The following is a 72089-nucleotide window of genomic DNA, read 5'->3' as shown; positions in this document are numbered from 1 at the left end:
CCCCCATTTTCTCATCACTACTCATCATCAGGTGCTGATGAGAAAGGCAGGTATTTCAGCATGGATTCTCTCTGTCACTAGGCACACATGTTCTGCCAATATCTTATGTAGCTTTGTATGTTATGCAATACAGGAATGTTTGTTAAGCATATGCAAATCATCTTTTTCATTTCCCTAACCAAAAAAAAATGTTCTAATCTTGAAAACATTTAATGGTGTACATAACAGCTACGAGTAACCTCAATGACTTACAGTTCAGCATGTGAAGATATGCTTTCAAAGCTAGAGGACAAGAGGGTGCTTCAATTTAAACTACATTAATATTCATGGCATATAATATACCAAAAGTATACATTATATAATGGACTATGCATGAGCTTGCATGTGTGCAGGCTTGCAGCCTGTGTCAAACATCAATAACAAACTGATTTCCATGCCATAGGGCTGGTTCCTTGCAAGAAACAGCTTCAACTTGTAGTGATTCTTGTGACTATTCACCTGGCACAGGAACAAACTTTCAAAGCCAGAAAGTAGCCTGTCCAAGCATCTAATTATAGAATGCAGCTTTTCAGTGGCCAACACAAAGCATAACTTTTCACTTTAGGGCATCTACATAAAGTCTTCACTCCTGCCTCTCAACAACCAGCCCACAGAATGCTGAAGAAATCTCAGTCCTCCAAAACTTATGAACACCTTTTAAACTTGAACATCTCTATAAACAGATTCACAGATTGCATTGGGTTGGAAGGGACCTTCAGAGGTCATCTTGTCCAGCTCCACTGCAGTCAACTGGGACATATTCAACACAATGAGGCTGCCCAGGGCCACACTGAGTCTGATCTTGAATGCCTCCAGGGACAGGGCCTCAACCACATCTCTGGGCAACCTGATTTAGTATTTCACCACTGTCATTGCGAAAATCTTCCTGATGTCCAACCTAAATCAACCCTGCTCTAGTTTGAAATCATTGCCCCTTGTCCTGTCATTACAAGCCCTTCCAAATAGTCCCTCCCCAGCCTTCTCATAGACTCCTTTCAGATACTGAAATACAGCTCTAAGGTCTCCCCAGAGCCTTCTCTTCTCCAGGCTGAACAGCCCCAATTCTTTCAACCTGTCCTCATAGGAGAGGTGCTCCAGCCCTCTGATCATCTTTGCATCCCTCCTCTGGACCTGTTCCAGTAGATCTATGTTACTCTTGTGTTGGGGGTCCCAGAGCTGGATATAGCACTCCAGATGAGGTCTCACCAGATCAGAGTAGGGTGGCAGAATCAACTCCCTTGACCTGCTGGCCTTGTACCTTTTAAAACTTAACACCTCTATAAACACTTTTTACTCTTTATATCAGGAAAACCCTCTTTCCTCTTATGAAGATTATTTTTTTTGTTTAATTCTGTCCTATGTTCAAGGACAGAAATATTAGTTAAAAATGTCTTGTAAAGATGGGGTTGCTTAGCCTGGAGAAGAGGAGGCTCAGGGGAGACCTTATTGATGTCTATAGCTACCTGAAGGGAGGTTGTAGCCAGGTGGGGGTTGGTCTCTTCTCCCAGGCAAGCAGCACCAGAACAAGAGGACACAGTCTCAAGCTGCACCAGGGGAGGTTTAGGCTGGATGTTAGGAAGAAATTCTTCCCAGAAAGAGAGATTGGCCATTGGAATGTGCTGCCCAGGGAGGTGGTGAAGCCACCATCACTGGAGGTGTTTAAGAAGAGACTGGATGGGGTGCTTGGTGCCATGGTTTAGTTGATTAGATAGTGTTGGATGATGGGTTGGACTTGATGATTTCAAAGGTCTCTTCCAGCCTGGTTAATTCTATTCTATTCTATTCTATTCTATTCTATTCTATTCTATTCTATTCTATTCTATTCTATTCTATTCTATTCTATTCCATTCCATTCCATTCCATTCCATTCCATTCCATTCCATTCCATTCCATTCCATTCCATTCCATTCCATTTTCTTCAAAAAAAGAATGTATTAGAAATGGGCTTTTTGCTGACTATATAAAAAAAATGGAATTCTAAACCACCTTCACAATTCCAGCTTATTTACACTGCAGTTAAAAACTCCCAACAGGAAGAAAGAAGCAGTCAGTCATTGAAGGCAGACTGACTTCAATCAAGTACCATCCCAGCAACAGGGGTTGTTAGATTAAAACATGGATTATTCCACTGCGTTTTCATCTTGGTTATACAAAAGGTTTAGGAATTTAGGTGCATGACTCTCCTTCAAAGGAATTGAACCATCACAGACTTGAAGGTCAGAAGGAACCATTAACCTCACAAAGGTCAAGCTCTGCAATCTGCATTAAGCCCATAACTACTATTTGAAATATGTAAGTGTCAAATAACCCACAAATTAAAAGCGCAGAAGGTGCTGGCTATTAGGACAAGGACATTCTGAGTGCTTTAACCACTAAGCTCCTTCCCAATTCCTTACCTTCCCAATTCCTACCTAAGAAGGGCCCAACCTCAAGAGGGAAGGTGGCTCCACCCCAATTAACCTGATATTTAGGGCAGTTGCAGAGGAAATGAAAAAATGGTGGCCTTAATCCCATAAGGCTGGGCAAGACATTGATTTATGATACCCTACTACTATTTCAGTTAAGTGCATGCCTGCTTGCCTTTGTTTTCATGTTGTGGGCACTATGTGTGGTCAGCTCTGCTGAGGCTTTTCTCAGAGCAGTTAATGTGCCTGTCCCCAAGTTCATCTTGGCATGGTGGGCTTGGGCACCTTGGGAAAAGAGCAAACTCAGTATTCATCTGCCAAATTCAGGCTAGCAAAACCTGGTATTTCTGAAGCTCTTTATGTATGTTACAGGGTCAACATCAATAGTTCAAACAGTCTTATATCTTTGATACAAGACTGACAAACAGTGCCTTGTGAAAATTAAAGTTGTACATCACCTTGGAAAGCTCAAGTGTGAATTCAGAAGGTGTATGCCTCTTGAAATTTATTATATAGTCAGCACCTTTAGCCATGGCTTGTTCTGAATGTTTTGAATTGGTGACTGAGTGTTCAATAACAATAATTCATCACAGGATCACAGGATGTCAGGGGTTGGAAGGGACCCAAAGAGATCATCAAGTCCAACCACCCTGCTAGAGCAGGACCATACAATCTAGCTCAGGTCACAGAGGAATGCATCCAGATGGGCCTTGAAAGTCGCCAGAGAAGGAGACTCCACAACCTCTCTGGGCAGCCCGTTCCAGTGCTCTGTGACCCTTACAGTAAAGAAGTTCCTCTTGTGTTGAGGTGGAACCTCCTGTGCTGCAGCTTACATCCATTGTCCCTTGTCCTATCACAGGGAGCAAGTGAGCAGAGCCTGTCCCCTCCCTCCTGACACTCAGCCCTCAGATATTTATAAACATCTATTAAATCCCCTCTAAGTATTCTCTTTTCCAGACTAAAAAGCCCCAGGTCCCTCAGCTTCTCCTTATTTTGTTTTCAGAAAACACTGAGTGTTAGAAACAGTGCTGGGTTATTTTATTATTATTATTATTATTACTTTATATAAAGAGAAGGTTCACCTCAGACTTTGCAAAAGTAATAACTTAGCACTCACAGGAATTAATCTCAAGACACTAATATTTTCAGAATATTAAAGGCAAGTCATTTACAGATATCAACAAAAGGTATCTGGAGAAAGTTGATACTGAATTATCTATTAAAGATATAAAAAGTAAATTAGAAGTTTGCATCATGTGCTGAAGGATTACAGTGTACCTCATGTTCTTTTTATCATTACCCCCTTAATCATGAAATATTGCACAGATTTTTGTGCAGGCATAGTCCTCAACACCATAATTACAACATAAACAATTTCAAAGTTATGTAGATGACATAACAGATAGCAGAAAAAAAAAATAATAACATTGACTTTTCCTTTTTGGGGAAAGATTTTCCACCTGTGCTTAAAACAGAATCACAGAATCACCAAGGTTGGAAGGGACCTCAAAGACCCTCAAGTCCAACCTGTCACCGCAGACCTCCTGACTAAACCATGGCACCAATGCCACGTCCAATCCCCTCTTGAACACCTCCAGGGATGATGACTCCATCACCTCCCTGGGCAGCACATTCCAATGGCTAACAACTCTCTCTGGGAAGTTCTCCTCACCTCCAGCCTAAACTTCCCCTGGTGCAGCTTGAGACTGTGTCCTCTTGTTCTGGTACTGGTTGCTTGGGAGAAGAGACCAACCCCCTCCTGGCTACAACCTCCCTTCAGGTAGTTGTAGACAGCAATAAGGTCTCCCTTGAGCCTCCTCTTCTCCAGGCTGAACAATCCCAGCACCCTTAGCCTCTCCTTCTAGGGCTTGTGCTCGAGGTTTCTCCCCAGCCTCATTGCCCTTCTCTGGACACATTCAAGTCTCTCAATGTCCTCCTTAAACTGAGGGGCCCAGAACTGGACACAGTACTCAAGGTGTGGCCTAACCAGTGCAGACTACAGGGGCACAAGCGCTTTATTATTCTACTGACAGCATAAATATCCTGTTTGAACATTGAACATATGAATATTGAACATATGAATATATGCAAATAGTTCTGCTTGTGCAGAGTGATCTGGGCTTTTTCTTTTTTCTTTGCAAAAGTAAAGTTTATATATTTTGTCACTGGGGAGAAATTCATTTGAAGCTGTTGTGCCAATGGAAAGCTGCTCAGTGATGAAGAGCTGACAGGAAGGAGGCTGACAAAGAGATAGTGGTTGAAAGGCAAGTGGTTGTGCTATATCTGATGTGAATATGTAATTAGTGTAGTTTCTACTCAATGTCAGATTTTAACTACTCCCTTTACATACCTATGCTAATATGGAGATGGGATTTTTCCTTTCATTGCATCTTTTGACACTTTGGCTTAAATATAATATATCTAGTCATGGGGTCTGTGTCTAGTCATGGGGTCTGTGTTGATAGGTTGGACTCGATGATCCTCAAGGTCACTTCCAACCTTAGTTATACTGTGATACTGTGATTATAGATATCTATAGATCTATATCAGTATCTATCTCTATATCTGCATTTATATCTACATATGTATATCTGTATCTATATCTACATATGTATATCTACATATGTATATCTATATATGTATATAAAGGTACAGATAACTACAGATCTATATAGGTATAATATACCTATTATGTAAGCCAAATATGGAGAAGAAGAGGCTGAGGGGAGACCTCATTGCTCTCTACAACTATCTAAAAGGAGGTTGAAGTGAGGTGAGGTTGCTTTCTTCTCCCTAATATCAGGTCATAAAATAGGATAGGATAGGATAAGATAGGATAGGATAGGATAGAATAGAATAGAATAGAATAGAATAGAATAGAATAGAATAGAATAGAATAGAATAGAATAGAATAGAATTAACCAGGTTGGAAAAGACCTTTGAGATCATCAAGTCCAACATATCATCCAACACCATCTAATCAACTAAACCATGGCACCAAGCACCCCATCCAGTCTCTTCCTAAACACCTCCAATGATGGTGACTCCACCACCTCCCTGGGCAGCACATTCCAATGGCCAATCACTCTTTCTGGGAAGAATTTCTTCCTAACATCCAGCCTTAATCTCCCCTGGTGTTGCTTGAGATTGAGTCCTCTTGTCCTGGTGCTGGTTGCCTGGGAGAATGAGAGGAATTGTCCTGAAATTGTGCCAGGGGAGGTTTAGGTTGGAGATTAAGACATTTTTTTTTCCCTGCCAGAGTGGTCAGGCATTGGAACAGGCTGCCCAGGGAGGTGGTGGAGTCACCATCCCTGGAAGTGTTCAAGAAATATGTGGGCATGGCACTTTAGGATGTGGTTCAATGTCCATAATGATGTTAGGTTGAAGGTTGGACTTGATAATCTTAAAAATTTCTCCTAACTGAAACAATTGAATGGTTCTGTGGTAATTTAATGCAATAAGAAGCTTTCCATAATCAAGCCAGAGTGTCAAAAGATGTGCAAACACTACACTGATACCTAACAGAACATATACACATATAGATATAGACACAAACACAGATATAGATATAGATGATATAGATACATATATATCCACCAAACACTGAAGACTTCATCCAAAAATCTGCACTGGAAAGCATAGCTTTTCCCCTGAGGCACATCACTGCCAAGCAATACTACAAAACAGCAGCACTTTAACATTAGAACACTGGTGTTTAAAAAAGAAATGAATAATGACATTAAAAATTAGCAAAAGCTCCTTTTGGAAGCCACTATAATTCTGATCCTTAACTATTTGCTTTCACCTTCTTCCTTCAGCTAAACCCATGGAAACAGCCTATTAGTTTTAGGTGGCACTTGAGATTTTTATGTATAACTGGAGCCTACCAGTTGTGATCTTAACTATTTTTTTTTGGCTGATGGTATTATGACAGGTGCTCATGCTAGTAAGGCATTAAAATGAGCCTACAGCGAGCAGTTCCACATTTCACAGGGATTTAAACTACTTTAAGTCTTATTAATTTGTTATTACAACTACAAGGAGTCTATTTTTTAAAAAGCTATATCTAAATATTGGTTTTGGATGCAGATAACCAGATGGTGACCCAAAGATGTAGAAGATCACAGAGTCACAGAATGATTGGTGTTGGAGAAAGATGACCTATGGAAGTGAAAGTTAGAAGACTGCAAATGAAGTGTGCACTGAGCCAGGTTTGTTTATTCTCTCCACTCTTCGTGACTACAGATGTCAAAATCTTAACTAATTTGCTCTCGTTTTTCTTATTACCTTTACCTGATTACTTTGTTGATGCTGCCCAGTAGACATTTTTCTTAGGCACCTACATGACTGCCCTGGGAAAGAGCCAAGTGTATTAAACTTGCCACAAATATTCTGGCTGCAGCTTGAAGGAAGGACTTAACGGGTCATGGTAGGTAATCACTCAGTTGAAATCATTAATTACTGGAACTGTGGCAGCCCTCAAAGAACTGCTTTTGTCACATTATTCTGCATTTGCAGGAAGTCCTCTCTACATGTTACTTCTAAATGATGTTACACCAGCCTTGGAAGCTGCATCTTCTTTTCTGGAGGACTGCTCTACTGCCAGACCACATCAGAGTCAGCTTTGAAAACAGGGAAACTTGGCAGCTCTGCTTTCTTACTGCTAGCTCTCCAGACTGTTAGTGGTGCAGAGTGTGTTTACATGCAAGCAGGATCTCTTGAAAGCAGCTGGTGCTGTTCTTGCACCACAGTTCATGTTTGTCTCCATCACCTCAAGCTGTGCTGGCCCTCCACTGCCTCCCCAGGCAGGACCAGCCAGGGTGGCTCTGAAGTGAGAGAACACCTCCCAGCCCCTCTCATGCACCCATGCAAAGACTGGATGTGTTTTACATACACAGAAATTATTTGCTCAGGGGGAAAAAAAACTATAAAAAAAAACTATAAAAAAAATATTAAAACACCCTCCACCACAACACTTGAGCTAACTTTAAGTAGATTTTCAGCCCTACCAAGTGTTCTGCTGTTTTAGCTGTAACCATTGCCCACATTCAAGCATAATTGCTCATGATGCTTTGAGGTTCCACTGCAAAATCTCACAGCTGGGTGAGGTTCAGCTTTCTTACCAAACTGGCATGACTGAGCTTGCCTTGCTGAACTCATCAGAAACGATATCACTTGCTGCAACTTTCTCGGATTGGTTCAGAACGTCTCTTTGCCAGGCAAACGCATTTGTGCACAACAGATTCTGGGGTTTGAAAGTTATAGATCTGAGAATTCGTCTGAATAAATGATGCTGAACACTTAAAAAAATTAAAAATCATCTCCTCAAGGTGTTCTGCTGTCAAAGAGTGAAATATTCATGTGGGGTATATCATATTCAGAAAGGAGGTAACCTTATGGGAGCTCCATATATATATATATATATATATATGAACTGCAGCTCCCCAGTTCTTGTGTGAGATGAGCTTCACTTGCATCCATACGCCTGAGGTATGTGGAGAACTTGGTGCTGAAACATGTTCACATGAAGATCAAGCAACACACATGAGAAAACCCATCTAGTATCATGTCTCTGGAGTGTTGAGTTGGGGATTTTTTGGATGTGTTTGTTGTTGTTGTTGGTTTTTTGTTTTCCACCTAGACAAATTCACAAGAAGAGTTTTACATACCAGATCAGGGCCCAGACCCTTGAATTTGCTTTCTGCAGACAAGCCAACAAGTCTAACCTGAAGTTTGTTTTCCTCAGGGTTTACTTACCTGCTTACAGACTGGAAACTACTTAAAGCTAAATCAGGCTGTTGAATAATGCACAACCATTGTGCTGGCCTAATTCCGTGGTGCCCCGTTAGCCAACAGAGGATTCCCATTCACTCCTCACTTCCCATGATGAAAAATGGCAATTGCTGCCATGGGGCCAGGAGTTTTATATCAGCTGAGAACAGCAGAGGTGAAGGAGAAACCTGGGCCTCCCCATCCCAGTTATAACAGAGTTCCTGGAGCCTTTATTAAACACAGACAGGAGAGAAGTGCTGAGAGCTTTTTGAGCTGTACCACCAACAGTAATCCACCTTTTTTGTCCCTTGTTCGGAGGAGGAAAGGGACATGAGTTTTAGTATGGAGTAGTCCTCCACTTCTCCTTGCTGGGCATGCACAGTTTCTCCTGGAGCCTCTTTCCATCCTGTGAAAAACCACTGCTGAAATGGGGAGAGGTGCTTGCTACTGGGTGAGGTGAGGCACTCCTGTCTGCCCTGGGGCTGAGACTCCATCAGCCAAACACTCCCTGCTCAGGGAGGGACAGCTCATTAGTAAGGAGAGGAGGCAAGAACAATCATTTGAAAGACCTAAGCTACTCCTCTAGCTTCCATTTTACCTTTTTTTTTCCCCCCTTACATTATTTTGGGAGGGTAATCTTTGGCACCTTTCCTCCTTGTTTGTTTTATCTCTGGTTTTGTGAGTCATGCCCCTCGATTATGCTGTGACAATTCTCAAAGCAGAAATGATTTCATCTCCAGCACTGAAGAGATTTTTATTGTTTTAAAGCTTTTCAGTGCAGATTTATTTTTCTTTAGTTCATTCTTCCTGCTTCCTAATTATGTGCACATTTCCATTATTTTTTTTAATTGCTTTTTATTTCACTACTTTCTTTTACTTCTTGCCCAATCTCATTGCCTAATTTCTTCTACTCACAGATTTCTTTTCACTCCCTTCTGAATTTCTTTCCCATCTGCCCATTGGGTTCTCCCCTCCCAGTCCTCTTTGACCCTTGTTAGCCCTCCTCTAATTTCACCATCGTTATTTTTATCAGAATTTTCAGGCAGTGTGCTGTATGGCTTCCTCAGCCTTTCCAGCCCTGGGGATGGGAAGGGAGAGGACTGGGAGGAGAGAAAATGAGGAAGGAGGCTGACTTGAACACGTTGTTGTCCTACAAGAAAAAAAATGCTATCTTTGCAAAGTCCGTAAACACATTTTGACTGACTCACTCTACGCCATACTGAGCAGCAACCTCCTTTCCTTGGATAATGAGAGCCTCGGAGGGATGGTGGTTCCCTGAAGAATGAAAACATGAAAGAGGACTTCCCCAAAGCCATTGGGTGGAGCACGAAGGATGTGGAAAGACTGGAGGGCTGGAGAGCAAAGATGATGATAGATAGAGGTGAGGAATCCAAGCACCGTGAATATCAACAATTGAATAAGTTGACATTATAAATGTTTTGGCATCCACTGACCATCAGCTGGTGAGGCTGGTAGAGTCTACTGTTTGGTCACTGAATAAGTCCAATGCTATGAATTCCATAATGAATGCCAGTTTCAGAGTATTTAGTGACAATTTGAATGATTCATGAATTGACTGAGAGGTTAGTAAGAATGCTTACTCTTTTTTAGAGGTACTGCCAATGAGATTTCATTTTCAGTGCCATTGCAGGTGCCTCAGCAGATTCTATTGAAACTGTCTTCATACAGAATACCCAAATCAATAATCAATAGCCAATTAAAACACGTATCTTAGAAACACTGTTCATGTAAGGTTAACCAGAAAAAGGACTTTTTCAGTCTTAAATGTCTTAAACTTATTTACTGCAGATACAGGATGAGTTTTCACATGTGGATAAGTGATGAAAATTATTCTCTGTAGACTGTATGAAATTCCCATGCAATGCTGTAATGGGCACAAATCTGAACATAAGAAGTTCCACTGAAACATGAGGAGGAACTTGTTTAGTTTAAGGGTAACAGCACTGAAGCAGGCTGCCCAAAGAGGTGGTGGAGTCTCCATCTCTGAAAGCATTCAAAACCTGCCTGGACGTGTAACTGTGTGATGTTCTTTAGGTGAATCTGTCTTGGCAGGGAGGTTGGACTTGATGATATCCAGAGGTCCCTTCCAACCCCTAACATCTCATGATTCTGTGATTAAGCCACTTCAGAGATCTCTACTTGTATCTTCGAACACCACTATCTGTGCCAATAATGTCTGACTTCTGTATTTGACATTTGTCTTTCTTTTTATCTCTTCTAATGCCAGTTCTTTGGGTGGTTTAACAAATCCAACTGGATATTACTGATTATTCAGCCATATTTTCTTTCCTTTCTTCCGCCATGCATCCTGATATATTCATAGCAGCACCCTGTAATGGAAAGTTATGAAAAAAGTGTCTCCCTGTAAGATGCTTTCTCACTTTATCCTGAGAAAAAAACATGTCTGACAGGATTGGACTCTTCTGCAGCTGTCTTCATCTTTGTGTTTTTATCTGGTCTTCTAAAAATTGAGCACAAAGCCATAAAATTAGATCACAGCCCAATTTGCATTTACTTTGCAAGGATTTAAGTTTCTAGAAAAAGCTCCAAGAAGCAGAGTCAGGCCCATAAGCATGGCAGTGGTGGCTGTATTTCTGGTTCTGAGCTGCACCAAAAAATGATGGTTTATGATGTAGCTTGAAACCTGAAGGACCAACTCTTTGTTCTAACATACAGTTTGATTCTCCACATGAGAACAAGTTTCAATGTGGAAAAAAACCCGAGAAGGTTTCTCCTCTGAAGGACAGCTCCTGCTGTTTACACACTTGTGAACCCACATAGCATAGGTCCTTGTCTACTGGATTTGCTGATGTCAATGAGAGATACAGATGCTGGTAATGTTATAGATAGTATATGATATTCTGATATAATGTGAACTCAGGCCTGCTTAATCTTCACCTAATTAGCTAAAGCTCTGTTCTGTAGTAGTCAACAATGCAATGATGCACCAAAGATAAAAGTTTCTCTGTGTTGTTTGCTCATAGCAACACAAGGAAGGAAATTACAGCAGGTTAATTTTATTTCTTAAGTAAGAAGTTCATTCTTTTAAATATCAGACAAAAGAAAAGCTACATAAACCAAACTGATTACAAGAAAGGGTATAAATTAATTAGACTGGAAAGCATGTTGAGTTTGCAGCCATCTTCCTTTATAATCTCCAAAAAACCATCTAAACTAATAAATGTTAAACGTGTGCCGAAACTGAGGTACGTGTATCAGCTTGCCCGTGCTTACAAATGGAATAATCTAAACAGAACATGGCAAGGGAATTAGAAAAAGAAAGAACCAACCACACCTATCCTTGTAAAGCATGTAAAACTGAATAACATGAAAGAGCATGAGTGAGTGGAAGAAAATTGCATGTGTGTGTGTATAAGCTACTTAAGGTGGTGATATTAAATGGATGTATCAGTAAGGCAGGGTGGATGAGGTGGACCTGGTCAGCTTCCTCTTCCCGTGATGGACTAAGATCTGATCGACGCAGTAATTAAACAAGCGTTTCATCTGTTAATTGCTCTGTTATTGTCAGAGTTTTAACACTTCTTGGGAATGTCAGCCATAATGCTGAGCCTTTACAGGAAAAATCCTTGTGGCATTTGAACTGTTAAAATGTCAAGATGTTAATGACGGCTGCAGGAAGGATGAAGATATTCCAAATGAATACACCTGGGACTATAATCTCTAATCTCTCTAAAAGGTACTCCACACCTCCTGGAAATTGTCTGTGGTTTCTGTAGCCACCAAACCAGAGCATCATAACAAAATTCTATGGGACTTGAAACTGATCTCAGAAGGAAGAGTCAGTGCAAAAACATCAGCGTGGTGCTGAGACATCTAATTCCAAATTCAACATTTTACCCTCAGAATGGCATGCAATTTCTACGTTATTTTTTCCTAAGCTAGGCACATATTTGCAGATTTGAATTGAGCATCATATAGTAAATGGAAAAAAAGACCAAATGTAAGTAATCTGGAAGAAATATGCAAAGTGAGATTATTTAAAAGATTGCTCTGCTCTCTACCAATAAGTAAATACTTAGTTTGTAATTTGAGAACAGCTTTGCCCTTGTACTCGAAACTCTGCCCTTGTACTTGACACTCTGCCCTTGCACTCGACACTCTGCCCTTGTACTCAGCAATGGGGAGGCCACACCTTGAGTACTGGGTACCGTTTTGGAGCCCTCACTACCAGAGAGATGTTGAGGTGCTTCGGTTGGTCCAGAAAAGGTCAACAAAGCTGGGGAACGGTCTGGAGAATAGGGCTGGTGAGGATCAACTGAGGGAACCTGGATTGTTTAGTCTGGAGAAGAGGAAGCTGAGGGGAGACCTTCTCACTCTCTACAACTCCATGAAAGGAGGCTGTAGTGTGATGGATGTTGACCTCTTCTCCCTAGTTACAAGGGGTGAGAGAAGAGAAAATGGCCTCAAATTGCACCAGGAAAGGTTTAGATTGAATATTATGAAAAATTTCTTCACTGAGAGTGGTCAAGCATTGGAAGAGGCTGCACAGGGACATGGTGGAGCTCCCATCCCTGAAGGTGTTCAAAAAATGTGCAGACATGGCACTTGGGGATATGATTTAGTGGCTGTGGTGGTGCTGGGTTGACAGTTGGACTTGATGATATTAAAGGTCTTTTCCAACTGAAATGATTCTATGATTCTAACAGTTCTATGCATATTCCAGTACAGAGAGTGAGACTTGGGACTGCTCCAACATCAAGCAGAGAATCCCAAAGACATCCTGATGGAAATCTTCCTACCTCCCCAGCACCTCTTCTCCTCTGTGTCCTGATTTCCATTCAATAGGAACTTGTGCATGTGGACATGCTCTCTGGATGCCAACCTGCTGCTACTTCTTTCTCTGTTTAAGCAAACAGAGCCAAGGCCCCAAGAAGCACTGTGGACACCCCAGCTCACTAGTTAAATAAAGCCATTAAGTGTTACAGATGCCTGCAGAATTGCATGAGGAATTTTATTCAGCCACACAGAGAATGTGCTTTTATATATTAGCAAAGTGATGCCAAACATAAAAATGTTTTTCTTTCTTCAATTGCCATTAAGAGTTTCAGTTTGGGTTGGTTTCTTTTGTGCCACATGGAATACAGAAAGCTATAATCTCTGTTCAATATGCTCAGAACTTAAGCAGAAAGGACTGGTACAGTGTCTGATCTTTTGACCATTTGTTATATTGTAGGTCAACCCAGTAGGCCCAGTGATTTGTGCTTGATTGTGCTTAAGCACCCTGTCACTCTTCTCTTCATGAAGGCCAAGAAAGAGGATGCAAGGAACTACAGGCTGGTCAGACTCACCTCAGTTCCAGGGAAGTTGATTAACCGTGTAATCCTGGAAGCCATTTCCAAACATATTAGGGATAAGAAGGTGACTGGGAGTAGTCTGCATGGATTTATGAGATACATCCTGTCTGACCAACCTGATTAAGTGAGTAGCTTGCTGGGAAAGGAAAAATAAAACAGTGGATGTTGTTTGCTGTGAAATTAGCAAGGTGACTTTCCAGTCTATGAAGCTGGTGAGAGGCCTGGACAGAATATGAAGGTTTCAGGAGGCTGTGGAAAGTGTCAGAGAGGTCCAGAAACTTCTTTTTCTATTCCCACATTTGTTCTTGAAAAAGCCCTCATTTAACCAGCTGGCTGGATTTAAAATTCTGGCTATGACTAGTATCCCTACTTTCATAGAATCACAGAATCATGGAATCAATAAGGTTGGAAGAGACCTCAAAGATCATCAAGTTCAACCTGTCACCCAACACCTCATGACTACTAAACCATGGCACCAAGTGCCACGTCCAATCTCCTCTTGAACACCTCCAGGGATGGTGACTCCACCACCTCCCTGGGTAGCCCTGGCAGCCCTTTGTAGTGCTGAAGCCAACTAAAGAATCACAGAATCATAGAATGCATTGGCTTGGAAGGGACCTTGAAAAGTCATTTAGCCCAACCCCCCTGCAGTAAACAGGGACATCCCCAACCAGATCCTGTTGGAACTTGCTTCTTTTCTTCCAACAAAGCATGAAATGCTGTGAAACAATTGACTGCCAACGTCTCCTTTGCTACCTTCACCCCGAGATGAGAAAGCAAGACTTTACAAAGAAGGAAATCAAATGGAAATCAAATGAAAATAGAATAGAAATGTCTATGCATGGCTGCCAAAGGAAATGGCTTTTATGGTTGCCAACACAAATGACTATTTTTAGATTCTCAAGGCTAATTTAATGCATGCTATTCATCAGCTGAAACACTCCACTTCTGTAACACATTCCTCATTTTCTTTATACTATTTACATGCACTCTAACACACCTATGGATGTCTTTCCCTAGGATATTCGTAACCAGCAGAGCAAGGCAACAGACTAGCTGTAGCAGTACCAGATGTAGCAGAGGCAAACGCTGTAGTACAAGCTACTGGTTTTGTAGCACTGGAATTCCAAAACAATATAGCTACAAAACCAGTAGCAGATGTAGTAATGCTTTCAAAACCTGCTTAGAGATTCCCTTCTCCTCCTTCTCCTTCTCCTTCTCCTTCTCCTTCTCCTTCTCCTTCTCCTTCTCCTTCTCCTTCTCCTTCTCCTTCTCCTTCTCCTTCTCCTTCTCCTTCTCCTTCTCCTTCTCCTTCTCCTTCTCCTTCTCCTTCTCCTTCTCCTTCTCCTTCCCCTTCTTTCTCCTTCTCCTTCTCCTTCTCCTTCTCCTTCTCCTTCTCCTTCTCCTTCTCCTTCTCCTTCTCCTTCTCCTTCTCCTTCTCCTTCTCCTTCTCCTTCTCCTTCTCCTTCTTCTTCTTCTCCTCCTTCTCCTTCTCTTTCTCCTTCTCCTTCCCCTGTTCTTCTTTTGCTTTCTTCCTTCTGTCTGTAATACATTTTTTTCTGACATGCCACAGTACATAAATGCCACCAAGCAACTATTTTCTCTACAGTATTAAATAGTTCTTCTTCTTGATCATAAGAAAATGAAGGCTGATGACATACTTGCATTTGTTGTATTCACACTTCCCTTTGTTAAACTAACAGAGAAAAGGAAAGGAAAGAAAAACATTCTTGGGCAATTCTGTGTTTGCACAGAGTCCCAGATGGCTGTGACTGATTTCTGGCTTTTCTTCTCATAGGCAGTTGCTGAGTTTTTAACCACTGAAATTTCTCTTAGAGAGTTCCCTTTCCAGGGAGGTTAATCTTCCAGAAAAAGTTTTCATCTGATGCTGTAGGAAAGAGAACAGGGGAATGTGTCTGCAGTTAATGATATGCACATAGATTACAGAGCTGTCTTCAACAGAAACCAATCTGAATTACAGACTAATGCATTAGGAACTTAGCCAAATCTTGTACCAGAAAAGCAATAACATGTGACATTGAATTGGAGTCCCTCATTTGCCTGGACAAATTGGGTTTGATTCATTAATTGGAGTGAAACAATGTTTGTTCTGGCAGGCTTTCAATGCCAGACTGCCACTTTTGTCTTTTGTGTTCCAGCAAGGTTCCTTCATGACTTTTATCATAGTTGTCTCACATATTCTGGTCAGAAATTTGTATCATTAAAATAGATGTTTAGATTTAGACTCTCAATATTATATCCTCTTACTCTTTGTTCTACCCTGTCCATATCACAATATTGCTATTCTATTACCTCCCTTTTATTGCTACTGTGTCAGTTACTACATTGCTACATGGAGTAAAATCAAAGTGCCCTAATATTTACTGTTATGCTTCAACTGAAAATTGTTCTATGGCAATCCACATGCTGAAAGCACACTTAATAACAGACTATTAATTGCAGATTCTATGTCTAAGCATGACACTTCAGGGCATGGTTTAATGGCCATGGTGGTCTTAGGTTGGTGATTGGACTCAATGATCTTGAAGGTCTTTTCCAATTGAAACAATTCCATGATTTGCTCAGCATTCACTGAGCTTAAAGGAAAATTTTAATGTTGATATGCAGGTGGTGCATACAGATTAACTCCTAAAAAGCATTCTCAACCTTCTTTTTACAGTGGAGTTACTTAACAAAGCTTACATCAGAGTGTCTTTAACATCCTGACTTTTCACCAGTGTAAAAATGAAGGTTTAGGAAATTTCAACAGGCTAAATGACAGAAGGATACAGTCCTTATGTTTTATGGGGATTTAATGACGTTTTAAGCAAAGTTTAGAATACTTATAGCGTCATGAATGCAAGAGACATCACCAATCACAGCTTACTAGTGAGCTGAGAGGACCTACTGTCTGATGTGGTACCATCAGCAAATCAGCAAGAATATGAAGGCCAAAGGGAAGGGGAGGGAGTCAGAAGGAAAGAAAGAAAGAACAGATGGCAGGAGTAAAACTTAGTATAAAGGATTTGTTAAGACAATCAGCAGTATCATTTAACAGAAGAGCACAGAACAGAACAGCAATACTTGATCACAGCAGCAGAATTACATTCACACTGTTCTGGTGCCCTGTTCCAATTGTCTTCTAAACCTGTCCTGTTAGATTGACTTTCTGAAGCTTTGGGAGCCTCAGAGCTGCTCCATCATATCACTGTTTTATCAAATGAAGGCTACAGTTAAAATCTGGGAGTGAAATCCTGGGATTTTTGCCAATGACATCAACAGGGAGAGGTTTTCATACCTGAAGCTATGCAGAGTCCTAACCATTAAGACCTGCACAGACAGTCTTCTAAAAGCAGAGAGCTTGAGGAGCCACCCCTTCAACTTGTGCCACTGTGTGCCGCTGAAAAGGGCCTGGCTCCATCCTCTTTGCATCATCCTCTTTGCACCTTCCCTTTAGGTGTCTCTATACATCAATGAGCTCCCCCCATGAGCTTCTACAAGCTAAGCAGTCCCAATTTTATCAGCTTCTCTTCACTGGAGAGATGCTCTAGTCCCTTTATCATCTTAGACACCCTTCACTGGACTCCCTCTGTGTCTTGTACTGAGGAAGCTCAGAACTGGAAAAAGTGTTGCAGGTGTGGCCACAGGAGAGCTGAGCAGAGGGAAAGAATTCTCTCCCTCCACCTGCTGGTCCACTAGGACCTCCAGGTCTTTTTCTGCCAAGTTGCTTTCCAACTGAGGTACCTCTAGAATATATTGGTGCACAGGGTTGCTCTTCCCTAGGTTCAGGACCAAGCATTTGCCTTGCTGAACTTCATGAGGTTCTTATCAGCCCATTTCTCCAACCTGTCAAGATCCTGCTGTATGGCAGAATGGCCACTTGGTAGTTTTCTAATCCACATCCATATCCAATTTTGTTTGGCAGATCATAAAAAGGAAAATGTTCCTTCAAAAAGAACCTCCTCTTCTTAATCACCATTAACATTTCAACTTAAATGTTTTCTTCAATGCAAGGAGTGAGGATGCAGAGTTTCAGTTTTGATACCTACGTGAGTATAAAGGAGTCATAGGATTAGCAAAGATAGCACATGAAAAAAAAATGTTTGATGAATAATACTCAAGCAACTCCCAGATCAGCCCCTCCTATGCAATTTTATTATGCAGCTTTGATGCAGGACACAATACAGCTGTGCAGAGCAAATGCTTCCTGTTGAAAAATATTCAACATACTATTTCATTCTATTGGTTTTTTTCCTTCCAATTAAGGCATACTACTTTCTCAAATGACTTTCTTAATATAAGACAAGGAAAACAGAGAAAAAAGCATGATACAGAACTAAACCCAGCCCTCAAATGTGCTCTGTGAGCTTTTCAAAAAAGCAAGAAATCCTATTTGTCTCCTATCACTTGCCACCCTCATCTCTGCTAGATCTCTAGGAAAATTCCACAGACAGATCTCTTTTGAAGGAAGATTAAGCTGTTTTGCTACATCTGTTTGAAGGTCCCTTAAATTCACCCTGTCTTCACAGCAGATTGTGACTTAAGTTAGGGGGGGGATGTACAAGAAGCAAAGCATGTGTGGCATGGTGCGTTCTCTGGGTACTCTCCGATTCTCTTGATCACTATTTAGGGTCATCCCAAGTAAGATGTTCGTATCTCTGTCTCCAGCAACCACCAACGAGCACACTGTGGGGTTTGTGGTTTTTTCTTATTCTTTTTCTGACGTATTTGTGCATTTGTCCTCTGCTAGAATGAGAGCACTGAGTGGCATCATTTGACTATTTACTGTACAAATGCAAGTGTCTGCTTTTATTTATTTTATCTCTATTGCCTGGCCTTTGCCTGGGATAGCTTCTAAATTCTCAGCTTGCAAGAAACTGACTAAACATTCCTTGTATTTCTCTATATGTCACTTGTTGCACTGCAGATCACTGCCATAGTCCTTTTCCTCACACATCTAAATGTCCATCCCCTGCTTTCCATTGCTGATACTTTTAGTTTCATTATATGAAACCTACTGATTTTTATGTCCATTCTTGATAGTTTCTCTGCCTCCTACAGTTGCTTTCTGAGATGACTGGACCAGCGTGCAGTATTCCAACTATAAATCCATGGATTTACATGGTGGTAGGACTGTGTTTTCTATCTCACACCCTCACTTCCTTTCCTAATAGTTGTTAGGAGTCCACTTGCTTTTTAAATGGCCCTGAGTAATGACTTAAGGCTTTCTGAGGAACATCTGCAATTGCTACTCAGAGCTGTTTATAGTTTTTCCTCTAATTCATGTGTGCATACTTTCAGAAAACAAATACTTATACTTTGGTAATAGTGAAGATTGGTGGGTTGTAAGTATCATTAGTTCTTACCAGAGCTACCATTTGACTGTGTTTAGTATCACCTACAGCAGATCTTTCTCTGGTACTTCTCAATGAAAGGAAAGAGGAAGAGGCAGCTTTTAGAAGTGCTTATTAAACACAGGGGTGGGGGAAAGCTGCATTAATTTTCTTCTTTACAAGATATATCTTGCCTCCTGCTGAATTTCCTGCATTGACTTGGGACACTTTGTCACCAACCACCTCTCTTTAAATTATTTAGGTTTGGAGTGAGTTTTTGGTCTAATTTTCCAGACATTACTTTGAATGTGAGTTCTTTGCTTGTCTTTGTTCTTGGCTTTTGCCTGAGCATGGCAAGAAAAAAACTTTACTATTCCCTGTACTGTCACTTAGAGATGGAGTATTCTGATTCCTCACTTCCAAATAAACTGCCTTGGCAGCGAATATCTTCACAGAACCACAGAATCACCAAGTCTGGAAGAGACCTCAAAGATCACCAAGTCCAACCTGTCACTACAGACCTCCTGACTAAACCATGGCACCAAGTGTCATATCCAATCCCCTCTTGAACACCTCCAGGAATGGTGACTCCACCACCTCTGTGGGCAGCACAGAGGGTGAACGACTCTGTGAAGAACTTTCTCCTCACCTCCAGCCTAAACTTCCCCTGGCACAGCTTGAGACTATGTCCTCTTCTTCTGGTGGTGGTTGCCTGGGAGAAGAGACCAACCCCCACCTGGCTACAACCTCCCTTCAGGTAGTTGTAGGCAGCAATAAGGTCTCCCCTGAGCCTCCTCTTCTGCAGGCTAAACAACTCCAGCTCCCTCAGCTTCACCTTGTAGAGCTTGTGCTCGAAGCCTCTCCCCAGCCTCGTTGCCCTTCTCTGGACATGTTCAAGTGTCTCAATGTCCTTCTTAAACTGAGGGGCCCAGAACTGGACACAGTGCTCCAGGTGTGGCCTAACCAGTCTTCCTGGCATTTCACCTGAAGAGACATTGTTTTTTAAATTCAAGTGTTAACTATGCCCCTGCAATATTAAATTCAACTTCATTTAAACACACTTCAGTTTAATTTAAACACACTTCAGTTTAATTTAAACATTCATTATCTGTGCTCCTAATGGTTTTATTAAAACAAAACCTACTTAATAATGTCTTTAAATGTATTCTTATATAAAGATCTGGAGATACAGATACATTTAAATAACAAAGAAAGAAATTATCTAGCATTTGTTTGAAACAGCCCAATGAAATGTCTAATTATTTGGCAGCTCCCATAAAGCACCTGAAAATCAAGAACTGCTCTGATGGCAGAGCCACTCAGATCACAAAAAGTGCATATTTTGCACAGACAAATAGTGGTTTTCATATAGGAATAATGAGAATTACTAAGTGTAACTCTGTCTTAAGTACAGAAGGTGCATTTTGTTATTCTGTGATGTAACTCTGATATAAGTTAAAATTCAGACAAATATTCAGATGAAAGCATTTTCCAAGCTGGATATTTCAGCTTCATGCTTGCATTTTATTATCAGAAAGAGAGAAGTGCAAAAGCACAAGGCCAAAGGCTCCAAAGTCTTATTTAATCCAACCCTCATGTGGCGATGAGTAATGTGCAAAGCTTCAGACCACTGATAATAACTATTCTCTAAATTAAAGATGAGCTTCAGCCCATCTTCTTTGATGATTATGAAAGCCAAACTTTTAAAGCTAATTAGTTTCTCAGTTAGGGACATTGTTGTTTATTGTTCAGGCACCCTTAAGGTAATTATAATGCCTGACCTAAATTAAGAACATTTAGCACATTTTATTAACAATGCACAGTTACAGAAACCCCTGACCATAATATGTTCTGGGCCTCCCTCTTCTGAGGTAGCCTACCAAAGGAAGTAAATTTCACATCCAGGGATACTTCCAACATGAACATCTGGCTGCAAGTTCTTTACTTGACTAGCAAGAGTTGCACCATCCCAGTTCACAGGGAAAAATGGCCTCTGTTTTCCCCATCCTTTGTTGGTGTTATATTGTTCCCTCAAGAAAGGGGTCACCAAGATGATCAGAGGGCTGGCATATCCCACCTGTGAAGCTAGGCTGAAAGAATTGGGCCTGTTCAGCCTGGAAAAGAGAAGGCTCTGGGGAGACCTTACAGCTACATGTCAATATCTGAAGGGGGCTACAGAAAGGCTGGAGAAGGGCTTGCAGAGATAGGACAATGGGGCAATAGTTTGAAACTGGAGTGGGGTAGATTTAGGTTGGACATAAGGAGGAAGCTCTTCATAGTGAGAGTGGAACAGGCTGCCCAGGGATGTGGTTGAGACCCTGTCCCTGGAGACATTCAGGACCAGACTCGATGTGGCCTCAGGCAGCCTGAGGTAGTTGGAGATGTCCCTGCTGATTGCAGGGGGGTTGGACAAGATGTCCTTTGAGGGTCATTTCCAACCCAATGCCATCTGTGAATCTGTGGGAGCTGAGAACAGCCAGCCAGGAAAGTACTGAACTACCTAAGGAAGCTGTAAGAACTGGTTTGCTCTTCTAGCTCAACAGCCTCCTGCCCTCAGCAGTAGGAAGTGGCTGATTCTCAGAGAAAAAGAGTAGAAATCAGAAAATATTGGAGATTTCTTTCTGTCATACACCCTGCCAGCTTCCAACAAGAAGCATTTTACAGCTTTCTGAAACAAAAGTGGCACTGCTGTTAATATTAGTGGTCTAATTATCTGGCACTTGGATTATGAAAAATAGTCCTTCCCAACTTATCTTCTCTGTATCATTACCAGTTGTGTTGACCTCTACTGTATCACCTTTTTTCTAGATCAAGAATCTTATTCCACCTTAGACTTCCTAACCATGATATTTTATTGCTCCTTTTTTTGTGCCAATTTTACTTCTACTACTCTTTTTATGAAATGGCTTATCAGAATTGCAAGCTGGGTGTAATATATGAATGCACCTGTGGTTAGAGAAAATATATCTAACGAAACATGAAGAGTTGTTTCTTTCCAAATGATTACTCCTGTTTAATTCTCCTTTGATTGACATTGATCACTGAGCTCATGAAATTCCCAGAGAATCATCCCAAGTCTGTCTTCAAAAAGTACCATCAAGGCTGGAGCCTGTCATTCTGTTCTTTAGTTAATCTTTCCATGATTCTATTAATTGTGAGTTTCAGTTATCAATTTATCATCTGTTCACTCAATATGGTAATACTCTTGTGTAACTCTGGGTAGTCAGCTTTAGCTTTGGCTGTCATGAATATGACTAATTCTACACTGTGCTACTATTGATCTCCTTTCCCATATCTTTTATGAATATATGGACAGGTTCCAGGTGTCAACACCCTCAATTCTTCTTTCCCCTATTTTAAACCACTTATGGTCACTCTTCCTACTGCAATTTTCACTAGGACTGTTTTGATGATGGGCTTTACCAAACTTTTTGAACTCTCCTGCACTGATCAGGTGAAAATTAGTAATACACATAAGTAAGTCCACGATTACACTGCAGTTGATTTGTGAGATACGTCTTCCCTCTACAAAGGTCACACTTATTATCCTCAAATATTTAATATATATTCACATGCTCACTGAGCCTACACTTTAACAATCCTGTATAGAAAGTGGGCTCTGCATCAAAAGTATTTTTATCTTTAATTTTGTTTTACTTTTTCAAGCCTTTCACACATAACATTATCAAAGTTTGACTGAACACTGTTGGAAGATTCACTATGCAATAATGTGACTGGGTTATGGATGTTGGTAGGGCCCCCCTGCACCCAAAGTAGTGTAAAAGAAAGGATTGCTTTTCCCCACATCTTCTCCTCATGTTCAAACAAAAGCCTTGAAATCTGTCCATAAGGTCACAGATCCCCAGCAAACAGGGCAGGGATTTACTGCAGTTACACAACACAACTCTTTGGATGGGCAGGCCAGCCCATTTTCAAATACCTCTCTGCTGCACAAATGCTTCCTGGTGATGAAGGCATGAATAACTCCAAAAAGTGCTGTGACAAAAGGGCATTTACTCACTCAGGTGGAATCTCCAACTGGAGTTTTGAACAGCAGAGCAACTTTGATGATACTGACACCAACGAAGGCATCAGATTCTCTGGGAGAAGGTCATGACAGCAGCATAGGAGTGACCAACCAAGTTCTGTCAGGCCCAAGAGCCCATCCTGCCCAGTGTGCTTTCTCCAGCTCTGCACACAAGCATACACTCAGGAAAAGCAAGAACAAGGCTGCCAGCTTTGACATTTCCAACAGCTCTGTGCTGAGGGTACCATGACCCCATCCTGTTGCTATTCCTTCCTATGTCTCTCCTGCCAATATTTGCTCAGTGTCCCTTTGAACTTCTGCAGTCTTCCTGCTACCTCAGGAGCTTCACATTCAGCGTAGAGGTCCAGTGTGTTACTGCAAGTACTGAACGGTGTGTGTAGGAGGAAAACATGAGTGGTACGAAGCCAGGCCAGAGTTTAAAGTTGTTAATTAGGGCTTTGGAATGACAGTCTGGGTCAACAGACTCAAGGCACTTTTTCTGACAGATGTGGGTTTCTCCCACACTGACATTTAACAAAAAAAATATTGAAAAAGCCCCAAAAAAATAAAGTTTTGACCACAAAGTAAGTATTCTGGGTCATTATGTTTGGAAATTATTGCAGGTTCAGACAAATTCATTGCCTTTCTGTGACCACAGGTAGTTGAATGGAACACAATGAATTAAAATATTTATATTTTAGAATATTTCCCAGCTAGCTGTGAAATCCACTATGGCAATCCACAGCTGCAGGGGACTGCAGGGGGCTGTGGCTCTTGCTGTGTGCTTACATGAACATCTGAGGTGGGAGAAGCTGGCTGAAGGCTGGGGATAAGAGGTTGCTTCTGAAGACAAATCAGGCTTTACCAGGTCACACAAAAAAATAAAACATTGCAGCCTATTTTCCTCTGCTCACATTGGGTCTGTACTATGGAGTTTGGTGCAATGTTGTAGGGTTAGTGTGCATCCATCAGCAGAGGCAGCCTGTAACACCAACATCCCAGCACGCAGCTGGGAATGTGACCATAGGTTATCACAGGTCACAACAGGTTATCACAGTGTCCTATGGCCAAGGAACTCTTTCAATCCACCTCTTGCTTTCCCACCTCACCAGCCCCAGAAGCACTTGGTTGTAACCAGTACATTGGTCACACACCTCTATGGATTGCCCACAGGACTAGAGGGGGCCATGGCTGTGGTTTCAACCATAGCAGCACTTCCTATACCCACACAAATGTGTAAGCATCCCACTGTGATTGCCTGATGGTTACACCTTTCCCTATCTTCTTGCCACCTACAATACCAGTGACATCAACAAATGAATGTCTTATGCTTTCAGATGCAACACACTCATGGATCCTTGAAACTGAGAAACTGGATGTTTTGGTTTGTTTTAAAGAATTTTTGCTTCTTATTTGCATGTTTTAAAGTAACAGCTATGAAATTGAGTTCCTGGAGCAGGTCCAGAGGAAGGTGACAGATCTGGTGAAGGGTCTGGAGAACAGAGCTATTATAAGGAAGAGATGATGGAACTGCAGCTGTTTGATCTGGAAAAGAGGAGGCTCATTGCTCCCTACAGCCCCCTGAAAGAAGGCTGTAGTGAGGTGGGTGTTGAGCTCTTCTCCCAAGCTACAAGCAACAGGACAAGAGGAAATGGCCTCAATCTGCACCAAGAGAGGTTTAGGTTGGATATTAGGAAAAACTTCTTCACTGAAAGAGTGGTCAGGAAGTGGAACAGGCTGCCCAGAGAGGTGGTGGAGTCACCGTCCCTGGAAGTATTCAAAATACATGTAGACATAGAACTTTGGGACGTGGTTTAATGGGCATGGTAGTGTTGGATTGATGGTTGGACTTGATGGTTCAAACCAATTCTATGACTCTGTGAGATCATTGATCCTTGAAATAGAGAGGAAGGGTTTTGTACAACTTTTGCTCCTTTGATTTCACATTACAGGGTTCCAGCTATTGAAATGTACCTATCAATTAGCTCAATCTCCTTTTTGGCATGCTTTATGACAGGCAAATAAAGTAAGTCACAAATCAGTAACAATTGCTTCTGAAGTAAAGTGTGAAATAAAAATCTCTGTATCTACTAGCATGTGACAGAAAACCCATTCCCCACTCTGGCTGAAGGGTCATCAGCTGCGGGGTGCTTCACCCCCAGGCCAGTCTCCTGCGTGTGCAACCACACTTCTGGGTTAACAATTATGAGCATCTATTCTTTTATTCATCTGAAGCCACTCTGAACCCGAGGCGGCACAGGTGAGCACATGCAACAGAACAGCACAACCCTCCCCAAAACGAAACCTGGCCGAAAACCCGAAGGTTTCGCTGGCGGTAACCACCCGCCCTCCCCTCCCCGCCCATGCCTGGCGAGTGCCATGGCGGCCGCGGGGCTGGCACGGCCCCGTCGGGACCGACACGGGCCCGTCTGCACGATCCCCGCGGAGCGACAGCCGGCCGCAGCGGGCCAGGACGGGGGGGCTACGGCCGGGGGAGCTGCTCCCCGGGACAGATGGCGGGGCGGAGGGTTGAGCCTCGGCGGGCGCACCCCTGCGCAGAGCCGGCGCCTCGGCAGCGCGGGCGAGGCAGCGAGGGGAGGGGACGGGCAGCGCCTCACCGCCAAGGTGGGCGGGCAGGGCAAGGCAGGGCAGGGCAGGGCAGGCGGGCGGGGTGTCCCAGCGCCGTGCCCGGGACGGGCATTACCTAAAAGGAGGGGGGGTTAAAGAAAAAAAAGAAAAGTAATTAAAGTCACCGCTGCCGCCCGGTCCCTCCCTCCCCACCGGCCGGCTCCTCTGGCAGACGGGAGGGGACAGCGGGAGACGGCCTTCCGCGGAGACACGCCACCTGCGCCGCCACCGCGCACTCGCTCTCCGGCCGCGGCAGCAGCACCGGCAGCGGTCGGTGGCTCCCCCCTTTCGTCCCCTTCGCCCCCGCGCACCATGGCTCCCGCAGCCCCTCGCCTCGTCCTCGGTCTTCTGGTGAGTGGCTGGGTGAGTGAGTGAGTGAGTGAGTGAGTGGGTGGCCGAGGGGAGAACGGAGCGGTCCGGTGGCGGTGCGCGGCCGCGCAGCCCTATCATGCACCCGGCGCTTCTCCTCCGCGGCACTGCCGCAGCCGCGCAGCGCAGAGGGATCGATCTCCGGCTTTTTATTCGCAAAACGCGTTTGAGAGGGATTGTTGCGGGCACAGGAGCGGCCGCAGCCCTCACCCCGCGCAGGGGACCGCGATGGCTGCGCGGCCGCGGAGCGGATCTCGGAGCGCCGTATGCTGGCGGCGGGGCGCGACTGGGCGAAGGGAGAGAACTTGGTCGTTCGTTGGGTTGACTTTTGACTTTCGGACTTGGTGGCCGGGTGGCTTTTCGGAATGTGCGTGCGGGTGACGTTCCGCGCTGGACACGGACTGCGGTCGGTATTACTGCGTTTGGTTATCCAGCGGAAAATTTGAGGTGCGGTTCATTTTACTTGGAATTCCTCTGTCTGCCCCCCACCTTCCAGGCCCCCGGTTGTCTCTTTTCCCTGGGAAGGGTTTGTCCGTGCGGTGCGGAGCGTGTTCAGCTGCTCTGGAAGAGTTAGCAGTTCATTGAAGAATTCCAGCCATTCCTTTAGCTTCAGTTTACGATGTTTGTACGGAATTAACCAGTTACAGAAGGGCTCTTGCAGGGCAGTTCTCCTTCTTATTTTTTTTTTCTTTCTTATTTTTTTTAGTGGCTGAGTGAAAGTGATTTGTCGATTTGTCTTTTGTTTCTTTAACCCATTATTTTTTTTCCCCCTGTGATCATTGTGTTCACAAAAAAAAAAAGAAGGCGGGTAATGGTTTGAGCCTGAAAGGAAAGTACTTGGTAATGCTGAAGCACTCAGTTTATTGTTTTTATACTAATTACAGATGTACATTTTAATGAAAGTGTTACTCTTCCAGACACTATACAGACGTGCCTCTGCTAGGATATTAATAAAACCCAAAGAAACCCAAGCGAGTTTACTCATACACCTAATTAAAAAAAACAAAACAATTAAAAGAAATAAAAGAAATCCTCCTGCCAAGTAGAAAAATTGCGACACTCAACCCCAAAGATCTGCTGAAGTGTCTTCTTTGTAAAGCGAAGGGACATTGCAGCTTATTTTCACCTGGGGTTTCCTTATATCTTGATATCTACGAATTACTCCCCTTTATGTTTGGTTTACTCCTCAGTAGTTCTTTCTGCTGACATCAGGCTAGCTTGGCTTTAGCTATTTCAAAATGAGATGTCATTGATTCTCCAAATGCCTTAGAACAATGTGATAAGATGGTTTGATTTTAATAGTTTTAAAGTTAACACCACCCAGGAGAGAGTGTTTTATTAAGTTTCTGTTAATAAGGAAAGTGCCTACTAATACTTGAGCAGGGATGTTTAAATTGGTTTATATACACATATTTTCGTATCCATGTGGCTATAAGGAAGGACAGGGAGAGCTTTTGTGATGCAGACACAGCATTTAAATTGCTTTAATGCCTGAGAGAAAGTTCCAAGTTTCAGCTTCATTTATTTTTTTAGCTGATCACAGTGTTTCTAAAGTCTCCTTAAAGATTTGGAAGCGTTTTATTTAATTATTTTCTTAATAAGAATCCCAAGTGATGTTCAGACTTTCCATTAGCTATTTACTTCTTTACACCTTTAATCCTACAGAGGGACGTGCAAAATAAAGATGAGTTTCTCTTTTGCTAGACTTTCATCCTGAATGAATGAATGCACTTAAAAGGCTGAATATATTTATTTGCACGTCTCCATTTCTGTGCTTAATTTGCTGTGTGTGATTTTTGGATTATAGTTTTAAAGATCTGGACAGAAGCTGGGCAAGGAGAGAAACTAGGCAAGGGCTAAATTGCTCAGCGCTGAGGAAAATCTTTGTAGCTCTGTGTGATTCGCTTTATGAAAGGCCTGGTTATCTACCAGGCATTTGAATTTTGAGGAGGACCCCATTTTGTAAGTGGTTATATGGGAGTGGACTGCTGGGATACACAAAGTTTTATTTATGTCATATCTAATTGCTGCAGCTCGATTTAATTAGTTTGTTGAGAAGGCACTTTGAAGATGCAAAGTGATACGTAAGCACAAGTGTCATCATGAGGTTTTAATGAGACAACTTGTCCCTTTAATGTTAAGCATCACCACAGTCCTACCAAGCTGAGTGGTGGTGGATTGAACCTTCTTGGAGACCTTGGATCTAAACTGGTCAAGAGTGCTACTGGAGGGAGTGCACGGAGAGACTCTTGTCTTCTCTTCCCACTGCTAAAGTAACAGTGTAGGTGAAATCTTCTAGTCAAAGGCTACTCCTGCTTTTAGTGTCAGCACTGCCATGATTTTAGGGAAAAGCCCACAAACCTTGGGACAGACCCAGGAGCAGTTGTCAGAGCTTGTTTCCAGTTTGAAACTTTACGTGCGGGTGCTGCACGGTACCTGAATTTTTAGCTGAAGTGTTTTCTCTGTGCCTTGTCCTAAAACCCAGACAAACCAAAGGCAGCTTCAGTGTCTAGTTACTATTCAAAATACCATGCAATTATTAGTGTTTGTTTTTTTTTTTACCCCTGATTTCTTAATTTGTTTTTTAGGTGCTGAGTCTGTGCTGTGAAGCTTGCAAGAAAGTCATTTTTCATGTTCCTTCTCAACTAGAGGCCGAAACCTTAGTTGGCAGAGGTGAGAAACTGCGAGATGCCTGTCTCATCAGTACGACCTTGTACCTTTGCTGGAGGTGCTGTTAACAGTGGAGGAGACCTTTTGTTTTTTTAATGGAATGAATGGATGACTGGACAGCCAGCTAAACAGCTGGATCAGCCTTTTTGTGGAGGATACGCCCTGTGTTTGTGTTACGGATTGGAACACTGGCTCCGTGAATCCATTTGACTTTGGTGTAAACAGCTACTGTCAGGCTCCAGTATTTGCTTGTAAAATGAGTATGGCAGAGCTTGATGTTTTCAAAATTTGGAGTCTAGGGCTTAGTCTTGAACTAAGCGGCTTGATATTCCAAAGTGCACCCATAGGCCACAGCGATATACGAAGGCAGTAGGTCATTTGGATAATGGAGAAGAAATAAAAGAAGACAAAATACACAGAAACAGGCCTCCAGAAGCTGCTGCTCTGTGAAACATGGATGTGACTGCTCAGCAGTGCTGGGGCATTCAGGGCATGCAAGGGGACACGTTGCAAATGTGTCATGCATGCAGATTGGCTTGAGAGCGAGCTCCTGCCTGACTGGATGGCCTGTCTTGAGTTAGGGCAGTGTGCGGGTGACTGAGAGGAATAGGGGAGACCAGAAAACAGCCCACTCCTTTTGTTCAGGCCAGTCTTTGAAAGGCAGCTTTTAAAGGTGTGGCAGAGGAGCTGCTGCAGGGTATTGTTGCTGGCTGAGACTGAATTTGAGGATTCAGAGCTGGCTGTGTGAGTCCTGTGACAACAGGGGAATATCTACATTCCTCCAGAACAAACAAATAAAGTGGATTAGCAGTTCATCAGAATACATCTGCTCAGAAAACCTAGCTTTAAAAATGAAAGTTCATTATCCTTAGTGTTAAATTTTAAGAGGAAAGGTTGCTAGAGCTGTTCAAGTGTTTAGCACATTTCCAGAGACTTTAGTATTTCTCTGTGTAAATAAACTCGCTTTGTATAAAAACAAAGCTTCATGTTATTACAGTGCTGTGAGAGAAACTCCATGACTTTGAACTGAAGCTTTTTTCCCACCCCAAAAAAACATTTAACAAAACCTTCATAGTTTGAATGGCATTACTTCAGCATTTATTGAGAAAGAGTAATGTGTTTTATGTTGATGCAAGGGCCATACCCTGGCAATCAAATGAGTCAGGATTTTTCTGGTTGTTGTAAGGTTTTTGGTAGTTCTGACTTATGCAATGTACACAAGAGACTGTAAAGAGAAAAAGAAGATCCCACAAAGCTATGGCTAACTGAGCATGGTGTTGACTCATATAACCACCAGAAACAAAATCTCCAGTCTGGTATTTTTGGAGCTGCAGTGCTGTAATGCATAGCAATACGAAACACCTCTAAGTGAGGCAGTGATACTCTCTTCAGTGCTAAATTGTCCTTGTACAGAGTGACAAGGGACAGGAGTCACTGCTGCAGTACTATATATCCAACCTGCTTAATTCCTATTCCATTCTATTCTATTCTATTCTATTCTATTCTATTCTATTCTATTCTATTCTATTCTATTCTATTCTATTCTATTCTATTCTATTCTATTCTATTCTATCCTATCCTATCCTATCCTATCCTATCCTATCCTATCCTATCCTATCCTTGTTGGACACAATGATCTTGAAGGTCTCTTCCAACCTGGTCTAGTCTGGTCTGGTCTGGTCTGGTCTGGTCTGGTCTGGTCTGGTCTATTCTATTCTATTCTATTCTATTCTATTCTATTCTATTCTATGTTGGACACAATGATCTTGAAGGTCTCTTCCAACCTGGTCTGGTCTATTCTATTCTATTCTATTCTATTCTATTCTATTCTATTCTATTCTATTCTATTCTATTCTATTCTATTCTATTCTATTCTATTCTATTCTATTCTATGTTGGACACAATGATCTTGAAGGTCTCTTCCAACCTGGTCTATTCATTCTATTCTATTCTATTCTATTCTATTCTATTCTATTCTATTCTATTCTATTCTATTCTATTCTATTCTATTCTATTCTATTCTATTCTATTCTATTCTATTCTATTCTATTCTATTCTATCCCATCCCATCCCATCCCATCCCATCCCATCCCATCCCATCCCATCCCATTCCTAGCAAATGGTTAATTGAGCAGCTAAAAGAAAAACAGAAGAAGAAGAAGGAAGAATCATGTCATATTCAAAATCATGCTTCCTTTCTCTTATTGAATAACTGAACAGAGAAATGAAATTTAGTTTATTGCAATATAATCTACTTATGTGGGGTGAAATCCTGAATCTGCTGTGCTCAGGGAATTCTGCAGTCAGCTTTCCTAGAGCAAGGTCACATCCACTGTGGTATCTTTGAAAGGGTATTGATAAGTTTGGAGAACATGACAGTGGCACCCCTTGCACTGTGCAAGGGCCATTTCTTTAGGGTCATGTGTTTAGGTCTCTGTCTTCATCTTTTTCAGGGTGTCAGATTGTTTTTGCTTAATGCCGTGGTCCTGCTGCAGTTCGTAATAGTTATCCTGGGTTTGCCTTTTCTCAGCTGTATTGCTGAATTATTTGCTGATGAACCCAGTTTATTGAATTCATTGAGTTTATTTTGGCCACAAGGGATAGCAAATGTAGTAAAAAATACGCAGGAAGTGTGCTGAACTTACCTGGTGCTTCTCATAAACTGCCTGGGATTCTGTCATGTACATACTAAAAATCTGCCAATTGTTTGTTTGAGAGTTAGTCTTTATCTCTCCCATCTGTCTGCCTCATAATTTAAAGGCCTTTGTCCTCCCAAGACTATTAAATCACATAGTACCAGTCAATGCTTTCCTCCTGAGGGCAAAACTTCCAAGATGTAACATCTCCACGGGGCATTTGCATCAATTAATCATCTTTGTTGATGTTGTGGGGCATGGAGCACAAGGCAAATGTAAAAGCTACTGATCCAATAATGAGCATGTCTACCATGTCGTTTTGCATCTAAATGTCTTGGCTCGTCTCTGATGCTTCAGTAGTTTTGTCAGTATCTTGTTGAAATAGATCCATGAAGCACCCATGTCCCCCAGGAAACACTTGGGAGCAAAACAGTGGAAATGGATGTAAACTTGCTCAGGTCTGAGTGATGGGTTCTAGAATTTATATCTTGTGATGCTTAAAAACTGAATGACAAAGATTTTTGCAGGCTCTCTGCCAGGAAATACAATTTTTACTTAGGAAATGTTTGGTGTGGGATGTTATTTTTTCCCTGCTTTGAGTTCTTGTCTAAACAATTTTTTCTTACAGTTGATTTGAAAGAATGCCTTCAGTCTGCAGAATTTATCAGTTCCAGTGATGGGAACTTCAAAGTTCTAGAGGATGGGTCTGTCTACACAACTACTGCTGTTTCCTTGTCTGCTGAGGAAAAGACTTTTACCATACTCCTTAAAGATAGTCAAGTACAGAAGAAAATACATGTTAGCTTGGTGGAAGAAGAAAAAAAGGTGAGCTTCTAATTTCAAGGTATCTTACTCATTTGAAGCACTGTTTCACAGAGTGCAGCTTCATGCTGGGTCACTAGTTGAATTTTGGAATTGAAGCAGGCAAATCACTCAGGTGTGGAGTGTATTTTATTTAGCAGCTGATCGCTTAGGTCAGTAGTCTCCCTTCCTGAAATGGGAGATGCTAACAGGGATAATCAAGATCATCAAGAATCTTGAAAGCTATGTTTTAATTAAATTAGGAAGGAATCAAATCAGATGTTATTTGTGCAAAACAAGACAATGAATGGAAAAAAAACACCACACTTGGATCATCACAGGGGTAACCAGGCATGAAGGCTTTGGAAAAACGAGTGGTCAGTGGGAAAACTGGAATGAAAAGCAAAAAGATGGCAGTGCAGGACAGTAGCTGAGCGAACAGGACAGTAGTTAAGCAAACATATCCACAGTTAAGAGTACATGGATGTATTCTTACCTGCCTTTCCGTCCTCTAGCCCCAGCCCCAGAAGACCAGACATGCTAGAGATACAGTTCTCAAGCGAACCAAAAGAAGGTGGGGCCCTATTCCATCTGTTATGATAGAGAACTCACTGGGACCTTTTCCACTGCAAATTCAGCAGGTATTTTTTACATGAGTCATAATTTTATGACACAAGCTGGTTTTATATGTGACTTTATTACAAAAGAAGAGTGAAAGTGAGCGTTCGTGTATTCCCCACTAATGGCATTCTTGTGACTATTCCTGTCTTGCTCCGTCCTGTTCCTTGTGTATCTCCTGATCTTAGATCTGAAATAACTTGGGCTCATAGTTGTTGGGATGAACTGGAAATGTGAAAAAGGCTGTCAAAATGAGAGAGATACACTATCAGAAGAGAGCTCTTTGGCCTGGAAATCAGTGAAGCGTAATTAAGAATGAAAAAAGCACCAACAAAGCAACCCCCACAAACTGTTGCCTAGAAGAAGTTTTTGTAGACACAGTGAGGGACCTTACCTGCATGTCTACATTCTTTGTGGAGCTGGATGTGTATACTTGGAGCACTGAAGACTGAGTGTGGCCTATATTATTAGGAAAAGTACTTACTGTAAGAAAACAAGTAGGCGTGAAAGAGAAATGCCCGAACTGAAGTTATCATAGATCCATCTAGCCTGCTCTAGATTACAGAGTAGCTGGTAGCAAATGTGTAGAGACAAGTGTAATAACAGAGTCTGTGCAAAGCAATCATTCTTCTACTAATCTTACCTTCCTAACTTCTGGCCTTCAGTAGGGGAGGAAAGTGCGTAGGGAAGAGTGTTTATAAATAGACATCTGCTTGATGTTACCTTCTTGGTGCTTGTAATGAGATGCAGAGAGGCTCTCTGGATTGGCATCTCTCTGGGCTGTACTTTAGGTGGTCTTCTTTCTCTCTTCCTCTCTCATCATTTTGACTTCTCTAGTTGCAACCCACTTTCTTAATGAATGCATTAAACCCCCAATCTCTTGATCAGGGGCAGAAAGAGTAAGCCACCTGTATCTGACTGTGCCTTGTATGTGCAGTACTCTAGAGAGATTAGATTTAAAATGCTGATTTTTATGCCCGTTGTCATTACTGTTTGGTAGCCTTTAACATTTCTGAGTTTGAACTAACTGCCTCTCTCCTGTACACACATTACCAAGGAAAGCAGTTATGTGGCAAATTGTTCTCCTGTGAAGCTTAAGCTGCTGAAAAAGTAGAAGCAAACACAATCTTGGGGTTGTTTTTCTTAAGAATTCCTGCTTGTGCTAAATACCATTGTGAGAAAGGGAAGAAAATGTATCACAATTGCACTGCTGTTTTCCCTTGGGCTTAAAAATGTGTTCTTTATAGGTCCAGTCAGACACAGCTCAGAACTACACCATTTATTACTCTGCAAGTGGACCAGGAATTGATCAGGATCCAAAGGGTTTGTTTTACATAGAAAGAGAAACTGGAAATATCTTTGCTACCCGTGCTGTCGACCGTGAACAATACCCCAGCTTTCAGGTACAGTCCTAAGTGGTGTTCAGGCAATTCAACCTTTATTTTCCTGTATTTTTTCTGTCATGTGTATATTTGAAAGCTGGGATACAGGGGAAACTGGGAACAGACAAGATCTGGAGTCAACTATCTGTTCTGAGTAATATCTCTGATGTTACAGAGACAAAATCAGTGACAAATAGATAGCTACTCATCTAGATCTTGAGAGTAGCTTTGATTTTCACTGCTTAGACTTTAATTACAGCATAAATGTAGTTAGCTATTGGATTTTCATCACTTTTGGGAAGAATTTGAGCTTATCCCAGAGTTTTCCAGGGAAATCTGAAGTAGTCTTTGTAGAAACAATCACGAGAAACTCTAGATGGCTGTGGATTTTTGATCCTCCCTTTCCCAAGCTGTTCAGCTTCAGTATTTTGTTAAGAAGGTGCACTGCTCTCTCTGCTGGCTGAGAAGTGTAAGAAGGCAGCTAGTAAAAACAACTTCTGAACAGCTAATTTGCAATAGCTGTTACTGCATTTTATTTGATTATGTTGGAATGGGGAAACAGTTTTGCTGTTGGTCTTGATTCTGTTGTAAATAGCACTATTTACATCTAAATTTTTGGTAAGGCTGAGATTGCCTCATAGACACCTGGAAAAAAATCATGTCCAAGAGACTTGGAAAAAGCATTTGATAGAGTTGGGGTGGGAGGTATAAAAGTGACTCAAATACTTGTAGTGTAAGGAGTGGAAAGGGAAAAGCTTGGAAGTATTAAATGGTTTTGTGTTGCTGTCATTGTACGATACCAGACACTTCCCCTTCGACGTGTCTGAAGATGCTGGTCTTGAGATGAGTGTGCTTGGCACACTGTATTTCATTTTACTGACTCTTCCATTGAGCTGGAAGTGCAATAACACTTCAGGTTGCTTAAGCATGAAGTAAATTACTGAATTTATGTCTTGCAGATCATTTGCTTTGCAACCACCCCCGATGGTTATTCACCAGAGGTACCACTGGTGCATACGATCAGGATAGAGGATGATAACGATAATGCTCCGTATTTCACACAGGATGTTTTCCAGTTTTCTGTCCCTGAAAATTCCAAGCCTGGTAAGAAGTGTTTTCAATCAGTGAACACAGTTACTACTGCTCAGCTCAGTTACATACAAGTATGACTGGGTCTAATCCTGTCTTTAAGCAGTTTGGGTGGGATTTTGTAAGTACTAATTCTTCAAGGCAAAGGCTGAACCTGCAAAGAGCAGTTCAAGGTTTCTTAAGCATTAGAAATTCCTAAATGCCATCTCAGTCATAGCAAAAAGTATTGTTTACAGCTTCGAAGAGTCACAGATTGCTTCAGGTTGGAAGGGGCCCTTAGAGGTCCTCTTGTCCAAACCCCCTGTAGTGAGCAGGGACATCTCCAACTAGATCAGGCTGTCCAGGGCCACATCAAGTTAGATCTTGAATGTCTCCAGGGATGGGGCCTCACCCACATCCCTGGGCAGCCTGTTCCAGTATTTCACCACTCTCATTGTAAAGAGCTTCCTCCTTAAAAAGAAAGTTTAAAATACTGAGATGATTCAGTGTTGTTAAAACTTGTGAGAACTTCAGAGTATTACACTTTATTTTGATCCAAAAGCACCTGATTCCATAAAATGCATTAACAAACCAGCAGCTTTTGACAGACTAGTTTCCTAAACAAGTAAATCTGTGCTGTTCTAAGGTGTAAAGTGCCTTTGATTTAAGCTTACAGTGTTTGAGCTCATGACCTTTTCCTGGGAGAGGGCAGGGAAGAAAGTCTTGCCTTCTTCCCATGCTTGTACAAGGCAAATATTTACCAGTTACTGACTTCACCTCTCTGTGTAACAGAGGACAAAAGCAGGGAGGAGGATGGAGCCCAGACAATAAGGAATGCAAAAGCTGTGGTTTGCCATTCCTCATTCATCTCCTGACTAGGGATACAGAGTGAGGAAAGTCTAATTTGCCTCACAAAAAATAGAGCAAAGTCTACTGCTTTACTCCAAAATACCAGTGGTATTCCACTCTCTAAGCTGCTCTACTTACTGGGTGAGTTACTGGTTTAAAGTGAAGTACAGCAGTTCTCCCTGCAAGGCAATCCTGCAGTGTGAACCAGAAAGCACAGAGCCTTCACCCTCCCAGCAGCTCCTCTTCAGCTCTGTTAGAAGTCACTGTCACAAACACTACTTGAAAGCTAAACTGTTAATATTTCCTTTTGATTGTTCTTTCTGACAGCTGCAATAATTACAGCTTTGCCTCAGAAGGGCAGAAATAATGCCAGAAGATTAAAATAGACACTTTTACCCTGTTACTGTGTTTTTACTACTATTGCCTGTGTTTTGGATATTTTAATGTAGAGCTAAATGATCAAACAGCTATTTTTCCTGCATCTAAAATAGAGATACCTGGGTTTTGGTAATTGACTTTTGTTCTTTTTTCTTGAACTAAAAATCCCTGTGTTGTGTTCACAGGTGTAGTCGTTGGCAGAGTGACTGCAGAGGACAGGGATGAGCCTTACACTCTGCACACCACGCTGAAGTACCGCATTGTCTCGCAAACCCCGCCAGTAACCCCAGCCTTTTCTTTACATGGGGACACTGGGGTCATTGCTGTGTTATTACCACAGCTGGACAGAGAGGTGATCTTCCTTCAAGCATCTTTAGCTGTCATCTAGTGCACATAGATAGCTGTTTAACTCTGAATTGCTGGCATGGGAATCGGCAGATAAATTATTTCTGTTACCTCTTTTTTGTTTCCCTCTCTAAGGACCTTATAAAGCTTTCCAGACATCTTTAATTGGCCCAGTTTCTCCACAGATCTATCATGTCCTAGCTACTAGAGACTGGATGGGGTGCTTGGTGCCATGGTTTAGTTGATTAGATGGTGTTGGGTGATAGGTTGGACTCGATGATCTCAAAGGTCTTTTCCAACATGGTTTATCCTATCCTATCCTATCCTATCCTATCCTATCCTATCCTATCCTATCCTATCCTATCCTATCCTATCCTATCCTATCCTATCCTATCCTATCCTATCCTATCCTATTGAATATGTCTGTGTCTAGAGAAGGGCAACGAAGCTGGGGAGGGGTTTGGAGCCAAGCCCTGTGAGGAAAGGCTGAGGGAGCTGGGGTTGCTTAGCCTGGAGAAGAGGAGGTTCAGGGGAGACCTTATTGCTGTCTACATCTACCTGAAGGGAGATTGTAGCCAGGTGGGGGTTGGTCTCTTCTCCCAGGCAGTCAGCACCAGAACAAGAGGACACAGTCTCAAGCTGTGCCAGGGGAGGTTTAGGCTGGATGTTAGGAAGAAGTTCTTCATAGAAAGAGTGATTGGCCATTGGAATGTGCTGCCCAGGGAGGTGGTGAAGCCACCATCACTGGAGGTGTTTAGGAAGAGCCTGGATGGGGTGCTTGGTGCCATGGCTTAGTTGATTAGATAGTGTTGGATGATAGGTTGAATTCAATTATCTTGAAGGTCTCTTCCAGCCTGGTTAATTCTATTCTAATTCTAATTCTAATTCTAATTCTATTCTATTCTATTCTATTCTATGCTATGCTATGCTATGCTATGCTATGCTATGCTATGCTATTCTATGCTATTCTACTCTTGGCAGGGGACCTCCTGCTTCTCTCCTATTAGACCTCTGGATTGTAAATACTATGGATTGTTATTCCTTCTCTGTTCATGAATCCCATGAGCCACCATTTCCTCCTAAGTAAGCTCCTTTTTGAGGTGCTTCTTGCTTCTTTACAGAGAAGGTGAGCTAACTTCTCTGGAAACAGTCACCCTAAACTTAACAGAAATGTTTCCAGTATAGGAAACTTAAACAGTAATGTAGCATTTCCTCAAATGAAAATGCAAACTCCTTTTCAGCTGGCTTTCAAGCAAACTCGATATAGGAGGGGTTAATTTAATTCAATTTATTTATTCAATGTTATTTGGGTTATTTTTTAATGGATAAGATGCCATGTGAGAGCTTGTTTCCTCTAGAGAAACAGGCATGTGTAATTCAGCATAATATTTCTAGCATCAGACAGTCAACAAAAGCCACTGCTACAGGCACATCTATTTTAAGGATACAAAAAGTCATTTTCTGGCAAACTTGACATCACTGTAAGTCCACATTAGCAGTGTGTTGCAAACTTGTCCCCTTGCAGGTACACTGCTAAATTGTTTTGGCAAGAGAAAAATGCAGTGATTGTGAGCATTTCCATGACTACTAAGGAAATGATCAGAGTGACTGCTGAGGGAAGAAAAGGTTGAAAAATGAGTACACTGCCTGTCTTGTAATGATGAGCTTATGAAGTGCAACCTGAGGAACCTGATGCTACTTCCAGGCATTGGGAACTGGAGTTACTGTCTTGATTTACAAACTCTCTTGTGCCCAGTCCCCCCCAGTCCCTTTTGCCCATTTAGGTATTAATAAGGCTGAACAAAGCTTTCTGCTGCTGTGACTCAAATCAGGGTTTGAAGCAGGCTGGTTATCAGTGATCCTCTTGGAACTGACAAGGGCACTGACTCATGTGCCAGGTGATGCCAAATGGCAGGCACTGCCTTGTCATGTATAACTCAGACTAAGTGCAGCACCATTTCTGATCATCCTCTCTGAAATAAGGGACATGCACTGTAATGTTTTACCAGCTAGAAGCCTAAGGGAATACTCTGCTGCTCCAAAGGGGAGTCATAGAGAGATGAAAGTGCATCATTTTTACCTTCCAAAGCTTCAGGAAAGTAATGCTGACACTGTGAGAAGCTTTATTTGATACAAGATACAGCCTACACAGTGCTAAAAGATGAGCTCAGTGGTGCTGAGCCACTGAAAAATAGTTCACCTGGATAAAAGCCCCAAAGCTAATTGCCTCATTTTGTAGGGGAGCACTGAATTTACAGCAGAGTTGGGAGTGAAATATGTAGGTCTGCTTTTGTGTGTAACTATGTGATTTAAAAAAAATGTGTATGTCCAACTTCTGTATGCTTCTACTCATCTTTTCAGCTGGTACCCAGTTACACTCTGTTAGTTGAAGTGAGAGATATGGCAGGCCAGCCTTTTGGTTTGTGCACTACAGGAACAGCTGTCATTAGAATCGAGGATACAAATGACAATGCACCATCCTTTAGACAGTTACAGGTAAGTCTTCTTATGTGAAATGTCTGTAAAAAGCTTAAAAGAGAGAGAGACTTTTAATCCCCTTCATGCTTTCCTCATGGGCAGTCCCTCAAATAAGAAGCCTAATGTCCAGAGGCAGTTAATGCTGATACAGACATTTGAGAATGGTCTGTTGGCTGTTGTGCTGTTTGGTAATTAGACCTATTGGTACGTTAGTTGTTTTGAGTCCACTAGTGTCCACTGGGGAGAAGCTGGCTTTACTCATTCATTCATTCATTCATTTCTTCTGCCATGCATAGTCTTAGAAATGCCATAATTTAACCATTTTCAGGGAGGAAGCAGATACATTTGTAAGCATTGTCATGACCTTGTTACCATTCTAACAGCTTTTGGCTACTTTATTGTTGCAAACGAAAACCTTAATGTCAGCGAGGCTGATGGAAGGATCTTCACTGACATGTTCTTTGCTTTTCCAACTTCTTTGTCCTTCTACAGAGATACTGTTTAAACCACTTCTTTTTCACCACCAGCTGTAGCTCAGCCCTAAGCCTTTGCAGTGATGCAGCCTTCAGTAATATTCAGGACAGAGAGTATGTCTCAATAACCATGTATACAGCTCAGCTACCACAGGGCAGGAGATTTTGTAGTATGAAATTTATGAAAATTGATTCATTCCCCACGAGGACTGCATTTATTCTACAGTAATTCAGGATCACTCTTACCTGTGCTTCTTGAGGAGAAGGTCTAGAGAAGGGCCACAAAGGGGATCAGAGAATTTGGAAGCTGCCGCATGAGAGAATTTAGTTTGTTTAGCCTTGAGAGAAGACGGCTTAAGTGAGACCTTGTCACCATGATCCAGTATTTAAAGGGGGCTTACAAGGAAGAATCCTTTTTAAAAGGAGTCATGTGGAAAAGACAGGGGCAATGGGTACAGGTTAATCCTGGGATGATTCTGATTAGACATGAGGAAAATTTTTCACAGTGAGCCATTGGAATAATCTGCCCAGGGAAGTGGTGGAGTCCCCAGAACTGGATCCTTTTAAGATTCAGTTGTTTAGGGTGCTGGGCCATCTTGCCTAGATGGTGCTTTTGCCATCAAAGGTTGGACCAGATGATGCTGGAGGTCCCTCCCAACCTGCTATTCTCTGATTGTACAGAGTAGCACAGCTTGTAGAAAAAGTTCCTTAAAAATTAAGAGTCTTTTCCTCCTTTGCCATTCAAGAACAGAAGTATTTCACCCTTCTTGGCTTGGCTTCAAGTTCTTGTGGTTTGTTTATAGATAGATAGATAGATTATTTTATTTTTCATTTACCCCAGTGCCTTTTCTAATGTGCAGCTTGATCCTGTTTTATGCAAGCCAGCAGCTCTAGCTAGTGTAACTGAGGGCAACTGCTAATTTACCTCTCCTGGAAGGAGAATTCCAGCCTTAATTAAATTGCCAGTGATAGTTGGAGTGTATGAAGGAGCTGATATTTCAACTGTGCTGGCAGGGAAGGTTTACTGTTTCACTTGGGGTATAAAGGGAGGAGTGGGAGAAATATGGTAATGCATGAAAACAAAGTGAATCATTGCAGCAGCTTGGTAAATTGACCCCTTGGGTTTAAGTGTTCTTATTGCCTACAGGAGAGATGGAGAGGTACTTTTTATAAGGGCATGTGGGGACAGGAGGAGGGGTAATGGCTTCAAACTGGAAGAAACTGGATTTAGATTAGACATTAGGAGCACATTCTTCCCCATGGGGGTGATGAGGCACTGGATGCCCAGAGAAGTCTGGGAGGCTCCAAGTCTGGAAGTGTTAAGAGCCAGTTTGGATGGAGCCTTAAGCAACCTGGTCTGGTATGAGGAATTTCTGCCCATGGCAGGGGATTTAGAACTGGATGATCTTTCAAGTCCCTTCCAAGCCAAAGCATTCTCTGATTCTGTTTAAATGCAGTGTTCTTCAGACCTGCTGTGTGGAACAGTGATTTAAATTGATTTTTATGATTATTTTTTTCTTGATACTCGAAGTATGAAACCCGAGTGGAGGAGAACAGAGTGAACGTAGAAGTGCTGAGAGTCTCTGTTGTTGATCTTGATGAACCTGGTTCACCTGGCTCAGGAGCAGTGTATGAAATTATAAGAGGAAATGATGATCAGTCCTTTGAAATTACAACAGACAGGAACACAAATGAAGGAATACTGTGTGTTGTGAAGGTAAGTCAAAATGGAACTGCTGGAGGAATATTTGTGTCTTCAGGTGTTACTTTTAAAACTAGCAATCTAGAACTCATTTTTATTCAAGGCACATCTGTAACTGTGAGGCAAATCATGCTTTCTCTCTGATCTGAACTCTCTTCTAAAGCAGATTGCATAATGCACTGCAAACAAGGCTCATGTGTGGTACATAACTTACACAAAGTCATCTTCCAGACTGCTCAGTTTTGTGTGTGCAGAATTCAAGGAATTCCCTTTGGTTTGTCATTCCAGAAGAGCTTGCTGCTTTTGCCTGATTCCACAGGTGGAGTTGTTTAGACTCCAGGATGTAGCTTGAGGCATGGCTGGGCTTTTAACAGAAATGGGATTGTGGCAAAGTAGGGGAGGGATGAGCACCTCCTTCAGTCTTGTTGATTAAATTTGCTAATTCAGCATAAAACTCTGAAGGTTTTATTTTGCAGGGTAGGGACTTGAGATTTGCTTTTCTAGGGTGTGAGGGAGTTGACATACACACAAGTGTGTTAGTTACCTGATGTACCAAATACTTCACATACGTGAGGTAAAAAGACCACTCTACCTGTACTCCAGCTGTTCCTTTGCCTCTTCATGCCTCTTAGCTAAACTGCTAAGAGGTAAGTTCTAAGGAGCAGAGAATATTAATATTAAAAGGTGAAGATGTAGATTGTAAGGGTAGAGATATTGGTGAAATTTGAGGGGTTTATTTATTAGGCTTTTTGTCCCTGCTAATCATTAGAACTCTTTTTAAAGCATGAAACTGTGTCTCTGGCATGTGAACCCAGTGGAAATTTGTTACATTTAATGTGTATTATGACTTTAGGAGACACTTGGCTTTGTTAAAGACATATAATGACCTTGGAGAAGTTGTCTGAAGAATAAGTGGTAGATACTGATCAACTCCACAAGCTTAGACTATCTGTAACAGGTGAAGTCTTACTGGGAAATAAATGTAGGTGCTAGCAAGAAGTGTGATTGACTTGTGCTGGAAAGGAAATGTGTGTAGCCTAAAATAATGGCCAGCTAGATATGGGAGGAGAATGTCCCCCACTGCATTTATTTCTTAATTCTCAATTCTGTCAGTAATTGACTATCAGACTTTTCATCTGAAGTTTTACAGTGGTGCTGCTTAACCTCATTAGGGGTGAGGCCTCATGCTCATTTCTTTGACTAACTTAGAACTCAATATTTATTTGGTTTTTAAGTCATGTTCTTTTGTTGTATCTCCGACTGGATGCTCCAGAAGGATGTCTGACTTCTTTTCTAAATAAATGTGGTGCACTTTTATCTATTTAATAATTGGTCAGTGAAAACAATATGAAGTTTTGTGTTGATTTGCAGGGAAAAAAAACAACACTCTTCTCTTTATTACAGGGACTGGATTATGAAAGTGCCAAGCAAAGGGTCCTGGTGATTGCAGTTAACAATGAAGCACCCTATGCTCTGGCACCCCATTCCCAACAAGTGTCCCAGAGCACCAGCACTGTCACAGTGCATGTCATGGACGTGGATGAGGGCCCAGTGTTCAAGCCCTGTTTGCTTCGCATAGACGTTAAAGAGTGCGAGGATATTGGGACCAGCATTGGGAGATACGTAGCAGAAGATCCAGAAACTGGAAATAGTGAAGGCATAAGGTATGGAGCAGTCTTACATAGTTTATTTGCAGTAGAGCATGGGTGGGACACAGGAAGGGGAGAATGTTTGTGGATGCTGTATAGAATCATGGAATTGTTTTGATGGCAAAAGACCTCTAAGATCGTCGAGTCCAACCATCAACCTAACACCACCATGGCCACTAAACCATGTCCCAAAGTGCCATGTCCACATGTTTCTTGAGCACTTCCAGGGATGGTGACTCCATCACTTTGCTGGGTAGCCTGTTCCAATCCTTGACCACTCTTGCAGGAAAGAAGTGTTTCCTAATATCCAACCTAAACCTCCCCTGGCACAATTTCAGGCCATTTCCTCTCATCCTTGCACCTAATACTAGGGAGAAGAGACCAACCCCCACCTCACTACTATCTCAACATACGTGTATGTTGAGTCCATGTATCTGTGTGTCTCTGTGTTTGTATGTACATATAGCTGTGTGAAGTCTGAGATCTTTCACTAAACAAATGATTCTTGACAGCTACCGGATACCACCTGGGCAGTGTAATTGGATCAGCATCGATGAAAGATCAGGTGAAGTCAGAACCATTAAAGTCTTGGACCGAGATGTAGGTGAAATGAGACGAGGTCAATGCAATATCACAGTCCTTGCAGTAGACAGAAGTGAGTACTCAGTGTTGTCAGTCTTCTTTGTGGTCTATTACAGATGTTGATGTGTAAATTTAATGTGGGGACAGCTATACTGGTTCAGGCCAGAGGCCCATCTAGTTCATTGGCTTGCCTTTGGGAGAGCTCTGTCTTAGGGAATGTTACACAGTAGGGAAGGCATTTCAGAAATGCAGACAAATTCTCAATGTTTTCTGCAGTTACCTACTCCCATTTAAAAAAGCCTTTCTTAAGTATACATTGAGAGGTTTTCCTGTGGCTTGTATTCCTTTTATTTTGTGACTATATTTTTTTTAAGTGATAGCACCTGGCAGCCACGAGGTTATCAGAGGAAGCAGAGAGAGAGCTTACTGAAAAACAGTTGCTGAAATTGCTATTCAGTAGCAGGATTTAGTTTGAGCCCTTATGTGGGAGCAAAGAGCAGACCTTAGAAAGCTGCTTTACAGCTAATAATTCTAACTCTGTCCAAAGCACACATACTAACATTAAATGGAAATTGTATGAATTTAAATTGTTTAGAACTTCTGTGACATCTAAATATGCATCTGCAGCCTAGAGAAAGTTTTCAAAGTAGACTGGATTTCACTGGAATGCATATGCAAGCATTGGCCATTCCTGTGTTGGAAAGAATGTAATGAGGAAGGAGAACTTATTCATTCACTTCTTGCATGTAGACTTTGGTGACCTAATGTGTGTCACTGCTGAGTCCTGCTGCCACATGGTGACTCAGAGGGAGGAGGACAGAAGAAAGTACACTCTTTCCCAGGATGTTCATGTTCCCAGGGCAAGTGAGGGAGGGGAAAGTGTAGAATCACAGAATCACAGAAACATTCAGGTTGGAAAAGACCCTCAGGATCACCAAGTCCAACCCAGAACCCTACTCTACAAGGTTCACCCCTAAACCATCTCCCCAAGCACCACATCCAAACCACCTTTAAACACATCCAGGCCTGGGGACTCAACCACCTCCCTGGGCAGCACATTGCAACCCCTGACCACTCTTGCTGGGCAAAAATGTTTCCTAATGTCCAGTCTAAACCTACCCAGTTGTATCACAGATCACAAATACTTCTAGCATGAAGAAAACATTGCAAAGGACTAGTCTGGTTCCTCTCTCTCACATAGAGCTGAGGCTTGGGCCGTGGCCACTACAGATAGCCTGGGATTCAGTTTTGCTTTGTGCTCTATAAAACCAACAGAATAAACAAACAAATGCCTTGAGAGGTTTTCTCCTTCCAGAAATAAAAAAGATGGAGAGCTTCACTTTCTGCTTTTGACTCTCAGTTTGGTTTAGCATCCTTTACCCCTATCAGCTCTTTCTCCTCTGTATCTGTCCTGGCACAGAGAGACACATTCAAAAGACATTTTCTGTACGTGCCGAATATGGGGCTTTGGAGGTGTTGATCCAGTCTACCACCAGCCAAGCAAAGAGAAACAACTAAGGGAGAGCTGTGAGAAGTCTGCCTTCCTTTTTGGCTACATCAGCACCTGCTTTCCACTTCAATTTTAAACTTGGATGTTAACCGCTGATGGTATTTCACTGGGAAAGCCTGAATGTTAGAAGCCAGTGCTAACAGTAGCTATTTTTGTCTCACAGATGGCAAGACAGGAACTGGAACAATTCAGGTTTACATCCATCCTGGGAACAAGAATTACCCACGAATCGTTGAAACTGACTTTACAATGTGCAGAGACAGGAAACCCATCTGCCTTACTGCCCAGGATGGCGACGAGTCTCCTTACAGCACTCCCTTCGTCTATCGCATCACCGACCGCAACATGGCCTCCATGTGGAAGATAACTCGACACAACGGTATGTTAAGGCATGTCTTCTCCTCATACAGCTGCATGTTGCCACAGGAGGCTTTGCCACCCTTGGGTTGACTGCAAGAATAAACAAACAAACAAACCAAACCAGGTTGGAAGAGACCTTCAAGATCATCGTGTCCAACCCATCAACCAATCCAACCTACCCAAACAGCTAAACAGCTGGTGAATTGGGTGAATGTATGTTTGGAATTGGTGTGGTCAGTAGGACTAACAAGGTAGCCCTGATGATCTCCAGCAGTTCCTCAGTTTTGTTTGCTGTTGTGGTGGGTTGAAATTTCCCCCCACCCCAACATTACCTTTGCCAGACCAGCTCAGGTGGAAGCAAATGAAAGCTGTATTTACAGGCAAAACTACAATCTGCAAGGGAATGCAATGAACAGACTCAAAGTGACCCTGGGCAGCCTGATTTAGTTGGTGGTGTCCCTGCTGACAGCAGGGGCATTGGACAACATGACCTTTGAAGGTCCCTTCCAACCCAATGCAATCTGTGAATATGTACAAAATATACAGTATTGACAATATTTACAGATATTTACAACTAATAAACAGCACAAGAACCCAGGGAAGCTACTAGCCTCTCCCTCTCTTAGTCCCTTACCCCCCTGTAGAAAAGAAGGGAGAAAAGAGCAGAGGAATGTTAGTACCAAAACAATTCAGCCAAGGTCAAGCAGAAGCAAGTTAGAATAGAATTAACCAGGTTGGAAGAGGCCTTTGAGATCATCGAGTCCAACTTATCACCCAACACCATCTAGCCAACTAAACCATGGCACCAAGCACCCCATCCAGTCTCTTCCTAAACACCCCCAGTGCTGGGGACTGAGGTTTGGGGGTGGCAGTGGAGCAGCTTCCCTGGTCTCTGGGGCAACCAGAGGGAGGCCAGGAGGGTTTCTGTGTTATGTGCTAATTGTAAATATCTGTATAATATTGTAACTCCTGTATATTGCATTCCATTGTAGAGTGTAGTTTTTGCTTGTAAATACAGCTTTTATTTGCTTCCAGCTAAGTTAGTCATGCTAAGTTAATGCTGATGGGAAGCTTCAGCCCACCACAGACAGGCAATTTCTTAACGCTCCTGGGTTTGAAAGAGTTTGCAGAGGTTAAGGAAGTGGCACTGTTGGCATCACATCCATGGCCATGAAACCCTGTCCCGAAGTGCCACGTGTTTCGTGAGCACCTAAAGCTTGACATCAACTTGAAAGTTTCAGTTCATGTGTTTTCAGAAGGCTCTATAAGGTTTGCTTTTTTAATTCTAATATCTAAAAAAAGTGGTGAAAGTATGAATCCTTTCAAGATGTAGTTTTGTGTCAACACATTTAAGCTCGCTTTAAACTGGCTAATGGGGCTCTGGTATCAGTACAGCTAGAACAGAAGGGAAGAGCGCAAACAGGATGGAATTTGTGATAACAGAGGTTTGGTTCTAGGCCTAATTTGGTCTTTGTTTTTTTTTTTCTCACAGATAATTCTGTGTATCTTGCACCAAGGGATGATGTTCCATATGGAGTGTATGATATTCCTATAAGTGTGACTGATAACGGGGGGAAGGTAGGAGAGAGCCAAGTCAGAGTGAACTTCTGTGATTGCACGGCTCCATCCGATTGCAGCGGCACAACCCGGTACCTCTCCGGTGGAAATGTCACTCTTGGCATATGGGCCATCCTGGCTATGATCTTAGGATCACTGTTACTACTCTGTAAGTACACTTAGTTTTCTTAACACAAAGTGCAGAACAATTATAAAATCAGCTGAGAGAACCTACGGTGAGGGTGATGAGGAACGGAATGGGATGGGATGGGATGGGATGGAATGGAATGGAATAGAATAGAGTAGAGCGGAATGGAGTGGAATGGAATGGAATGGAATGGAATGGAATGGAATGGAATGGAATAGAATAGAATAGAATAGAATAGAATAGAATAGAATAGAATAGAATAGAATAGAATAGAATAGAATAGAATTAACCAGGTTGGAAAAGACCTTTGAGATCATCGAGTCCAACCTATCACCCAACACCATCTAATCAACTAAACCATGGCACCAAGCACCCCATCCAGTCTCTTGCTAAACACCTCCAGTGATGGTGACTCCACCACATCCCTGGGCAGCCCATTCCAATGGCCAATCACTCTTTCTATGAAGAACTTCTTCCTAACCTCCAGCCTTAACCTCCTTCATACAGGATGCTCTCAGGGAAACCAAGATGCATTTCAGAAGAAGGAAATAGTTCAACAGTGCAATGAAAACTTTTTACACTCTGAACAAAATGTTTTGTGTGCAGTGTTGAGTATGAGCATTTTTGAAAAGAAGTGTATTTTTTTCAAGTCATAGTTGATGTTTAAGCAGTAAAAAAAAGCTAATGCAACAAAAGTCATTATCAAACAGAAATAGATACCATTATGAGGTAAAACTCATAATATCTTCCTCTCTTTCTTCTTTTCCATAGTAATCCTGATCACCATTTGTGGCTGCTGTGGTGCTGGGGCAATGCAGAGGCATGTGACTGATGATTGTGCCAATCACAATTTAATCATTTCAAATACAGAAGCTCCAGGAGAAGAAGTGATGGTAAGTTGTCTACTTTACTTCAATCTAGAAACAGCTAATTAAGACATCCATAGCATTTCAGTTTGAGAAAAGGAGCACCTGCAAGTGAGTGATTTAGTAAAGGAAAGAAGCTGTCAGTGCAGGATTTATTAAATGTACTCTGCTGTTTAACAAGGATTTGAAAATCCTTACTTTAGGCAGAGTTGGTACAACCATTTATCTTGAAAACTATCTTAGAATCAATCATAGAATCAACAAGGTTGGAAAAGACCTCAAAGATCATCAAGTCCAACCTGTCACCCAACACCTCATGACTACTAAACCATGGCTTCAAGTGCCACATCCAGTCCCCTCTTGAACACCTCCAGGGATGGGGACTCCACCACCTCCCTGGGCAGCACATTCCAATGGCCAACAACTCTCTCTGTGAAGAACTTTCTCCTCACCTCCAGCCTAAACCTCCCCTGGCACAGTTTAAGATTGTGTCCTCTCGTTCTGGTGCTGGTTGCCAGGGAGAAGAGACCAACCCCCACTTGGCTACAACCTCCCTTCAGGGAGTTGGAGAGAGCAAGAAGGTCTCCCCTGAGCCTCCTCTTCCCCAGCTCCCTCAACCTTTCCTCACAAGGCTGTGCTCCAAACCCCTCCCCAGCTTTGTTGCCCTTCTCTGGACACATTCCAGCAACTCAACATCTTTCCTAAACTGAGGGGCCCAGAACTGGACACAGGACTCAAGGTGTGGCCTAACCAGTGCTGAGTACAGGGACAGAATGACCTCCCTGCTCCTGCTGGCCACACTGTTCCTGAAACAGGCCAGGATGCCCTTGGCCTTCTTGGCCCTCTCTTGGCATACTGCTGGCTCATGTTCAGGCTGCTAGGAATTCTTCCAGAATTCAGCTTTTTGGTTGGAATATTCAGGTGAACATTTTAATCACTTTAGTAATTTTCAACAGCAAGATTAGATGGAAATTTGCTGTTTTGCTTGTGTTGAATGGCTGCTTATGACAAAATATTACTGCTTTTATGTGGAGAAAGAGTAAATTCAGCAGATAGTCATTGTAAATTAGAGGTGCAGTTTCTGCCCATTCCTTGAAAAATGGTCCCAAATACCATTGAGTTTTTGAGCCAGTGGGAAAATTTTCATTGGACAGTCCATGTTTATGAAGTAAGTTCTTGCTTTTGGCATCTAAGCTTTCTTAAGATGCAGTTCACCATGAACATAGTCCAGCCCAGGACTGTGTTCATATAGAAGGGCTTAGCTCTTCAGGTTCTTTCCCCTTTTCTCTATCCAGCCCCCCCCCCCCAACTTTTCTCTCCCTAGCAAAAGGTGATTAGTTTAAAAAACATGGGGTTTATTTGGCTTGAAAACCAAGAAATCCTAATGGTGACCAGTGTCAAATTTCCTCTGCCAATGAAGCATAATGTAAAGTCTTTAGCAGCTGATCATGCAGGTTCTGTGTTCCCATAGTAGCTTTCTGTATTTTACTCAGTACAGAGACTTAATGTGTGAAGAAACAGAATGCAATTTAAGCATTTGACTGTACATCTCACTTAATGGCTTACAGGTTGTAGACTTTGAAAACCAAACATTGGTTTTACATGCTAATTTAATGAAATTAGCACTTGGATTGTAGTACAGCTTTCATTGGGATCATGGAATCACAGAATGGTTTGGGTTGGAAGGGACCTCCAGAGGTCCTCCAGAGATCATCTACATCCCATCTGCATTAAGCAGGGACATCCTCAACTAGAACAAGTGGCCCAGTCTTAATGGGTTACAGGTTGTAGACTTTGAAAACCAAACATTGGTTTTACATGCTAATTTAATGAAATTAGCACTTGGCTTGTAGTACAGCTTTCATTGGGATCATGGAATCACAGAATGGTTTGGGTTGGAAGAGACCTCCAGAGGTCATCTAGTCCAATCCCATCTGCAGTAAGCAGGGACATCCTCAACTAGAACAAGTGGCCCAGTCTTCCTGAGCCTCACCTTGAACACCACCAGGGATGGGTTCTCAACTACCTCCCTAGGCAAATTGTTCCAGTGTTCCATTACTCTCATGATAAAGAATCAGGTTTTGGATTTAATCTATTCAAATACAGATTTCCCCACCACCACCACCACCATAGTATTCTTTCTAAAGAGCCCTTCTTGATCTGTATAGCAAAATAGCACAGTGCAAAGCTGGATAGTTTCCACTTTTCAGCATAGCCACTTCTTGATGGATGATTCATCTTTGAATAGAAGAATCAACAACCACAAAAGGACAAAGAGTAAAGTTCCCCCCATGACCACATCTGTTTGCAGGATCACAATATAATTCCTCTACAAAACACATGTGATCAAGGAGGATATGGAGTGAAAACAGGAGATCAGCAAACGTTTGAAATGGCAAAAGGAAGAGGGCACACCTTGGAATCGGTCAAGGGAGGTGGACATCAGACTCTGGGATCAGTTAAAGAAGGAGGAGGGCAGCCCATGATGGAAACCTGCAGATACTCCTACTCAGAATGGCACAATTTCACACACCCTCGTTTAGGTGAAGTAAGTATTCTGAAACTGGGCTGGTTTGATTGTAGGTTAATGTTGATATGCACAGTCTCTTTTCAAGGAAGATACATGTTTGTGCTAGAAAGGTGGCTTTCTGGGGTTGATGTCTGTTTTGTCCTGTGCTCCCCTTCATCCCTTTTGCCTTGTCAGAAAGTCACCATTTATGTACTTTTAGACAGAAGTGGAACTGACTTTCTTTTCTTGGTTGAAACTACAGGTAGATACTTAAAATGTTTACTCATTTAGAACAATCACTCAAGCTTTTGTGGGGTTTTCTGAGAATGTCTGTCTTCTTCCCTTCTAACTGCTTGCTGTGTTCTAATTTAAACCTGGTACTTAGCAATGGTGCAGCATTAGAAATGCAGTTACCCCATGCTTGGAGATCAAAAACTCTCACCACTTGCCTGACTAGCTGTGTGTAAATCAGTCTTTTAACTTCAGTGGAGTTTTGGTTGCCTGACAGGTTATTCAAACAGGTTCTTCCTCTTTTTAGTTGTTACAAAGATGAGTAGTAGAAATGATTTCTTTATTAATTACTTATATTTTGGAGTCTTAATGATCTAGACCAATCATGTGCATTTTTTGTATGTAGGAATCCGTTAGAGGACACACTCTGATTAAAAATTAATCAATGAAAGGTAAATCAAAAGAAATTACTTTTATGCAATATGCTTAGGATAAACAATTGAAGAGAATAACAAGGTGTGTTCTCTTCCCATGCAGAAGGTGCATCTATGCAGACAGGATGAAGAACAGAAGCACTCTGAAGATTATCTCCTTTCATATAACTATGAAGGAAAAGGATCCTTGGCTGGCTCTGTAGGCTGCTGCAGTGATCAGCATGAAGAAGAGGCACTTGACTTCTTAGATCAGCTGGAACCCAAGTTTAGGACACTAGCAGAAACATGCATAAAAAGATAAATGTGCCTTTCACTGTGCTGAGGGAAACTGTACATAAGTGGCCTTTGTGGTGTTAGGTATTATGGAATTGAGGAGGGGAGAGGTTTATCGACATTGATGTACACCGGTGAGAGTGTCACTCACTCTTACTTTACAACAGGTTCTCTATTTCTGCTAGACACTTTCCATCAAGAATGAGGGATTCAAAATGGGTTTATTTTGTCTTTAGGCTATGTTGATACAGTGATGCTAGTCTCTACTTTGATTACATTTCCTCCTCTTTGTGGTTTACTTCCAATGCAAGAACTTGGTGGTGTCCTTTTCGTTACTCAGCTTCGAAGTTTTACTGTATTTGGTTTTGGAGAAGGAAGACTTCTTAAGTGGCTGTTTCTTTGTTCTCTTCTAATTCTGTAGAAATAAAACAACAACCAAAAGCAAACCCCAGTCCTGGTGGCTATCACATGCCTTGTTAATTTATAACTTAAACCAACTGAGATACAAAACACTTCTTCAGTGCGTTTTTTTTTTCCTCACATTCAAAATACTGATGAACACATTAGAAACCTTTCTGTTCTGATTGAAAATTAAATATATATATATCTATCTTGTATATATGTAAAATACTATTCAAAAAGATATATATTTTTTTTTCTCCTAATGGGTTCCTACCCATCAGACTTGCTATCCTGAGGGATTTATGGCATCACCACATAGGCTATCAGCATTGTATGCAGGTATATATTTTTCTTTTAAAGAAATAAAACCAGGTTTGGTTTGCTTGTTTAAAGAATCAGGAAAGAGGAGTACCTATCATGCTTCAAAAGAATGCAAGACAGATCTCATGTTTACTTAAGTTTGTACCTCAGTTGCTGGTGAGTTTTACCATAGGATCATTGCAGAAATCTTGACCGTTGCCCAGAGGTTTGTCTGGTGCGGCTAGCACTGCCTTGCTCACTTGACTTCTTCTGGACTTCAGCAAAGTGTTTCTTTCTGTAAGTAGGACTTGACAGAAGACACAGCTCAAATGGACTGAGCATAAGGTGCTTTAAAGGTGCTTTACACTGGGATAAACTCTCTGTTTTGAGTGTATTACGTGGTGGTTGTAGAGGCGAGCGCTTACCCAGATCTCTGGCAGAAATCATGAATCCCATTTCTTATTTTACTAGATTAAGCATACATATACACTATATATATATATATATACAAAAGCCTGAAGTACCTTTGGCAGAGGACAGCAGTGAGACCTGAATGCTGCCATAAGGTACTTCTGGAATTCAGCCTCTGCTTCCCAGGTTTTACATATCTGCACTCCTGGTTAAGTAATCTGTCCTCTACACTCTGGGAATTCTCTTGTGCCTTAAAAGAACTTCCTGCCTGTGAGAAACTTGTGCAATGCCTTAATTCTGCTGCTGTAATTCTGCTTTTAGGATTTGCTCTGTATACATATGCCTTAGGAAGATATTTTTTTTAAAGTTACTATAGCTAATGATCTGTAAAAGGGATTATTAATAACAGCAAAGGGTCACACTGCCCTCAGTGCACAGCTGCTGCTGACTTCCAGTGCTTGCAGCTCGTTCCACACAAATTAAGGTCAGTGAAAACCCCTAACAGTATATGAATCTCCCCAAGTTATAAAGCAGTGCCTTTAATACTTTCTGTTTCACACTGTAAATGGACTTCAGAGTGTTTCTGGTAAGAACCAGCTGTGGTTAATAACTTCATAGACCAAAGTTAACTATATTTTATTCTGTCATTTGGAAGTAGTGATGAATGCATCCTGAACTTGATACACTGCCAGTGGTAGGAGCAGCAGTCACCAGCAGCAAAATACTAGGTGAGAACCGAGGTGCTATGGACTTGGTTTAAAAAATGCATGCTAAGACAGCTCTTCTGAACAGGACTCTTCATTATCACTCACAGAAATGTGTTTTGCTGTACAGGGATAGGCAAATCAGTGGCTGCTGTAAGACAGGGTAGCTCTGCTGCTGCCAGTGGAGCTGTGCTGACTGTGCCAGGTGAAGATCTGTCCCCTGGTGGTTTCTTTGCTTCTGTGTGTCTTGGGTCTCTATCTTTAGTCATTTGCTCTACACTGTTTAAGGTAATGTTAATGTCTCCCTCCCCTTTTAATGTTTGGGAGGGGTTTGATGTTTAGCTTTTTTTAATGACATAAAAATCCTAGAGTTCAGAAGGACCTAGGATAAATAACTGAATGCACTCTTTCAAGAATTACTTTGGGGGGTGATGTAGAGAAGAAACCTCTGGAAATAAGGTTTCTTTCCTCATGAAATATAATAGTAGTCCTCTTCTAAAAGAAGAGCCCAAATTTGGCTGAGCTCTAATTGAATTAGCATTGGCTATTTTCAGTGGCTAGTTGCCAACTTTCCCCTCTGGAGTTAAAAATAATCACTTAGTGAAACCAAAGTAATGCTTTCTACTCTAATTTACCCTAATGTTTTCATTTTATTTTTTGTTTTGTTTTATATTTCAGCTACCCCAGGTAATTGATTACATCCATATTTTTTCCCCCCCTCTTCTAAACAACAAATTTGGAACTACTTCTGTGTCTGTTTTAAAAATGAAAGGAGTAGAAATGAAGTGGTAAAAACATTATTCTCCTTGTGTCTTCTAATCATGGGAATGAAAACTGTATAAAGCATTAAGGTTTACAGATACCAAGTACCAAACAACATTGGTGTAAAGCTTACAAATGGACTGTTTCAAATTGTGTCATTCACTTGTTGTTACTGCCTGGAATCACCTCAGAAATGGTGAAGATTTGTTCTCTTCAGCTAGGTAATCTGCTAAGTATCTGGTTGTGTTACCATTATCTTAACATCCTGGTTTAGGTGTATTTTGTACAACAGTGAGTAATAAATCTTTTGCAAAATAAAAGGAACTTCCACAAAACCTGCTGATTTCTTGTACATTTCTTGAAGCTCTAGCCATCCCTGCTGGGGAGTGGAGTTACCAAACATTGGGATGGGCTCCCCAGGGAGGTGACAGAATAGAAAAGGATTGGAATGGATTGGATTGGAATGGAATGGATTGGAATGGAATGGAATGGAATGGAATGGAATGGAATGGAATGGAATGGAATGGTGGAATGGATTGGAATGGAATGGAACGGAACAGAACGGAATAGAATAGAATGGAATGGAATGGAACGGAATAGAATAGAATAGAATAGAATAGAATAGAATAGAATAGAATAGAATAGAATAGAATAGAATAGAATAGAATAGAATAGAATAGAATAGAATAGAATAGAATAGAATGGAATGGAATGGAATGGAATAGACCAGGTTGATAGAGACCTTTGAGATCGAGTCCAACCTATCACCCAACACCATCTAATCAACTAAACCATGGCACCAAGCACCCCATCCAGTCTCTTGCTAAACACCTCCAGTGATGGTGACTCCACCACCTCCCTGGGCAGCCCATTCCAATGGCCAATCACTCTTTCTATGAAGAACTTCTTCCTAACATCCAGCCTATACCTCATGCCCATCCCTGGAGGTGTTTAAAAGAGGCAAAGATGTGGTACTCAGGGACATGGTTTAGCAACAGACTTGACAGAGAATGGTTGGACTCAATGATCTTTAAGGTCTGTTCTGACCACAATGATTCTGTTATTTTAAAATCATAGAATCAATAAGGTTGGAAAAGACCTCAGAGATCATCAAGTCCAATCTATCACCCAACACCTCATGACTACTAAACCATGGCTTCAAGTGCCATGTCCAGTCCCTTTTTGAACACCTCCAGGGATGGTGACTCCACCATTAAATGTGAATTGAAGGGGGTTTGCAATGTTACGCTGCTATAACCCCAGTACTTGTCCTTGCAGCACAAGCAGGGGTGAGTTCCTACAGCACAAGCTGGCCACTCGTGTGGGGCTTCCTTAGTGCCTTTCTAAAATGATCACACAACACCTGAAGAATTCAGGATCTTAAAAGTACAAGTTGTTCCTCTCATCTCACTGAGGAATTGCCAGAAGTACACTGTACCTATTTTCAGAACCTCTCAAGGAAAGCCAGTGCCAGGAGCTAACCCAATTTCATGTCTGGCAGTCACAAAGCTACAGGACATTGGTATTGTAGAGATTGTATGATACCTCTGACACCATGATGAAGGGTCCAGTGGAGTATCAGCTTTGGTTATCTTGCTTCAAGGGAAGTGATAAATTTACAGAATGGCAGAGCTTGGAGGTGACCTCTGGAGGACATCCAGTTCAACCTCCTCCCTCAGTCAGGACCATATCTGGTTTTTCAGGACCATATCTGGGTTTCCAGGACCATATCTGGTTTTCCAGGACCAAATGGTACTCTCTTGATCTTGTAGAAGGGAATCTTTGAATAGTATCAAACTTCCTGGGAACCTTTCCCTTCCAAATCTTATCCCTTGGCACTCCACCAAGCAGGTATTTGCAGCCACAGTCTCCTCTCCAGCATTGTGATCTTGCTTTTTCCCTGCTTTGTGTACTTAATATCCTGAGCTCCACCCTTGTATGGTCACTGCAGTCAAGGCTTTGACCTTCACATGCCTGATTAGCTCTTCCTTGTTGGCGAGTATGAAGCCCAGCAGAGCACCACCTCGCTCCTCTGTCATGCATCAGAAAGCTACCATCAGTGCTTTCCAGGAAGCTCTCATCTCGTGTATGCCCTTCTCTGTTGCCCCTCCAGCAGATACCAGGGTGGTTAAAGTGCCGTATGAGGATGGGAGCCCATAAATGGGAGGCTGTTTCTGCTTGTCCATAGAAGGCCTCACCCATTTGTTCTTCTTGATCAGGAGGCCAATAGCAGACACTCAGCACTTGTCACTCTGGGGGTGGTCTGCTCTTTAATCCTTACTTTCTCAGTTGGCAAGCAGCAAACTCCTGTGAACAGGTTGGGTTGGCAGCTGGGTGTGTCCATGACTGGCAGCAGGGAGTCACCTCTGCTGTCACTCTGCTGCTTCCTGGTGTTTCTGCATGGCTCAAGGTCACTCAGCTCTGATGCTTCTCTTGGCAGAACACCTGGTTCCTCCTCAGCTTTGAGGGCGGTGAACCTGCCTCAGTGTTCACCTGCTGCCACTCTTCAGGCAGTTGATGTGTTTTAGCTCCTAAAAAAAGGGTGGCACTCCTTCCAGCACTGTGCTACCTGGTGCTGTGGGACCTGGAGGAGAAGGACTGTGGGCATCCAGGCAGCATGGAGGGGGTCCTTTTTGCCCTGGAGCTCATAAGGTATCAGAAGGCTGAGCTCAGCATCTGTGTGCTGGCCAAACCATGAAGTGGAGGAGGATGTTGAGTGCTGGGACAACTGAGCTGGGAAGAAACTGGTGGAAGGAGGGATTAAACAAGGCCTGAAACTGCACTGAGTCACCTCAACCTCAGTCAACCTCAAGCTGAGGTTCATAGTTGTCTACATTTTCAGATGCTTATGCTATTTGCTATATATAAGCACCATGATGAAAACAGGATTCAAAGTCCCCTATTGATCTTGGTTTTTTTCCTGGTTGTAAGTGATTTCCCAAGGGGGCAAAACATTCTTTTATCAGAAAGCAACCACTTGAGTGTTTTGGTTTGACCCCAGCTGGCAGCTAAGCCCCACACAGCTGCTCACTCACTGCCCTCACCCAGTGGGATGGGGAAAAGACTTGAAAGCAAAAGTAAAACTCATAGGCTGAGGTAAAGACAGCTTAATAGGGCAGAAAAGGGAGAAAACAACAATAATGAAATAATGATGATGATGATAGTAATACAAATAATGAAAAGAACTGGAATATACAAACCAAGTGATGCCCAGTGCAGTTGCTCACTATTTGCTGATGCCAGTCAGTTCCTGAGCAGTGCCCCAGCATTCCACCCCAGTACTGGGAGTGTTGTCATGTGGTATAGAATATTCCTTTGGCCAGTTGGGTCAGCTGTCCCAGCTTCTTGTACCCTTCCAGACTTCTTCCTGGCAAGACATGAGAACCTGAAAAGTCCTTGACTGAGTATAAGCACTACTTAGCAACAACTAAAACCATTGGTGTGTTAACAACATTGTTCTCATACTAAATCTAAAACACAGCAGTGCACCAGCTGCTAGGAATAAAATTAACTCTGTCCCATCTGAAAGCAGGATAATAAGGTGCTGTTCTTGCTCTTTTGATCTCCTCAAAGCCTTCTGCATGCATCTAAAGCAAGTTTTTAGTTTAAAAAGACTGTGTTGTTAGAACTGAAACATACCTGAGATGATAAGGGCACCAATATGTCTAACAGAGCTATACTGAAAATAGTCTACCATGAAAGCTGCCATTGTTTGGCATGATTATTCCTTTGGCTTGGCAAGATCAGTAGATTTATTTTTCTTAGAGGACAGTCTGTGGTTTCCCCACAGTTTTCAGGTATCTAGAGTCTTGGTTTTGGTTGGAGCACAACGACAACTCTCTGCAATGCTTTTCACCAGCAAGTACCTTGAAGAAATCTGCAGACTTGAAGTACTAGCTTCATATGGTTTGGAGAACCAACAAACAACTCCCAAGACAAATTGTATTGTTCTGTGAGCCCACCTTTCTCCTAATTTAGACCTTGTCCTTTTTGGCTCTACCTCCCAGATCCCTCCCTGACCTTAGTTTCCTCATCCCCTTCACTTTCTGTGTTCTTTGCCTTGGCTTCAGGTTATGTCTGAGCAAATCTTGGGATTGTCTCTTAGGTCTAATTGTTTGCCCCTCCCCCCCCCCCATATCTCAAAGATATTTGTTGCTATTTACCCTTTCTTCTTCCAATCAGCTCCCATCTCTAAGTGGGCTGTCTGCATGCCACAGGTTGAAAGGGAACTCAAGGATCATCCAGTTCCAACCCTCCCTGCCATGGGTAGGGACACCTCCCACTAGATCATGTTGCTCAGAGCCACATCCAGCTTGGCCTTCAAAACCTCCAGGGATGAGACTTCTACCACCTCCCTGGGCAACCTCTTCCAGTGTCTCACCACCCTCATGATGGAGAACTTCTTCCTAACATCCAGTCTGATCCCAAACAACTTAGATTTTCAATGCAAAAGACCTTCACCTGTTGGTGAGTGACTGAAATTAGTCTTTGGCAAACAAGGAAGCATTGTGCAACTCTTTAAATATAGGTAGCTTTGCTGGATCAGCCTATAATTAAGCCATCCCATAACTACAATCAAACCACTACAACTTATCACATGAATGTTCAAACAGATCAAATAGGCTCATAAAGACCCATCTCTTCCCTCCCACTGTAAGGAGGCTATAATTTGACCAGATCAAAGAGTATGTGATGAGGCCCCACCTGTGCTCTAGAACACAAAAGAAGTTGGCACCTCCTTGTCACCCTTACAGATGATCTTAAGATCACCTTATAACTTGGGTTTTGTTGTGTACACAGCTCAAGCACTCACTGCATCAGTAACAGAAGTGAAGGGAAGAAGTTAAACACCAACACCAACTGGCACCAGAACAAGAGGACACAGTCTCAAGCTGCACCAGGGGAGGTTTAGATTAGATGTTAGGAAGAAATTCTTCATAGAGAGAGTGATTGCCCATTGGAATGTGCTGCCCAGGGAGGTGGTGGAGTCACCATCACTGGAGGTGTTTAGGAGGAGACTTGATGGGGTGCTTGGTGCCATGGCTTAGTTGATTAGATGGTGTTGGATGATGGGTTGGACTCGATGATCTTGAAGGTCTCTTCCAACCTGGTTTGTTCTATTCTATTCTATTCTATTCTATTCTATTCTATTCTATTCTATTCTATTCTATTCTATTCTATTCTATTCTATTCTATTCTACTCTATCCTACCCTACCCTACCCTACCCTACCCTACTCTACTCTACTCTACTCTACTCAATGTAATTCAGGAGACCGTTAGATAATAAACAAAGGATACAGGAATTTCTCATGCTTCTGATGAATTCTGCAGTAATACCAAGAAAAGGAGCCATCACTGATGGTCAATGGCTGTATAGGTTATGAAAGTAAAGTCTGAGTTGTCTCCTTGCAGCTTATGATAGCTAGAACTCAGAGTCACAGTGCTTTGAACAGCCAGCATGCATTTACACAACATCATCCTTTACACCTGAAAATGGTGAAAGAAATAACTACTGTAAAGATTGTGCTGTGCAAATGCTTGCTGGCTGTTAAAAATACTGGATGATCTTCAGAGGTGTCTTCCAACCTCTACCATTCTGTGAGTCTGTGATATATGTAAAGGAAGAGGAAAATATGTGGATGGGGGGAAGAATGCATTCGATGTGATTTTAACAGGGATGTCCCACAGCATCGCCAGCTGTGGGACAGCTAAACCTCTGCTTGAATGATGGGGTGGTTTCATCGGCCAGAGCAGAGTAAGTGGTGTAATAACACAAACTGCAGTTTGATGAGTTGTTATTGTAGCTGAAAAGCAGGGTTTGATTCAAGGAGGAGATAGCCTCTGTAATCAGCTGGTCCTGCAAGCAGCGGTTAGATTTTTGGCAGCGTGGTGTCAGACAGTGACTCTCAGCTTCACACACAGTTATGTACACAAAAACCTGTGCATGCAGAGACTGACAGACCTGACAGAATAACTCTTTCTGTGAAGAACTTCTTCCTCACCTCCAGCCTAAACCTCCCCTGGCACAGATTGAGGCTGTGTCCTCTTGTTCTGGTGCTGGTTGCCTGGGAGAAGAGACCAACCCCCACCTGGCTGCAACCTCCCTTGAGGGAGTTGTAGAGAGCAATAAGGTCTCTCCTGAGCCTCCTCTTCTCCAGGCTAAGCAACTCCAGCTCCCTCAGCCTCTCCTCACAGGGCTCTCTTATAGGGCTTTCTCATAGAGAAAGGAATGGGTTAGACTTAACTAAACAGCTCAGCCAAAGCCAGCTGACAAGCAGGTTGATCTCTCCCGAGCAAAGCAAAGCAGCAGAGATCAGGAGAGAGGAGAAAGAATTGTTTTGGTGCAACTCATCTTATTCTAGACATTAATCCAATGAATTTGTTTAGAATAATCTTTTGTTTTGCTTTTTACACCCAATAGTGATTTATTTCTATTTTTTCAACTTTTCTGCTCAAAATCTGTAACTAAATTTTAGAGGCACAACCTAAATCCACCCCACACTCCCTTTGCAAATACTGTTTAAAATCGAGCAGCTGGGCCATTGCCAGACAGTGCTGGAAGCTGCTAACACAAGGAGGGGGGTTCACAGTCTCCTTGCTCACTGGACCACGGGCCCAAAGTCTAATCCATCTGGGGCTGGAGGAGTCTGGGGGTATTTTTACATTACCAAGCAATCTGGCACACCAACACCAGCTTAAAGCAGTTGGTGCCAAGGCCTCTGCTCATAACCCAAAGATGCTTAGGGTGATTTCAGGTGACCTCAGGCAAGATTAGGTTCCCTGACTTGAACATCCTCTTCCTGTGATTAGAGACTATTCAAAGGGCTATTCACTGGCTGAATCTTTGCATCTTTGCTAGGGGTGATGAGTGGGTTTGATGAACACACAGAGTGGAGCTTTTGATTGAGTTTCTTCCTAAGCTATTCAGTTTGCTGGTACCAAAACTGGTCCAAGAACTGCACTGACATGCAGTAAGTGGGGATGACTGTGCTTGGGAATGCTCTAGAGCAAAATGTCAGTGTAGATACTGCCCTGATGACTGGGGCACTTTTGCCTCATGCAGGAATATTTCATTGTGCTTCTTCATGATCTTGTAACCAATTTTCACTAGATTAAGAAATTCATGGAGTTACAATATCCTTCCAGTTACCTTTAGCAACAGCTGCTATGTTTATGAGTGGCACTCCACATGGAAAGACAGGTTCATTGCAATAAAAGCAGAAAGGAGTCAGGTTTAATATTATAAAAACATCAAGTGACAAATTTGTTCTCATTTTGAGTCAAGGTCATATGCACCCCAGGCTGTCAAACTTAAATGCACAAGGAAAACAGGATTTCTTTGTCTGGATGACTTAGTAAGTCTACAGCTGTGCAGGAGCTGCTGCACATCTTGCTAGTGAAGCACAGAAACCATTTGATGACACAGTAGGTGCAGAATCTGGGACAACTGATAGCATCATACCAAGAATGAGGAGAATATTAAAAGTAGTTAAGATCAAGGCAGAAGACACCTTTCAAACCCAGTTAAATGGAGATAATGGCTGTGTGAATGTGAGCTGTTCAAAACAATTTGCAAGCCAAGTTTCAAAAGAAAGAATAAAAGCTTGAGTATTGCACCAGCTCCATCTTTGAGCTTATATATAAAATCATTACAGTTTTAACACACCAAGGAAGTAATGCTTCATATTTGCAGAAGGAACACCATCTTCATCTCCTGGTGTTCTGAAGTGAGCCTTCTCCACTTCATAAAATGGCATTTCTGATTTGTTTGTCTTTGAGATTTGCATCAAATACAACATTTAGTGCGGCAGCTCCTTCAAAAGGTTAAAAATCCTATGAATAAAACAAGGAGAGAGGAGAGAGGAGAGAGGAGAGAGGAGAGAGGAGAGAGGAGAGAGGAGAGAGGAGAGAGGAGAGAGGAGAGGAGAGAGGAGAGAGGAGAGAGGAGAGAGGAGAGAGAGAAGAGAGAGGAGAGAGGAGAGAGAGAAGAGAGAGGAGAGAGGAGAGAGGGGAGAGGAGAGAGGGGAGAGGAGAGAGGGGAGAGGAGAGAGGAGAGGGAGGAGAGAGGGGTGAGGAGAGAGGAGAGAGGGAAGAGGAGAGAGGGGAGAGGAGAGAGGAGAGAGAGAAGAGAGAGGAGAGAGGAGAGAGGAGAGAGGAGAGAGGAGAGAGGAGAGAGAGGAGAGGGAAGAGAGGAGAGAGGAGAGAGGGGAGAGGAGAGAGGAGAGAGGGGTGAGGAGAGAGGAGAGAGAGAAGAGAGAGGAGAGAGGGGAGAGGGGAGAGGAGAGAGGGGAGAGGAGAGAGGAGAGAGGGGAGAGGAGAGTGGGGAGAGGAGAGAGGAGAGAGGGGAGAGGAGAGAGGGGAGAGGAGAGAGGAGAGAGGGGAGAGGAGAGTGGGGAGAGGAGAGAGGAGAGAGGGGAGAGGAGAGAGGGGAGAGGAGAGAGGAGAGAGAGGAGAGGGAAGAGAGGAGAGAGGAGAGAGGGGAGAGGAGAGAGGAGAGAGAGGAGAGAGAAGAGAGGAGAGAGGAGAGAGGGGAGAGGAGAGAGGGGTGAGGAGAGAGGAGAGAGAGAAGAGAGAGGAGAGAGGGGAGAGGAGAGAGGAGAGAGGAGAGAGGAGAGAGGGGAGAGGAGAGAGGAGAGAGAGGAGAGAGGAGAGAGGAGAGAGAGGAGAGGAGAGAGGAGAGAGAAGAGAGAGAAGAGAGGAGAGAGGAGAGAGGGGAGAGGAGAGAGAAGAGAGAGAAGAGAGGAGAGAGGAGAGAGGAGAGAGGGGAGAGGAGAGAGGAGACAGGAGAGAGGAGAGAGGGGAGAGGGGAGAGGAGAGAGGAGAGAGGAGAGAGGGGAGAGGAGAGAGGAGAGAGAGGAGAGAGGAGAGAGGGAAGAGGGGAGAGGAGAGAGGAGAGAGAGGAGAGAGAAGAGAGAGGAGAGAAAGGAGAGAGGGATCCTTAAAACTATTACTTCAACCTCTGCAACCATCAGCAGATATACAAATACCCAATTGACACTGACTTGCTTCTTAGTCTCTGTTTTAGTCATGCAACATACAAAAACCCGATCTGGAATTCATATCTCTGGTCATGAGGTTTACTGCTTGATGTGATTTGACACTGTGACTGAGTATTGTTCTGATGCTCCAAGGTAGTCTCCTCTTGCTGTCCAAACATGCCCTACCAACATGATTTAATTGGCTCTCAGCACAATTACTATGATAATAAAAATTCTCAAAGAACAGTGATTGCAAAATTCCCCACAACAGTGACTCAGTCGTGGACAAGATCAAACATAAACGCAGTAGAAGAAGAGAGATGTTGAGCAACTGAAGCTGAGTCCTGCCACATGAGGTGGTAAAAGTTAATTTTACCAAAAGACATCAGAGTCTTTAGTTTACTCTCCTGGAAAGGAGCATTAAATTACAAGGCCCTGTGAGGCATCTGGCCCAACACAATCATCAGAAAATCATATTTGAGAAGACAAAACTATAAGGAAGTTGTCAGCCCATGGCTTGGACAGCAGCACTCTGTGTTGGGTCAGGAACTGGCTGGAGGGCCGAGCCCAGAGAGTGGTGGTGAATGGTGCCACATCCAGCTGGCGGCCAGTCACCAGTGGTGTGCCCCAGGGATCAGTGCTGGGCCCCATCCTGCTCAATATCTTCATCAATGATCTGAATCAGGGGATTGAGTCAGTCATCAGCAAATTTGTGGATGACACCAAGTTGGGAGCAGGTGTTGATCAGTCAGAGGGTGGAAAGGCTCTGCAGAGGGACCCTGACAGGCTGGACAGATGGGCAGAGTCCAACATGATGGCATTCAACAAATCCAAGTGCCAGGTGCTGCACTTTGGCAACAACAACTCCATGCAGAGCTACAGGCTGGGGTTGGAGTGGCTGGGGAGCTGCCAAACAGAAAGGGACCTGGGGGGTGCTGATTGACAGCCAGCTGAACATGAGCCAGCAGTGTGCCAAGGAGGCCAAGAAGGCAAATGGCATCCTGGCCTGCATCAAGAATAGTGTGGCCAGCAGGTGCAGGGAGTTAATTTTTCCTGTACTCAGCACTGGTTAGGCCACACCATGAGTCCTGTGTCCAGTTCTGGATCCCTCAGTTTAAGAAGGACATTGAGACTCTTGAACATGTCCAGAGAAGGGCAACAAAGCTGGGGAGGGGTTTGGAGCACAGCCCTGGTTGTTTAGCCTGGAGAAGAGGAGGCTCAGGGAAGACCTTATTGCTGTCTATGACTACCTGCAGGGAGGTTGTAGCCAAGTGGGAGTTGGTCTCTTCTCCCAGGCAAGCAGCACCAGAACAAGAGGACACAGTCACAAGCTGCACCAGGGGAAGTTTAGGCTGGAGGTGAGGAGAAAGTTCTTCCCAGAGAGAGTTGTTAGCCATTGGAATGTGCTGCCCAGGGAGGTGGTGGAGTCACCATCCCTGGAGGTGCTCAAGTGGGGACTGGACGTGGCACTTGGTGCCATGGTTTAGTAGTCATGAGGTCTGTAGTGACAGGTTGGAATTGATGATCTTTGTGGTATTTTCCAACCTCGTTTAAACTTTCCAACCTTTATTAAACTCTTCAGAGTTACTGAAGAGTGAGCTACAAATGTGATCAGTGAACACCTGGAACCAGGAGTTGAGAAGCTAGGGGGTGGATCTTTATTGTAGCTTGCTTAGGTACATGTCACCTATTAATCTCTGTCTCTTGATTGTGAAAGTTCTTTGTTCTTCCATTGCATCTTCTGTTTCCTTGTCCTGGGTTTGGCTCTCACCTTGAAGAGTGAAACGTACAGAAACACACAGTCCATGGGATCAGAATGGCCACAGTTGAGTATAAATTCCCCCAAATACACACAGTGTGGCCACTGCTGCTTGGCATCAGCTGGCTTGCTTTACAGATCTGTTCCTATTTGCCTGCACTGTGGGATGTAGATGGAGCTGCTGTATCACTTTTTTCCACTGCTGTTCCTATCAAGGACATTCCCAAATGTTTTGTGACGTACATACATAAACCAGTGATGCTGTGGGACAGCAGCTGTCAGAGGAAATGCAGATTAGATGCAAAAGAAACAGTGGCAATGATGCCTCTTGAGGGTAAGTAGAAACACTTGAGGTTCACAGGAAAGGTGAACTAGGATGGAGCGCAGAGACTTTACTGCTGTCTAATATCACATGCAAGGAGCAAGGTGGCAGTACCTCTTGAAATTTTGTGTCCTTTAGGACTTGCAGCATTCATTTCTTGAGCTGATTCCCAATGAATCTACATCAGGAAGAACAGGGAGGGTAAAGCACCAGGAGCTGCTTCACTGGATGCAGGGTATGTACTCTGCCACAGACCAGGCAGGAATCAGTTTTGCTCTTGGCTTTGGTGCCATGGTTTAGTAGTCACGAGGTCTTGGGTGACAGGTTGGACTTGATAATCTTTGAGGACTCTTCCAACCTCATTGATTCTATGATTCTATGAAGATCCTTTTACAGGAACACAACACCACAAGCTGATTTGCCTGGAAAATTGCTAGAATGTCACCTGCTTCATGGGTTTGATGGTTTGATGGCAGGTGGAGTTTTACAGCAACCAGGCACCTTTTTACAGAGACTACAAAAAGCTCCTCAGTACAGGAAGAACAATGAATTGCTGAAGCATATTCAGAGGAGGACAACAAAGCTGGTGAAGGGTCTGGAGAAGGCTCTGGAGAACAGGTCTTGTAAGGAATAGCTGAGGGAACTGGGGTTGTGTGGGCTGGAGAAGAGTAGGAGGCTGAGATCTTCTTGCTCTTTGCAACACTCTACTGTGTCCAGTTCTGGGCCCCTCAATTTAAGAAGGACATTGAGACCCTTGAACATGTCCAGAGAGGGGTAACAAGGGTGGGGAGAGGCCTTGAGCACAAGCCCTATGAGGAGAGGCTGAGGGAGCTGGGGTTGTTTAGCCTGGAGAAGAGGAGGCTCAGGGGAGACCTTATTGCTCTCTACAACTACCTGAAGGGAGGTTGTAGCCAGGAGGGGGTTGGTCTCTTCTCCCAGGCAACCATCACCAGAACAAGAGGACACAGTCTCAAGCTGCACCAAGGGAGGTTTAGGCTTGAGGTGAGGAGAAAGTTCTTCCCAGAGAGAGTTGTTAGCCATTGGAATGTGCTGCCCAGGGAGGTGGTGGAGTTACTGTCCCTGGAGGTATTAAAAAAATGTGTGGCACTTTGGGACATGGTTTGTAGGCATGGTGGCATTAGGTCAGTGGTTGGATTTAATCTTAGAGGTCCTTTCCAACCAAAACAGTTTTCTGGTTCTTAGAAATAATGTGCAGCTATGAGGATAACACACTCACCTCTTGAATTCTAGGAGATTATTTAAGACTCAGAGATAAGAGGTTATAGGTTATAGAGCACTTACCAACATATATAATAATAAGTAATATATAGACATATAAAATTAGAAAAGGCAAAGAATAATTGTACCAGGCAGAATTATTCACATCTAATGAAGAACTATATCAAATTAGGCTTATTTGTAAAAACACTGTCAGCATGGTTTCAAACCAAAAGTACAATAGAAATGTGTGTGCTTATTAAAAGTGGAAGATTTACATGGGATAAATCCAAACCAAAAGCCCAGCAACAAAAAAACAATCAAACAAACCAATGATTTGATTGCAACCAATGATATGACTACAATAAATTTCACAGAATCACAGAATCACTAAAGTTGGAAGAGACCTCAAAGATCATCAAGTCCAACCTGTCACCACAGACCTCATGACTAAACCATGGCACCAAGTGCCACGTCCAATCCCCTCTTGAACACCTCCAGGGATGGTGACTCCACCACCTCCCTGAGCAGCCCATTTCAATGGGTAACAACTCTCTCAGTGAAGAACTTTCTCCTCACCTCCAACCTAAACTTCCACTGGCACAGTTTGAGACTGTGTCCTCTAATTTAAGCAGATTCCAGTGGTGATCTGGAGCTGTGTTTCACCCAGCAGTGAAGCACAGTGTTTATGCAGGCACCAGTTCGCCAGCGTTTAATGTGTGCTTGCAGGAACTGGCCTCAGGATGGCAGCAAGTGATGGGAGTACAGCCAGGATTTAAATGCTCCAACCCAAACCTGCATCCTGGGCTACTGCAAACAAGCAAAATGCAGACTAAACCCTGCAGTAACTCTTCAGCTGCAGAAATCTTCCACACACCATTTCAGGATTGAATAGGCACTGCTATCCCATACCCAGATAAAGTCATTGATCCATTTTCACTCCTAGGCTTCTTTTTCAGTCTGTAAGCGTTATGGGCTTCATGTTTTCATTTATTGCATGTTTGTCTGCTATGTACTTCCTAATTGCTGCCAGGTTAACAGGAGCACAAAGTCAGATGGCCAAGGTATAAGTTTGGACAGGAAGGAAACAAACAAACAAACAAAACCTCAAAAGGGAGGTTAAAAAGCCAGTAGAGAAGGATGCCTTGTTCAGCTTTCCAACCACTTCATCAGAGCTCCCAAGCCTGCCTTCAATCAGGTACCAAAATCACTGCCTATTTTCCTTCCTCTGCTTCATTCTGCTTTTCCTTTTGAAACCTGAAATTTTTGAAGTAGTGCCAGAGACAGCTGCACATGGAAGGGAAAGATTCCTGCCAGAACCGCTCTCTGCCTTCAGGCATGTCCTGTCCTGCTGAGCCCTAACCTTAAGCTTGTGCAGGTGGAGCAGGTCCCAGAGTGCAGAAAGTGCATCTTGAGCTGAAGGACTGTTTAAAAGCAGCACAGAAAATCTGGGGCAGTGGGAAAGTAAAAGAAGGTCGCTGGAGATGTTAGCTGCTAATTCTGAGCAGAAATACCTATATGAGCTCCAGAAGAGGATCTTTACTGGAAAAGTGCCCTCCATAGACAGGAGTCACGTACAGGGAAAGCTCAGGTTTGTACTTGGCAGCTGGTTGTGCTTTAGAAACATTTACAAGACAGGATATTCAGCATCGGACACGTCCCTGTGCAACCTGACCTAGGTGTACCTGCTTTAGCAGGGGGTTGGAGTAGATGGTCTCCAGAGCTCACTTCCGACCCCTACCATTCTGTGACTCGGTGACTCTGTCTGTCCCAGGTCGCTGCGCACAGCAACTCCTGCGCACGTTGTAGCCTGTGCTGCCATCGTGTGGCATCTTACTCTTTAGTCACCGAAAATCACACAAATAAATAAATAAACCCTCTCCATTTCTTTCCTCTCCTTTCATTTGCTGCTGGCCCGGCACTGTCCGTCAGAAGAGAAATATTCTGCCTTGAAGTTTCTTCAGATTCTTTCCTGGTTTTGGTCTTTGCTTGCAAAAGCAGCAGGAAATCCACCCTGGCATTCAGGACAGCACTTGATCATGGGTAGAAGTCCCAGAAGCTGCTGAGCCTTTGCTATCATGGGCTGTTCTCAGCTTCCCTAGGAAGTCTTACATACTGGTGACCAGAAGCTAATGAAGAGAAAGTTTAAGCCATCACCTGTGATAAAGAAAACTTCTGTCTTTAATTGTTTCACTTCCTACTTCAGTTTACTTAAACAATATTTCCTTTGTCCTGGGCTTGCTGGGACAGACCAGCCATGGGTCATCAGTAGCTCTGAGTCAGCCAGGACAGCAGAGAGCTGTATGTGTCCCAGAACATCAGTATCACACACAGTATGAACTGGGAAGGTTGCTGAGGAGAGGGAATTCTTGTGCTAAGGCCTCCTGCCTGGTCTGACCCTGACATTCTTCCTTCTGTCTTGCTGTTCAGTGTGGCTGCTGCACCTTTGCTGGGCTGTCACTATTCTCTATATAGTGTCACTTTATATTCTCTATGCTAACACTGGTCCCAGCTTGGCTAGTTCATTAAATCCATTTTCATTTTGACCTGTGGGTCTCCTTTCCTCAGTTCCCCTTCTCTGCTAGGGAGGGATGGTTGGGTGATAGCTAAAATTGAGCCACAGATAGGGTCTAAATGTAGACACCTTTTCACTGTTGTCATTAGACAAACTGGAAAAGTCCTCTCCTGGCCTACTCAAACCACAAAAGAGAGTTGCCTGCACAGAGTGTTTTGTCTCCTGTCTCAGTAGGAAACTGTGAGGGCTTCTTATTTGTAGAAAAATAGCCACCTAAAAAGACCCTCTCTAGAGGATTTTAGCAATTCCTTCCAAGTGTGACCAGCTAAACTAATGCATCTCCAGTGCCTATTTTCTATCCCACAATGTTCTGTGCATATTGCTAAGTACAAAATTGAATGTAAATCCTACTAAATGCAGTGAGAAGATGACATAAATTACAGCAAGCTTTGAATCTTGCTCTCGGTGGCCAGGCAGTTTCTTTGCTGGTTAGACAACAAGAGTTGCTGAAATTAATTTCTTCAGAATAAAAATATACCCAAAACAAAGAAGAAAGAAAAACAACCAACCACTCCCCCCAAAACAAAATCACAAACCAAACCCCCAACAAACCAAACTCCACCAACAAACCCAACCCCACCAACAAACCCAACCCTCCCAACATACCAACCCCACCAACAAACCAACCCCACCAACAAACCCAATCTCATCAACAAACACAACCCACCAACAAACCCAACCTCACCAACAAACCCAACCCCCCAACAAACCCAACCTCACCAACAAACCAACCCCACCAACAAACACAATCCTGCCAACAAACCAAACCCCACCAACAAACCCAACCTCACCAACAAACCCAACCCCCTCAACAAACCCAACCTCACCAACAAACCAACCCCACCAACAAACACAATCCTGCCAACAAACCAACCCCGCCAACAAACCCAACCCCACCAACAAACCAACCCTGCCAACAAACCCAACCCCACCAACAAACCAACCCTGCCAACAAACCCAACCCCACCAACAAACCAACCCCACCAACAAACCAACCCCGCCAACAAACCCAACCTCACCAACAAACCCAACCCTACCAACAAACACAACCTCACCAACAAACCCAACCTCACCAACAAACCCAACCCTACCAACAAACCCAACCTCACCAACAAACCAAACCCCCCAAGAAACCCAACCTCACCAACAAACCAACCCCACCAACAAACACAATCCCGCCAACAAACCAACCCCACCAACAAACCCAACCCCACCAACAAACCAACCCCACCAACAAACCCAACCCCACCAACAAACCAACCCTGCCAACAAACCCAACCCCCCAACAAACCCAACACCCCCAACAAACCCAACACCCCCAACAAACCCAACGCCACCAACAAACCCAACCTCACCAACAAACCAAACCCCCCCAACAAACCCAACCTCACCAACAAACCAAACCCCCCCAACAAACCCAACCTCACCAACAAACCAACCCCACCAACAAACACAATCCTGCCAACAAACCAAACCCTACCAACAAACCCAACCCACCAACAAACCCAACCTCATCAACAAACCCAACTTCATCAACAAACCAAACCCTACCAACAAACCCAACCTCACCAACAAACCCAACCCACCAACAAACTCAACCCCACCAACAAACCAAACCCCACCAACAAACCAAACCAAAAACCTAAACCAAGTCCACCTAAAAATACCTCAAACCACCACAAAAAAAACCAAACCCAACAAACCCAAAACCAACAGAACAAACCCCACAAACTCCCCAAAAGGTCAAACTAGACATGCTATGTGGGCTGTGACCAAAATGCCAAGCCATAGAAGCAGCTTTGGGGTTTCTATGAAAGCAAGAATTAAATGGCCAAGCACTGCCCATTCATCCTCCCCTTCTCAAGCAGCAATCCCCACGCCGCCTGCTACAGAACAAACCTCAGATTTATTTTGTACAGTTTATCAATATGATGACATATAAGGTTCCACTTTAGATCTTAGAGCCTGCAGAGTCTTCCAAGTGCTCAGTGAGTTGGCTCTTCAGGGAGCCTGCTTGGAGTCTGTAATGTTTCCACTCACAGATTTCCCTTTCACCTAACACTGATAATGGAACATTTCTTTTCCAGGCAATAAAAAAATACCCCAAACCCACAAAAACTCAAGTCAAAACAAGCCCAAAATACCACTGCCCTTGGGAAACACTTAAAGGAAGTGTTGTGTTGATTTGCTTAAGGTTTTCTTTTTCTCCTCTTTTTGGCTGTCCTTTATTAAGCAAGTGATGTTTGGCTCCAGTCAACTGCATCCCTCCAGGAAAACTTTGCTTTTGCTGTCACCAAGACTGCTGAATGATACCAGCTGCTTTTTAACCTAAAATCATTTTCACTGAATTAATTAATCTTATTAGCTAAGGCTTAGCTCCATTAAAATGAAGACTCTTTTAAACACAGAAGTTACACACTGAGTCTCTCTTTGCCTTGTTTACAGAATAGGTTCAGCATCCTGACATTCTTCCTACCCAAGCATCTACCTTCTCCAAAAACCTAGTTGCTGAATGAAGAAATAGCACAGAAAGCTCAGCTGGGAATAGGAATGCCCTCACTGGTTCAGTTCCCATCTCCTACTGACAAGTGCTTGCTGAATGGTTTCTTGGCTCATGCATTCCTTCCACAGAAGCTGGTCTGCCATGAACACACAGTGAAAGGAGCTGCATGCCTAACTGTGAACCTAGAACAAAGAGAAAAGGAAAAAAATGCCTGTGTGGCATCTATATTTCTTAATTTGTGATTCCAAGCAAGGATTACCAGGGGAAACACAGACTGAAGATGTATCTGGAAAACATGCATTTCTGAAACTCTTGCAGCGATGAGCTATTGAACCTGACAGCAGATTGGACTGAGATCTGGATAGCCCTTCAACAGCTGTGCATCTTGGTGATGAAGTACTGGAGAGAAGTGAGATGTGAATATTCTTGCTGGGAAATAAATTCCCAGAGATAATTGGATAATTTTTTTTTCCTGGGGAACAAGGTTTGGCTGCTGCAGCTGTGGAGTGCAGGAGGCCCACAGAAGCACAGGCAGAAGCTAATTGCTATTGAGCTGAGTGGTAATTTTTTTCTTTGGCTTGAATTTTTGGACCCTCTTATGGGCTGGTTTGTTCACATACCACAATGGCTGAGATAGAGGTTGGAAGCACCCATGGGTTGATGGGTATAGGAACCTCACAACACTTCTCTTTTCTGGAGTTTAGGGCAAACCCCACTCCCTCTTGG

At 42.9% G+C, this 72089-nt stretch overlaps 1 protein-coding gene across 2 annotated transcripts; it reads left to right on the top strand.

The window, feature by feature from the left end:
• The first annotated feature begins 25595 nt into the window (after positions 1-25595).
• DSC1 (desmocollin 1) lies at positions 25596-54342 on the top strand. 2 transcript variants are annotated; one of them, XM_068158744.1, is made up of 17 exons: positions 25596-25891; positions 28498-28582; positions 31844-32040; positions 32532-32657; positions 33882-34037; positions 34976-35120; positions 36497-36663; positions 39018-39152; positions 41139-41324; positions 42714-42973; positions 43471-43613; positions 45214-45429; positions 46903-47136; positions 47887-48008; positions 50293-50529; positions 51128-51173; positions 51259-51346. In XM_068158744.1, the coding sequence occupies exons 1-16, from the start codon at positions 25853-25855 to the stop codon at positions 51161-51163; spliced, it is 2484 nt and encodes an 827-aa protein (XP_068014845.1). In that variant the 5' UTR covers positions 25596-25852; the 3' UTR covers positions 51164-51173; positions 51259-51346. The 2 variants fall into 2 exon arrangements, with proteins under 2 accessions (XP_068014845.1, XP_068014844.1); XM_068158743.1 differs by lacking the exon at positions 51128-51173 and having other exon boundaries at positions 25598-25891; positions 51259-54342.
• The last annotated feature ends 17747 nt before the right edge of the window (positions 54343-72089 follow it).

The sequence above is a fragment of the Melanerpes formicivorus genome, unplaced genomic scaffold (genome assembly GCF_026170545.1).
Source record: "Melanerpes formicivorus ecotype bairdi unplaced genomic scaffold, bMelFor1.0.p_v2 SCAF_42, whole genome shotgun sequence".
Taxonomy (NCBI): domain Eukaryota; kingdom Metazoa; phylum Chordata; class Aves; order Piciformes; family Picidae; genus Melanerpes; species Melanerpes formicivorus.
Note: the sequence above shows the minus strand (reverse complement) of the source record. Positions and strands in the feature narration are given on the sequence as shown.

What these genes read in the sequence shown, in the direction of transcription:
- DSC1 (XM_068158743.1), top strand. Translation starts at nt 25,853, where the DNA reads ATGGCTCCCGCAGCCCCTCGCCTCGTCCTCGGTCTTCTG. An exon ending in GAATACTGTGTGTTGTGAAG is followed by an intron (nt 41,325 to 42,713) that starts GTAAGTCAAAAT and finishes TCTTTATTACAG; the next exon opens with GGACTGGATTATGAAAGTGC. An exon ending in AGGATCACTGTTACTACTCT is followed by an intron (nt 47,137 to 47,886) that starts GTAAGTACACTT and finishes TCTTTTCCATAG; the next exon opens with TAATCCTGATCACCATTTGT.